This window comes from Juglans microcarpa x Juglans regia, chromosome 3S (assembly GCF_004785595.1).
Source record: "Juglans microcarpa x Juglans regia isolate MS1-56 chromosome 3S, Jm3101_v1.0, whole genome shotgun sequence".
NCBI classification, from domain to species: Eukaryota; Viridiplantae; Streptophyta; class Magnoliopsida; order Fagales; family Juglandaceae; genus Juglans; species Juglans microcarpa x Juglans regia.
In genome coordinates, this window is record NC_054599.1 from 4,366,490 (window position 1) to 4,438,578 (window position 72,089).

Sequence of the window (72,089 nt, forward strand, 5' to 3'; positions counted from 1 at the left end):
ATTTTACAATGGAAAGTATAACATAAGTTATATTAGTCAAGGACGCTTCTACTATGCTGCTCAGCTTTTACCGTTGGGCGAGCTCTTAGTGCAATTTTTTTTTTCAAACATCTTTAAATATTTAAAAAAAGAATTTACTAGTAATAACTTTTTTAAATATTTAGAAAATTAAAGAAAAAAAAAATTAAAATGTACACAAACTAGCATTTTCCATTAGTTAATGACTTTGTTTTGGTAAGATCTTTTTATCAATCAAGTATTCAGTTCGCTTGTTTAAATGGGCTCAATAAGTCGAGGATGTGCACAATAAGATCATGAAATATAGGATAGATGCCATGGATGAGTACTAGAAATCCAGCTCTAGTTCATTGTCTATTATTTGATTAGCTTGTCATTAGACCGAGTCTGGTTCGGTTCCAGACAACAGGGGCCAAAACAAGTTTCTGCCGGTAAGTTCTTTGAAGCTGCAAGGAAAGACTTCAACCATTCCATGCGTGAAAAACAGAAGATCAGAATACTAATGCCGAAGACTGCAGAGGGAAACAAAGACACTGAAATGATTGAGACATGGGAAAGAACTTTTATTGGAGACAATAGCTCAACACAACATGATTGAGGGATCTATCTGTCTTTATGCATTTCAACAGTGACAACATGAGGTGCGGACCCACCTTGTTTAATTCCTTTTGTTTGCTTTGATTTCTGTTGAGTCAAGCTCAGTCAGCTGGACTGGGGCCTTGTTGCCAGGACCAGCTTTAATGGGTGAATTCCCTACATTACTACCATACATGGAAATGGAGTTTTGCTCCCAACCATCTATGGATTTGTTTGAGTTATATTGACCGAGCTGACTAGGCAATAGCTTTTATGGCTGGGAAAGAGAAAGGAAAAGGGAAGAAATCAAAACAAAACATATTGCCATGTCAGAAAAAAAGAAAATGAATTTACCAAAGGCAAGTCAAAATTTCTATTCTTTTATCGTCTTGCCTCTCTCAATAACCCTCTAGTTTTTCACTAGCTATTAACTATATATTACACAGTAGAGTACAGACACAAGATAAACAATTTTGCAAGTGCCACACGTCCTGATGATTAAATCTATCTCTTTCGATCAATTTAATCTTTTGAGATAAGTGATAATTTTACATAATATCAAAATATACATGAATTTAAACTTTTAAAATAAGTGATGATTTACTTGAGCGAGAATGCTTGTCCAGTTGAGGGTCCACTCCATGTTTAGCTTTCATGGACTTAAAAATATGGTCCATGCCTCTTCAACCAAGTCAGCATCATGTCTACAGGCAGAAAGAACACCTGTAAAGGTAATTTCATTTTGCTTCAAACTCAATCCTACCATCTCCACAGAGATGTTTACTTGCTTCCATTGATCTTCCATCATGCCAACACCCCCACAATGGTCCCAGTCTCCTACACAAACTATCCTTTTTGGCATAGAATCAAACAAAGCCAACTCATCTACTTCAAGATCCATGTTGACCATATCTCTGAACAGGGAAAAGGCTAGCAAGCTTAAGCCCTTTTAGCACACCCTGTGATCAAATCAGACTAGGCTACAATATCTTCTGAAGCCCATTAAATAATCCAATTGCATCCTTTATATTTCAAGGATGTATCTTGCTTAGAGGGGAAAAGAAGGATAAACACCACCGTTGAGTTCTGTTGAAGGAAGGAAGTATTATGGAATGGAGAGAAATTCAACTCTAGTATATTTCCTCTCATTATATCGAAACATTCACATCTTTTGATCCCAAAAGCACCAGGAAAAAAAAAAAGAACAGAAGAAAAAAGGAAGTATCACATCAACGTCATGCAGATTTCATCTCATTACACAAAATGATGAGCAAGATAACAAAAATGATTGGCAAAGTTGTAATGCCAAGGACGAACGTAATATTAATGACACTTCATGTATAAACCCTTTTAAGGTTAACAATCACAGAGACAAACTATATCATACTGCAAAAGGCTCGGAACTCACAAGTTCTTCCTGAATGATAGGGTTAGTGATATCTCCTCATGCACATCGAAGTCTAGCAATGTTCCCATCTTGGTCAGTTCATACTTTAGGCTCCATAAATAACCCATGCCAGATGAGAGATCCAGTATCTCCATGTAGAAGGCAGAAGACTGAAGAGTAACATGGAATGAGGAATTCCTCGTGAATCAGAGTTGAAAAGCCTGTCTCGCCTGAACTGTAATGGGCTGGTATAAAAATCAAAGACAATAACCAAAGCCCACTTGTACAAGAAAATCATATATGTTTGGCAGCAGCACGAGTGATAAATACTAATTAAGTTTGGTTTGCCATCTCATGCCTCATGGATTTCAGTTGGTAATTAGAGAATGTAGAATTTGGATTCATTAGGTTCTTGTCGGATTTCTGGAGACATCTGCATTCTGGTAAAGGGTACGTGTACACGGAAGTTTTTCTGTTTAATTTTCTCACTCTTGGTATCATGATGCCCTTGCGGTCACTTTCATTGAGCATTTCTTTCATCTGATCCTTGAAAGCTTTCCAGCTGCAATACCAGTATTAAAAAAATTTACATGAAACCCCTAAACGTCAAGTTCGAAAGCATTGATCTGATTAACTATTCCATACACTCAGACCTATTAACTTAAGACAAAGGCTCTTGCAGACTAACTCGGGCATAAATTTCACAAATACTACAATTACAAAGCACTCATATTAAGGGATGGAGATGACCTGAGACCCATGTCCTGCAGTAGAACAGCAAGCTTTCGTTTATCAGGCATAATGGTCTTAGCATGTCCATCGTAGAGGAATCTTCGGTGACCCATCAGAAAATGCGGGAAGTTTCCACCCTGAGTAGTCACAAAAACCTCACTAGACAAGCATACTATGTAGTCCAGAGCTGCCAATCTTGAAGAAAATCCCTACCAAAGGAGAAAATGAGTATTAGAGCAAGGTCGTTGAAGCTTATGCCATCAGCCAAACACATGGCAAAGAAAAAACCATTAGTATAAGTATTTGAGCAAACCTTATCTTATTTCATTATTGCCATCTATCCAATTCTTTCATCGAGTCAAGTTAGTTTAACAGCCAAAAATGCATACTCGAATCTTGTCACTTGTTAAATTTTATAGGTATAAATTGGTGAAAATCATATTCACTGATTGAACTGTCAGGCATTAGCATCATAAAAACCCAAAATTTACTGTTATAATATGTATCTTGTGCAAACCAATGCGGCAAAATCACCTAGCTTGTAATTGAGTGTGGCCTTTTTGAACCCAGTCAACAGTAAATGTTCGTAATCCCCAATGTTGATTTTTAAATGGATTGGACCAAGTTCCAACCAATGAACCATCTATCCATATCACTAGCCTTAAAATTGGAGAAACCTTTTCAATAATAAGAAGGCATCACCACAATTTAATGATTTATCCAGAAATTATTACTAGTATACCTAAAGATGAAAATACCAAATTTAATGGAGTAGATTCTCCAAGTCACCAGGACTATTTGTAGGTAAAGACTCAGACAAATTGTCAAAGTGTACAAGAGTTCACCTCATAAGTAGCAAGCTCTTCTGGGGTTGCAAGAGATTCCTTTGTGTGGAGATGGGGAAACATCTTTAGCAGAGGAGCTAAATGTCTTCCTGCTTGGTATATTTTCCCTGATGCCAGATAAATTGAAGTGTCATTACCAAACCCCATGCCACGTAGAATCATCCCAACCTACACTGACAAGAAAAAACAACATCCAAGATTAAGGGTTATTATAAACTTTGACAAATTAAAGATTATAGGTAGAGTTCAAACTTCAAAGCCCCACCCCCCTGTTTAACCTCAAAACCCAAGTGCTGTACGGTACTTCTCGCATCCCTGTTGCAGCTCTAACTTTAACTTTAACCAAATATTGTTACATGTACTACAAGAAAAGTCATGAAGGCTGAAAATCTAATAGAACTGGTTCTGAAAATCTAAAATACGAAACTCGATTTGCCTACCAAGCGAGAGAGAAGGGGGGTCAGGTTGGGTCGGGGGGGGGGGGGGGGGGGGGGGGGGGGGGTCGGAAGAAGAAGAAACTGGACTTGAAATATCAAATCCATCAGGATTATCTCAAATTTGAAGTTCTAAAGGTCATATTGCAATAAAAGTAGCTTATGTAAAGGGTACCTCCAACGGAGATAGTGGGCATTTTCCAGTGATTCGATTGAGACTTGGTAGAATGATACGATCTTTTCGTTTGAACTTCCCCTTCCACCCTTTTTCACGAACTAAATCCATTTCAATTTTTTCAGACTTTCCTCCATCATACACACAGCATGAAAAGGCCACCATGTCCTACAGGTATTAAGCAAGCACATGTAGCTTAATTGTTCTTAACCACTTAAAATTAGAAGTACCAAATACTAGATCAGAATACAATGATAAATAAGCATTAGTACCTCTTCAAAGCGGAGGTGAACGGAAACATACTTCCCACCAGTCCTTGAGCTCTTCTCAATCATTCTATTCACTAATTTATTTGCAAGAGTTGAAATGGGAGAAGAGAACCTCAATGCTTCATAGTTGGTGAGGCATCTCAGAGATTGAATATGAGGTGGGACATTCATTGCCAATCTATTAGCAAAGGGGGCCAAGCGGATAACCCTGCATCAAAAAAATAATCAAGCAAAAGCAACCTAGAAGTTTCAACGGGCGGTAGACAGATTAGGTCAATCTACAAGGTTCATTACATAAATTGTCTGCTATAGCTCAGTTGGCTGATACCATTCTCTCTGAGAGAGAAGAGTTTTCACAGTTCCAATTTGGTAGAGGATATCATGAAATATTAAAAGGGTTTGACCCATACCCTTGCTTCTGCAAGACAGGATAAACTTCTCCCAAGTAATAATTGACAGAAGCCCAAGCTTGGACGCGGAAGGTTGGTACATTAGTAATGTTGTAATCATGTCTTTCCATCAATGCCTCGGGTAGCTTTTTCACCACTTTCACATAGTCCTCAAGGGTAGCTATGAAATGATCTTCATCATATATGTCACCAAACTCACTGTAAAAAAATTATTATGTTGTCAGTTTTGTGTGTGGGTTTAGACAACAACGCATTTGAAAAAAAGAAAGTGCTACAGCCACAAAGAGATCCTACAAAAGTAAATTCACAAATTGACGTGGCTTCATATAATACGTTAAATCTACTTTACAATAAAAGTAGTTTTACAACCAAATGTACCACATCAGCCCACGTAAGTTTGTGGGATCTCTTTGAGGGCTAAAACATTTCTCTTTGAAAAAAATAAAACTATGTCCTTAGGGCAAAAAGAGACCTTAAGAGCACACCCAGAATCCTCATTATGCCGTATATCTCTAAATTTACAGTGCATTTCTGGCATGCTTTTTGGTATGTGTTCTATGCCATTTGATAGGGGCCATATATTAACTCAAAAACTCAAGTTTAACCTCTAAAAACATTACTGATCATTCGTAGGCATACAAATATCCCAAGTTCCCAACACTTGGTAGCAAAACTTTTTTTTTTTATTTTTTTTCTGTAAGTAAGAAGCAAAACTCAGCAACTACATTAAACAGGGTATTTCAAACCCAGGGAACCTGAGACCCATGTATAGCTCTATGATAGGTAAGGAATATAAAAAGTTTTACAAGCTAACATATAGTCCATAATAACAGCAAATTTCATCTTTACAGCAAGTACATCTAATAGTAGACAACCATGATATTTGTGACTAGGTATGTGATTTAAAGATTGCTCAAGCAGCTCTACAGTGAGATGTTAAAAGACCAAAGTAATTTAGCTACTCACCTTGGATCCCTCCAAACATTATGGAAATCAAATCGAGGGATAACAAGTATTGCATTCAAAAGTCCAGCTACAGCCACTGCATTGCAGATCTAAAAAAAGTATAATTAAACATTAAGAACAAGCCTTATATGCACGTAAGAGAGAGAAAAGAGCACCAACTTATCATGCTATTGATATCTATCAAGCCTTAGAATAGTGCCCCCATTTAATTTTCCCTTTGGCCGATGCCGTCTTTAATTTCTATATCTCCTTTTTTTGAGGAGGTCCATTTTAGTTTCTACAAAACTGAGAAAATCAGAAATAGAATTATTAGAGAAGAATAACATACTGCAGAGCGCTGCTGATTAAGACCACCATTAGCCTCAACAATTAAGTAACCAGTGGGGCCAGAAGACTCTGAAAATCAATGGGAAATGTCAGTCCAATGGAATTCCTTTACAGTCACGCTTTAAAAGGCAAAAGAATGAAGGAAGCATTTTAGGTTTAAGACAGGATGTAGGTATTCAGGTCCATAGACAATTTCGTACCATTGACCGAAGGAAAAATATAAGATAAGAATGCCAAAATATCAGTGATTTTCAAGCACCGCATTTATAACATCCCACATCAAAGAGTGGAGAATTACAGAAGTAATCTATGGAAGCCATCTTAAAATAAATATGCTAACTTCATAAAATACCAAAACGTCGTCCAGCAGTTGAGTTTGGGCAAGGCCTCTGCTCTTTTAGCCTCCTTTTGAATTTCCAGACAGAGGATAACTGTGAGAAGAAACAACATTTTCATCTTGGCTGATCACATCAAATTCATTTGTCAAACATACATTAAAGAACACAAACCAAAATAATAGCTTTGCAAAATTATAGTTTAGTTCTAGCCAAATGAAAAATAGTAACAATAAACATAAGTACGTAGGTAGCTTGTTATGCAGCAACACATCAAACAAGCAAAATATGAGAATGTCGATAGCATTGTAATGCTTTGAACAAATATACTGCTTCGAAAATATAACTGATAACTCTGTTCTGATTACAAATACCAAGTTAACAAAGAGCAAAACACAAACAAAAATGTCCAGAATGGAAAGTCATGGCGAGTATGATTTAACGGAAGGATCTTGCTCTCTAGATCAAACAACATAAATTTGTATTTTGTTGCAGTTCAGGGTATAAATGTCATTTCATGAGTGTGATCACAAAGGCTACGGCCCAAGAAAATTATTAATTTTCAAAAGAGAATTCCCTAATCGGAATATCAAGATAACGTTCCAGTCATCAATTAACTAAATCAAGACAACCATATCCTCTTTTTCTTTGCTTTCTTATCACGTATTCTCTCCCCTTAAACCAACCATTCTGTTTGGCTGCCAAGGAATTCCAAAGATTAGAGTAAAAAGGGCAAAGGAAAACCACAAAAGCGAGAAACTGAAACGATTACTCTTTTTTCTTTTTTTGTGAATTAATCTGATCGAGTTAAACCTGCATGATGTGATCTACTCTTACTAACCAGAGATCTTAAGTAATACTTTCAAAAGAAAAGCGCAGCCGGGATGTTCACATTTATTGTGTCGTACGATAGTATATATTCCATGACCAGAAGCAAGTAATTTGCTTTACTCCTGAACCTCAAATTTAGCAATCAGCAAGCATGTCTTGCAAAAATAAGACAAGAGAGTAAGCATTTAGCCCACCTGTCTGTCATTTTTTTTTTTTTTTTTACTTATCTTTTCCTTCCAGCAGTTCTTGGCACCCAAACGAAAAACCCCTAAGAGGAAAAGAAAAAGTAATGATGAAAGCGAACCTCAATTGCGGATGAATTATCAGCCTCAATGTCACGCCAGAGCCTGCGAAACATCTCGTGGCTACGGTAGAAGGAGCCAGGAAGAGTTGGACCGGAAACAAAAGCAGAGAAGGGCCCCACGCACATGAGCAGCCCAGACACGTAAAGCAGGGACAGAAGCAGAAGGTTCCGCCGGAACAGAATGCCGTAGCCGCCGCCGAAGCTCTCCTTAAGGGAGTGAACGTAGTGGACCTTAGACTTCACTCGGCGGCGAAAATGGGAGTGACGGGGAGGTGAGGGAGGTGGACTAGGGGAAGTGTTGCCAGAGCCACCGCCTCCGCCGCAGTTGTCGCTGGAGTAGCCATTGCCGTTGGGAGGGTGGATCTTGGGTTTCATGGCCATCTTCAACTTCAAGTGCGAGCGAGAAAGACAGAGAGTAGCACAGTTTGTCGGTCTACTTTGCCCGAAAGTGAAAAAGAAAAGGGTGTTTTGGACTCTGTGACAGACCGTATCTTCTGGTGCGAGATGATATATAATTTATTTAATTTAAAAGTACATAAATCACGCAGAGACACACTTCCTTTCAGATTTCACAGCGAGAGAGAGAGAGAGAGAGAGAGAGTGCTTTTGGAGTTGGAGCCGATGACAGTGACAGAGTAGTGGGTAGAAGTACGTCCATAATTATAGTAAAACTCTATCCATTATTATTCCTTACTATATTTACGTCGTGGGTTTACGTGCGTTATTCTTCACTCTCTACTAATTTATTTTTATTTAATTAAATATTAATAATAATTATATTCTAATTAAATTAATAGTAAAAAAATCATATTTTTAAAAGTGATTTAATGTTAATAATAAAAAATATTTGATTAAATTCATTTAAAATTTTATCTAATTTTTTTAATTATAAACTAAATAATATTTTTACTTGGAGTGAGAAACTAATATTTTAATATTTACTTGAAGTGAGAAATTAATATTTTAATATTTAATGAATCAATTATAGTTCTTCATTTTTAGTCATTGAAAATCTAGATTATTTTAGATTCACCCAATTCAATATGAGATGTTTTTTATATCAATTATTTAAATTTTAGCCAACTTTCTCATTTGACTAATCTAATGAATTTATAATGGTTAAGAAATTTTTTTAATAAATTTCTAATTTTTACTTTTTTAAAAAATTTAAATGATTTAAAAAATATTTAAAAATAAAGTTGTTCGGTGGTTCCTCTCGGCAGTGGGAGTAGCAGCCCCCTATTTTAAAGATATTATTAATTTATAATTTTGATATTAATGTAATAAATCTCATAATAATTATTGTGTGATACAATGTACTTGTATACATTAAAATTTTTCATAAAATATTATTAGAATATAATTTTTAATATTAATTTTATTTTAAGATTTATAAAAGTTAAATTATTATTATATTTTATGTAAAAATTAAAAAAAAAATTATAATAATTAAATGAAACGAGATAGTTTCTGTTATGTAATCAAACGAGCGCTTAATATTGTGTCTATTTCTTTTTATATTGGATCATTAATCAAGTTAAGATAGTTACCGCATTTGATAACTTTAAAATTTACAATAAAAAAAGTACAATAAAAATGTAGAATGGAAAGTATTTAATTAATATTGTTCAATGAATTTATTTAGAAAATTATAAATATTGTATATTCTATCTTGTATGTCTATATTTCTTGGATGTTAAATCCAAAAATTCAAATACAAACTTTGAAAAATTCAAATCTCTAATGAAATAATTGGTATTTTCTTATTTAATATTATTCATGTAGAAATCTCAAATAAGGCCATATTGTTATGTCTATATATTTTTTAAATTATTTATCTCTTTAATAATACACGACACGTAGATTCATAAAAATTACTTAAATATAAGATGAGATCGAGATTCGTTAAAAGAAATTAACTGAGTTTTTCGTTTTGCAAAGATTGGATTGAGTTAACAACGTCCATATTCGATCCAATACACATGCTGATCACACGTGTCATAAACAATGCTTCTTAAGAAACAGGTGCAAAGAAGAGAACTGTACGTTGTGTTTTAGGGTGCGTTTGGTTACCAAACTTACCTCAACTCATCTTAACTCATCATTACAATTTTTTCAAATTTCAATACAAAATATAATAAACAATTTAATTTTTTTAAATTTCAAAATAATAATAATATTAAAAAATAATATTCTAACAATATTTTATCATCACAACTCAACTCAACTCAACTCACTTCAACATCCACACACACCTTTACTTTTTGTAAGGCAGTTTTGTAATCGCACCATAAATTAAAGGAAAAATGCTTGTTGCTAGCGTCTCGTGCAAACGTGACTGACGTGGAGATATTTGATGAGAGAAAGATCCAGCTGATGAGAGGGACAGATCGAGCTGCTGAAGTTGGTGAGAGAGAAAGATCGAGCTGATGAGAGAGAGGGCTGATGAGAGGAAGATTAAGCTGATGAGAGAGGAATAATTTATTTTAAATCTGACGTGGCATAGACGACTGCACGCTGGTTGTATCTAACGATTGCATATAGAAAAACTGAAATAAAGAGTATAGGGGCAGTCTCACGATGAGAGACTTTAATAGTTAAAAGAAATTTTATATAATCGTCTATTTTATAATAAAAATAATTTTATAGTTTAACGTGATGAATAAAATTACGTTAATTTATAAATTTATTTTTATATAATTTTTTTGTAGCTAAAAATATTTTTCTTTTTAAAACTTTGGATGGATAGACCTTTATACCCTACACTCCTTTAGTTAGAGAAACATCAAGTACATAAATATAGAATTATAATAAAAACACATTAAATCGCTTGAAGTGAAAAAAAATGAGTTCATTGTTAAAAAAATAATTTTGTATGTATATTTTAAATTTATCCACACTACCATAAATTTGACTTTTAGAGACAAAATTTTTTTTCGTCTCTAAAAGTTGCTCAAAAACAGTGCAACCGTTTGAAGTTTTGAACAATAAAATTTAGAGATGAAAGTAATCATCCCAAAAAATGATGTCTGTTCAAACTGTGTGTATTTCATTCGAACAGATTGTTATATTAGTTTGAACGGTAAAAAGTCTGTTCGAACGGTGAGAAATATGTTCGAACAATGACAATCACGTTCGAACTATCTGGTTCTAATGCGCCAAACAAAATATTGCCCAAGAAGTGGAATGTGCCATTTTTTTTAATTCATAAGCTTCATTCGAACAAAGATAGTTTCCATTCGAACGATTAATTTTTTTTGTCACAAATTCAATCTAATCAGCTACTTAGATGTAGATTATGATGAAAGATTATCATGTTTAGAATTTAAAGTTAGTTTTGAATTAGTTTTATTATATTTATACTCTTATTTATCTATTATAGTTAGTTATTTTAAAGTGTTTAATCTCCACGATTGAATCTAGGTTAATAATCCTAGATGATGAAGGGCCTAAATTAAATATCCAAGAGGAAACCTTTTCCTAGATCCCTCATTTTTTCTTCTTCTCTCTCTTTCCTCTCCCCTCCAACCACACCCCCTTCCTCTGCAATTTCCATCTCAACTTCCCCACATCACCGCCGCATATCAGACCATAGCCATCACTTGTCGCTGACGGCATCATCAGCTCCTCTTCGCCGGCCATATCTCCTCCCCTAGATCCCAGCACAGCCCCCTCTCTCTCTCTTGCACGCTCTCTCTCACAACTTCCCCACGTCACCGCCGTATCCCAGACCACAACCGCCACTTGTCGCAGACAGCATCATCAACTCCTTCTTGCCAATTAGATCTCCTCTCCCAGATCCTGCAACTCTTCTCTCTCCCTCACACGCTCTCTCTCGCAGGTTTCATCGTGCACTGCAGCACGCGTCCCCATTTGCAAAGCCCCTCCACCATCGCATGCACCACCCCCTCTCACAAACTCGTGATGGATTTAGCTCGAGAAATGGCTCACCGTCTGTTTCTTTGCTGGAAACATAGTGTAGTTTTGTGATTTAGTTCTATATGTTCCTATAGTTATTTGGCTATGTTTTATGATATATATATAATAGTTCATATTGTTGAGGTTGTAAAAGTAAAATATATATATATATATTATAAGAATATTGTTGGCTTATTTCTAATATTGTTGCCCCAAAAAATCTGATCGAATGTAATTGTTGGCATTCAAATGACTATTAAGGACGGAAATTTTTTTTCCAAAAAATCCGTTTGAACAACTATTAGGGATGTAAAAAATTTCGTCCCTAAAAAATCCATTCGAACGTACCTATTGGCGTTCGAACGACAAACTATTAGGGAGGAAAAAATTTTCGTCTAAAAAAAATCCGTTCGAACGCTTTTGAATGGTTCCATTTTTTAAAAATAATTTTTTAATTTTCGTCTCAAAAAACTTTTTGAGACAGGTTTTTTAAGATAAAATAGAGATGAAATTTTTTCGTCTCCAAAAATTTTTTGAGACGAAATTTGAATTTTTTGAGATAAAATAATTCGTCCCAAAGAGAATACACACAACTTATATACTACTGCAAATACCATTTCTCTATTATCAAAGCCTTAAAATAAAAACATAACAAATCAGGCCACAAAAATGATAAAATAGCACATTGTATAATCTATTAAAATTTGATTGTTAAAATTGCGTATAATACGTACCATTTGTTTAAAGAACTGATGAAAATTAATAGAGTGCTGCTGTATGCACGGAGATGTGGGAGCGGAGAGGGTTAAAAACTTAAGAGCGGTGCTACTTTGTCATTAGAGTAGCATTCTTCGGTGTTACTGCTAGTTGTAAAATTATTATTATTTTTTTATTTTTTTATTTATATTTTTTTAATATATTTAAATATTTTTAAAAAATAAAAAAATATATCAATATATTTAAAATTATTTTCTTCATCATTCAGTATAAAAAAAATACCGAGCGATCAAACCAAGCGATAAGATTTGGACGACATAATAGACTTTTCCAAAACTTAAAGTAATGAAATATATACAATTTTTTTTATATAATTATATTTTAAAATGAAGATATTTATATAAAATGATATTATTTTTATAAATAATAAATTTATTCTATAAAAAATTATAAAAAAAATTACATGTCTATTGTTTTCTGAGTAAAATGGAAACGTGGCAATGGAAAAGAAAGTTGTTGCCGGCTGGCATGAGAGATCACGTGGAAAAATGTAGAAAAAAGAGAGCCGAGAAGTCTCCGAGACATGCGGCTGCCTCATCCTCTTTTCGCGTTTATAGAAGCAAACTTTGCTTTCAGAATGTTTTCTTTGACTATTAAGGGCATATGTGTAAAATGGTACTAATATTTATTTACTTTTTTATTTTATTTTGTTCACTTCTTTGGACCTGGCACCCACTATCTCAAGGCCCGAGCTTTTACCCTTTAATGCTGGTTGCCTTATTTTTATTATAAATAAAGAATTGCGAGTAGTGGCACACATTCTTATAGCCTTGTGCATTTTTTCCTTCGAGAACATATCTTTTATGGTAATGCTACTTATTATTAATTTTTTTATTATTTTCTCATAATTTTATAATGTGATATTAGATATTAAAAATTATTTATTATATTTTATTTATAAATTTATTATCTAATATCACATCATAAGATTATGAAAAAATAATAAAAAAATAGATGATAAATATATTTTTTCATCTTTTATTGTAGTCGATTAGTTATATATATATTTTTATAATTTTTTTATCTAAATTTTTTTAGGAGAAATGCTAGATACAATTAGAGATTGTACAAGAATTGCACATTCCTTTTAAAAAAAAAAATCCACAATAAAAAATTAAAATTTTCATATGCATCTCATATTTATTCATTTATTTTTTTTAAATGAGTGAGACGTTTGTGCACTCTATGACTACAAATATCATTTTTCTTTAATGTAGATTCCCTGTATTAATATTAATTTATGCCTCATTTGTTTTCACAAATGAGGTGAGATTAAAGTTAAAAATTTAACAAAATATTGTTAGAATATATTTTTTGATATTATTTTTGTTTTATAATTTGAAAAAGTTGAATGATTTATTTTACTTTGTGTAAAAATTTAAGAAAGTTGTAATAATTAGTTGAGATGAGATAAGTTTAATTAAGAAAAATTGTAAAAACCAATGAAACCCTGTTTTTTTTATTGGCATTGAGTGTGCTTAGACTAAAGTTTCCACTAATTTTTGTAACGCACTGACACTCGACACAATGCTTTTTACAAGTATATTTCGGTAATCTAAGAGAAATTATTTTCAATTTGATAACTCAGGATTATGAATGCAAGATTTTAAACTCTAGACATCGATTTACTTAATTCAACTCGGATCTATCTTAATTAATAACTCGAGATTTACTTAATTCAGGATTATGATGGTGTAGATCCGATCTTTTAGGGTAGTCCAATCAATTAGATCGATTAACAAAAGAGTTGGACAATTAGTGAAAGGGTAAAAAAAGGTTTAAAGACCTGGCATTTTTTTAACTATCAATCGCCAATCCATATCACATGCTGCGAATGAGATGACACCAATCAACACCATGAAACCAAACTCCCTTGATTATAAAATATCAGTTTTCATCAACCGAGACTGACATGAATGAATGAGCTCAGAGTAGCAAGGAGTTATGGGTGGGTCTGCAACTCCCCTGTTTTGTTACTTATTAATGTGAGAAGGGGGGGGGGGGGGGGGGGGGGGGGGGGGGGGGGGGGGGGGGGGGGGGGGGGGGGGGACAATACAGGGAGATTCAAATTCATGACCCTATTCAATAGCCAGTTGGTTAGATACAATATCTAATTGCCTTTGTCGTAAGTGCCCCACTCACTCCTAAATATAGACAGATCGATCATAGATATGATGCCCAAAGTGGTCCTACAACTCATTACACCCAGCCAACTTATCGACTTTACTAGATAGTAGATATCTATGTCATTTTGTATTGTTTTTTTTTTTCACTATCTATAGTTCCACATGAGCAGAGGCACATTAGAACAGCACAAATGATTAAACTCTGACAAGTGGTGATTTCAAATGGTATTAATTACACTAGGATGATGCACGGAAAGAGTAAAATTCCTCCCTATAAAGAAAATGCAAACATTTGAGAAAGTGAACACAAATTAACCGGCGAAAATAGACCAGACTCTTTGCTCTGACAAGAATGCAGCTTACATCCCACATGCTCCAACCCTATCACGAGGTATGACCGTATGAGGCGTAGTTCGGAACCATGTTTCAGGAAGACATTGCCTGCAAAACGAAACAAATATTTTCTTGTGAAAACCATCGATCTAAATGCAAACATTATACAAATTATGGTGCCCACCCAACAATCCTAACATGACATTTCAAAGCTCCTTTGGGTGATGTATGAATATAGCAACATGATACGATGCTTTTCAGCCTTTTATTTTTCTTTTTACAATTCAACAAGAAAAGGCATAATAAATGTCAATTGTAAATGACCAATCGAAATAATAGTACTTGAGTCATCATCATTATTATCGTAGTAACATTTTTCTGACCGCTTTTAGCTAGCATATAAGCATGGTGACATGAAGTTTACCATGTATGGATTATAGATAATAAAAGCTAAGAGGTAAAAAGAGAAAAGTAATGAGAGAATGTAAGGCAAGAAATAAATCAACGAATGAATTGTTTACTGACACATGGACAACCTTTTCTAAGAACAATATGCAAGGAGCTTGAAACATTGGGTATGTTACATTCACAACTTGGTCAATGAACGAGAAGGGCGGTTGATATATTATATCTTAGAAAAAAATTTTTGCATCAGCCCCTGTATACTGGGCACACCCTACATCTGAGGTGGCAAACCGGGTTCACTAACAAGTGAAACGGTTCCCACTGAATCGCACCTCCCTCCCACTGAATCGCACCCCCCTCCCCCTGCGAACGGGGCCATCTGGAACGAAAACTCTACCATTCGCAGTGGACTCGAAGGGAGATGCGAAGTCTGAGTTGGCCTGCGCGGGGATCCTGTAAACGTTGCCGTTGTAGCTGTAGTGGTGGCCAGTGGTGAGGTCATCTGATGGAGCAGTTGGTGAAAGTGAGGGCCCTGCGCGGCCACGGGGCCCTGCGCTGGCGTCGCTACAGCTCCTCGATGGCTTCGCGGATGAGGTCTTCGACCTCTCGAAGCCGGCTGTTGGTGTTGTCATGTAGAGGCGGCGATGGCGGAGACACTGATGCGATTTTGGTCTGAGAGAGTGGGAGGTTCTAAATCAAAACGGACATTTTGTGAAAAAAAAAAAAAAAAAAAATAGAAGCCATGTAGGGAGTGCATTGTGTGCACTGCTACAGTGGCTGCTCTATAGCAAACCTCTATATCTTAAAGTGAGTTATAGACACAGTTAAATAGTATAACCATCAGAATGCCATCCAGAATGAAGTATAAAAGAAGAAAAGAATTTGATTATAATTGGGCTTAGAACTCAATCTTGCTTAGACCATGTTGAGGACCAAATAGGTACAAGACAGAGAAAGAGAAAGAAACATAAAATTGAAGAAATATGTATTCATTAGATATTTGCCACATACTCTATGCTTCTTTGACAAATATGGAAGAGCTCAATTCACTATCAAATCCTTCTACTGCATATTGATTGTTATCGTTTCAATTTTTGTGCATCCAATCGTCCCAACTTTCAATTAAGATAAGAAAGAACCTCCAGCAAAATCTTTATCCATTAAGCAGTGGAAATAATATTTTGATTAAGATTATGCCCTTACTCTTGCAACAATGGCCTAATTGTATTTGCTACACAGCTTATTCTTACAACTAAGTAAATTTTTAAATTATTTGTTCCCACTTGTTGAAATTAAAAAAAAAAACACTGATTTTTCTATTTTATAGTTTTGTTTGTCTGGTAATTAAAAGCAAAGGGTTAAAAATGTATGTTCCTAGGAAAATATTAAAATGGGGTAAGCTAACTTCAGATATGGGAATATGGTTAGAGACACAGAGGCAATGCCAGCACCAATATCTACAAATGCACAAACTCACATTGAGATGTGATTATAATCATCTAAACAAAGATTATATTGTTGTAATTATAACTATAAATGCAAATAATTCTAACCAACTCCTTGCCAAGGGCCTGTGCACTCCCGGGATTAGTCAGGACGCTGTTCCTGGACACCCGGTGCCAATAAAAAAAAAATTCTAACCAGTCAAATAACCTTAACATAATTGGGGACTGCCAAAAAGAATAAATTTTCATCATTCCACCCTATCTAGGCCCATTCCAACACCCAACTTACTCGTTTAAAAGACTAATCCCTAAAGCATGTGACTACAATCAACAATGGCCATTAACCTACTGCAAGTGTCCTACATTGCCCAGCCTTGAACTACTCTACCTCAATTTTAAAAGATCAAGCATTGCACTGGTGGAGTCAATAACTCTAACGCTGCATGCTCCAAATTCAATCATGCAAAAAAGAAGTGAGAAAGCACTGATAAGAAATTAGACAAATGGAATGAATAAATCAATAATTTCCCATATAAAATAAAATATATAAAAAAATATAAAATAGATACACACTCATGAGTCATAAAAAACAACATATCTAATATAATATAGCTTAAAACTACAATAGTCAGACGAGTACAAGACCAGCAGTTGACAGGAAGAACCAAAACTAAGCAATAGAACATCAGAATACCTGCACTTTGTTGAGGATTGATTCCAACACCATCTGCATGCATGAAATATGATGAATTAAACATGCAAAGAGCAAAAAGTGAGAAACAATGGAAGATCTTGGATGAAAAGGTAAGTATTGTAACTCTAAGGCTGATAATATCTTGTTAGAGAGAGAGAGAGAGAGAGAGAGAGAGAGAGAGAGAGAGAGAATTTACGATTGAAAAATGAACAAGAGATATGGTGAGTGTTTCAAGTTTCACCATGGCATAGAGAAGCTAAAGTGAAATTGAAAAGCTCTTAATTTAAAGAATATGAAATGCATCCATTGAGCTATCTTTCTGTCAGTGAGAGGATAGAGGGTAATGATGCCACTCGGTACATTTGTTTTTTTTTTATAAGTAAGGTTGGCATTAAAAAGAGAGAGGGAAAAGATAAAAGAGGCCAAAGGGGTTTGTTTTAGAAAGACGGAAAAATACCATCACTCCCGCTAGATCTTAAAAAGGATAAAAGTACAATATATTAGCAAGTGGACAAGTTTTATTTATTTATTTATTTTAAATCCCTGAAGGCAAGAATACTGGGTAATGGGCATGTTGCACAGTTTAAATCCCCCCATACAAAGTGGTTATGGTAGCACATTGGGAATGTTAAAAAACCAAAAAGAATCATCTCATAGTCATACATAACATACACAACACCCTAATTAGCAAAGATCTCAGGGATCTCCTAATTTACTAAGGCCAGGCGTGACTTGTGTATATATGGATCTGATCCATCCTTAGAAAGTCAATTCTTCATAACTGCAACACTGCGATTGGAAGCATCATATCCAAATTTTAAAAAGTACTAGCATACTCGATCAGGTACTGTAGATAATTTGATTTACTTCCTATTAAATAAAGCAAGGCTACAATCTATAAACAAGTGCCCGTTTAGCCTCACCCATTAATTAGGTGACGTATCAGGTCTGTGGGTCAGGAAACAATATAAAATGTTCAAGTATTCAAATCCAGCTAATTATTACCTTAAGAAAGTAATGTCGCTTCTTACAAAGGAGTTTCGGACTTCAGAGAAAACCGGAAAATGATCAAAATGTGCAAAAGTTTGTATTTTGAAACATCCAAATTGTAAAATGTTGTAATTAATATTAATTTACTAGGTATAACATAAGAGTCTCAACGACTTCAAAACAGTGAAAATTGTAATTCTCTTACATAAATATTTACATGGATTTATCGGTCTGGTAGTTTCTTCGCAATAAATCTTTCAAATCTTTCGCAATTCGACCACTACTTGAGACTGGCAAGCTAATAAACAGAATTGGCTCTCTAACTGTCTCGGCGTAAAAATATACACCTAAACTACTCTAATCGAGACCTCAAGGGGTTCCTTATCGATTGAGCGGATAAAGTTATAATTTCCTCGTTAAAGTATAACCTGGTCAGTAATCGCCCAAAATAAATGGCGAAAAACTTCGAAAAGTAAGAGGATGAACAATGTTAACGGCGTGTTTCGTAGAAAGGGGGGAAAATCCCCTTACAAACAACATGCAAGGAAGGCCCTAGATAAAGAGGGAAATCTGGAATAACCGTTAGTGATGATAGCGCTGGTCTGGGGAGGCACTTTGAACTCTTCGGCGGCGAATTTGAGAACAGCGGTGAAAGGTGCTGTCTCCGGGACACTAAACCTGAGAAAGAATTTGCAAGAATCCGCGAATAAGAATCATGGACTCAGAAATTGGAACATTTATAGAGATATATATTGTGAAGGGTTAGGTTTTACGAACACTTTGAAAGGAAGCTTTGGATCGGAGGCAGGGGCGGAACTATGTTGTAAGTTGGCCCAAAAATTTTAAAAACTAGTCATATATATTATATAATTATAATTTTAAGAATAAATATTCTTAAAATATTTAACATTGTCCCAACACTCAAACACATAGTATATCACTTAAATATCTTTAAGTTTATTAATATAATAGTCTTAATTTGACATCTCTATCTCTCTTTATTTGTCTTTGGTGTCCATTGTATGGTTTGTTTAGTTTTATATTAATGATATCATATAAGTTTTTCTTGTCTTTCTGAGCTTACATATATAGTTACACGATTTTTTTTTTTTTTTTCATTTGGGTTATTCTCCACATCATTAATTTTTTTACCTATCACTTGTACATAATTTTCATTTACAACATTTGAAATGTTTTTAACCACATATTAATCAGTTAACTAGTTAGAAGTTTCAAGAGATTTTATTTAATAGTTAAAATAAATCTAGAAGATTCTTGCAGATGAGAGGTAGCAAATTTATCTAACTAGATGATTGATGAGACGTTTCTAGAAAGGTAGAGAATATGTGAAGAATTTATTTTCTTTTGTGAAGAATTTATTAGTTATTCACATGCCTTTTTTTTGTTCACTTATTAATAGTAATACAATTATACAATAAAAAATCCAACGACTTTTATATTATTAGATATTTTTTTAGGTTCATTCTTAATCTATAAATTTTTCTTAAAATTTAGAAAAATATGAGTAAATCGAAAAAAATTGTATAATTGTATAATTTTATGACTTATGATTATTTTTTTATATAGTCATGTGCAAAAAGTATATATTATTTATGCTAATATATATTGTACACTTTATCAATCGCCTCCCAGACAATAAATCCTAATTCCGCCCCTAACTGGAGGTGAGAGTCACTTTGAAGGACACCTTTCCACCACCCTCGCCCGCCATTTTCTTGACTTAATTTAAAAATCTACAATGGCCTCATTCATTTTTGTCTGTAGCGCATGCAAGATTTGGTTATAATCATTACCAGCAATTTTCTTTTTCTTATGAATTAATCTGGGTAGAAGCTACTATTTCGATGCATCCATTGCACACATGACGTGTAGACCGGGTTCACTTAGACACATGAACCGGTTTGAAGCGTTTCGTCTCTGAGCCTCATTCCCATTTGCCATTTCGCCCCCTAATCCCTCGAAGCCCCCCGCCTCCATCTCGATGCCAAGCCCTTGAATCCTCCCCGAATCTTAGCCATCGAAGCACGCCAGCCCTCCCGAACCTCCATTTCGCCCCCAAGCCCTCGAACCTCTCAACCCTCATTCTCTTCCTTCAGCCTCCCGAGGAGATAAGTCCCGTAGACGTCGGTCCCTCAGTCCACCAACGAATCCCTCAGTCCTTAAGTCATTCGACGCGAAGCCGCCCTCAGTCCTCCGATGCGAGGGCGAAGCCCTCAGCCTACCGACGTGAAGCCCTCAGATCTGCGGGAAGGTAAATAATCTATAATTCTAGGGTTTGGGCATACATGAGATTTTTTTCTCTCTCTCTTTTTTTTTTTCTCTGGTTTGGAATAAATAATCTGTGGTAGTTGTAGTTTGGGCATAAATAATATTCTAGGGTTTGGGCATATGTATTTGGTAGAAACTTTTGAAGACTTTGCAACAATACTTTCACTTTAAATGTAGTTTTAGTTTTTATTTGTTCCAAATGAACATATCAAACAAAAGCGAGCCGTATGAGACCTTCGCATCAAGGTTTATTCATTGACGATTCAATGGTTGTTCTTTACTAATTACGTGCATGTGTGAATTCACAGATAGTGTTTGATGTGAATATACTAATTAAGGTGAACCTCATTTGTAAGACTTGTTTCGTCTGGTGATTAGATCTTAGTTCATTAGTGATGTGTATCTTAAGGAATTAGATATGATGACTGCTGAATCAGCTCTCCCCGGCTTTAGAATCCTCTTTTCAAAGCACTTAGCGATCCTGTCTGGTTTGTTGCTATTGATATAATATGGGCTTCTTTTTTCTTTTCTTTTTTCTCATAAGGGTGTACATTCAATCCACTGCTGTTGTTGAAGTATCTTAGCAGCCAAACTCATGGCTCTTATTTGCTGTTTGATGCTTATAAGAATCTATGCCATAGGATTTTCTTTGATGGATAATGAATGTTTTATGTTTAGGGAAACAAATTTGAATTGGGCATAAAATATGTTTGAGAAGAAACCTTTCTGAGATGTATTTTTGTTAAAGTACTTTTGGTTCTTCAGTTCATTAATCATTAAAATCAGGATTAAAAACAAAGATGAAAGGAGATTTTTTTGTTGTGTTTTTGTGGAGATGCAAAAGTTTAATTTCTGTACCTCTTGGAGAGGCTATGGTGTAGTTTGTGGAAATGCTATGCTTAATTTTGGTACCTCTTAGAGAGGCTATGGAGCTATGCCAGGGCTTTGATCACTAGCTAACATGCAAAGGTATGTTTTCTTTCCTTTTTATTTTGAATCTAACAATTTTACTGATCTTTAGTTATGTGAGAAAGAGGTAATGATGGTGTTTTTGTCGGTCCAAGCCATTTTTCTGGTTTATTGTTGGAATGAACTTATTTTTCTAGCTTATGAGACAATCTGGAACAATAGAGTTGCAGTAGATGAAACAGTGAAATAATGTGGTGTTAACTTGGTGAAGATATGTAATTATTGCATTCTTGGTTTCTCAGCATGTATTAGTTAAGATGTTCATGATTGATGTCTAACTGTAACAGTTTGGGGATATTTTTCTACTTTGTTTGGTTTCCCCTATGATTCTTTTATTATCTAGAAGGAAAAATATGCATTATGGTGGTCTTATACGTATGACTGTAACTTTTGCCTTAATTTGCCGTAAATCAAATACTACATAAAGTTATTGCCATGACCTAAAACACAAGACGTTGACCTTTGCATTGGTAGAACAACAGATAAACTAAATGATAGAAAAAAATATTGTTCACACCAGGAAGCTAAATAATGATATATACAAGCTGTCTCAAATGTATAAGTTTCGCATAAGTACCTTCTATAAAAAAGTGAACTCTACTATGAAAAATTCACTGTTTCTGGTTTATTGTTGGGATGAACTTATTTTTCTAGCTTATGAGACAATTATTTCTGGTTTATTGTTTGTAGCTTCTATTTGGGTTAACTTATTTTGCGTCAACTTTCAAAATGGTTTTTTGTTGGAATGGGCAGGATAGATCCATGGTGTAGATGGTGGAGTTGCATCCAGAGGGATTGTCAGAGGACCCATTGAATATGTTTCCAAGGATTTTGACTTTTGGTGATGAATGGACCACCTTCTAGGCTGATCCAGTTGAAGTAGAAATGGTTACATTTAAAAAGTGTCCAGGGATGGTGAGGAAGTATCAACACCTGGAGCATTTTCACTGGGCAGTGAGACCACTTCTGATTACATGAGCATTATTTATAGCCATGAAGTTAGGAATCTTTGTTGGAAAGAAAATAGATAGATCAAAAGTGAAGAAGCACGAGGCCAGTTTAATAGGTGAAAATGGGTAGCTGTTGTGCTTAGCTTATATTCCCAGAGTTAACGTACAATAGAAACTAATGTTTCTGCCAAATGTTTATGTATAGATTCAGCACAGACATGTCTGGCTCATTCTAATTTGAAAAGATTTACTTATGCTAGTCAACTAATTTGTTGTGATTATTAGTAATGTTGGCTGGTTTAGCACATGAACGTGCTCTGTTTTAGACTCTGGAAAACCAAGTCCTTGAACTCGGATAGGTTATGAATATAATGTCAATTTGCAGTTATTTAAACTTATTGATTCTTTGGTTGGGTACTTCCAATGACATTAGACTTGGACGGGTACAATTTATATACACAGGCGAGATCAAACGACATGCACAAGCTGTTTCCATTCAAAAACCATCTTGGCAATTTGGAGCATTATTGACCTCCACTACTAACCTAAAAGTAAAAATAACTAAAAATTCATTACTCAACAAGAAACCAAAAAAACTCATCTGCCCATAATCATACTCAACAATGTATGAAGCTCAAATTACCTTGATATTCCATTGAAATTAACCACATGTTCATGAAATAAATGTCATTAAGTACTAGAACAGATTCCCATAACTTCAGGATACTTCTAATTATACAAATACTGTGGCTATCTAAATACATAACATGAATGGACATTTTGAGATTCAATCAAAATCTTTGCAAAAAGAGTAACATCTTCAGTGAATCCTCTATCATTCCAGCACCATAATTAGAGTTATAGCCGCCCATTGTATAGCCATAACCTGTAAATTAGGGAGTTATTTTTCAACTTCATTTAGAAACAACCATAAGAAAGGGAAATGGAGTGAAAAGGAAAAGTTTGAAGGCACAGTGATCAAGTGTGATGCAGTGAGCTAATAAAAACAAAAGATGCAAAAGAAACCTAGCATAAATTATATTAATAATGTGGATCAGAAATCTAATAAAAACAATGTAACGTACAAAATCATTCAGTCACCTAAAAAGAAAAACAATATAACATAAAAAACAATAACAATCATGAAAGCAACAAAAGCATACAACACAACTCATACACGTAAAGATAGGAAAAACACATAGGTTTCTAAATCATAAATGTCTAGATTTTAAAGAGTGTAGAAATTGAAATGCTAGCCCAAAAGAGAAGAAAAGAAAAAGACAGGCACATAACTTGCTGCACATACAAAGATAAACAATGAGAATATTCTTTTATAAGTAATTAAGAAATTGTTAATAAATGCAAAAGGTGCAGTCCAAGTGAAAAAGAAGTATATAAACGAAAAATAAGAATTCACTATGCCTTTGAAGTGAGGTTGAGGTAAGTCATAGGTTCATTATAGTCTAAATTATGCCCGCTTGCGACAAGATTCAATCATTTATTTTTCTTCTGGCTATCCTATAAGATAATCATAATAAAATATAAATGTGCACTAGTGAAGCAACACCCAAAAAGTAATCAAAAGCCACACAAAATCTGAAACTCAAGAGTCTTGGTTGCCTTTTCTCCTGTGCATAAAAAAAAAAGGTACACAAAGTAAGAAACAAATACGTGCTCTTAATCATTTGCATGGAGAAGTTGCTAGGAAGGTAGTGTTTTCAGATAATCCTCAACACACATGATACATCACACCCAACTTTGATTCCTCAATTATTCATGTCTCAACACCTAAGCATTACTTCACATCAACAATGCCATTAAAGAGCCATATACTTTCATACATGTTTAGGCTTCATGTGTCAAAGAACCTTCCTCAAAGACTCGCTTCAATCTCTCACCTATACAAATTAACAAGCAGGGACCCTAGCCAATAAAATCACTCATTTTAAGACCTAAGACGAAGTAAGACATTTAATGTATACCATTTCAAGGGCCATCAAGGTTTTGAACTCAAAATTAAACCCCACAGTGTCATTCAAGCTTACAATTGTAATTACCATAGAATAAATAACCCAAATTGTGCATATTACAACGTGCAAACTCTTTAAACTTTCTGAGATTCAGTGATAACCCGAACACCATAATACAACAAGGGGTCAAAAAATTATACCGAAAAAGAATTTGCTTGTCAAGATCCAACTTCAGGGGAAACGTATTTCATCAAGACCTTCCTCTTCATCTCTTCCTGTGTGCTCCTTGCCTAACAGATTCTCATAAAAACAAAAACAAAACTCAAATTACAAACCCGGAATTTGAGCTCAAATAAAACCATAAAGACCTTAACTTTACGATAAATAAAACCATAAAGACCTTAACTTTACGATCTATAACTTTAAACGTTGCTTTTGAGAACCGAGAACCAAGTAAATATATATGAACCAACACTTGTGAGATCGCAACAGGTTTCGAGAGCCATCGATGGGTGTCGCTGGCCGAGGGATGGATGTTGCGGAGTGGCGCTGGGCAGACGACGTGACGCTTATGCTGGGGTGACGCGGGATGTGTAAATTCGAGGGGCGACAAAAGAGGAACGAGGCGCGGCACAGGACAGAGGGATGGGCGGCCCGGGGTGGTGCTGGACTGAGTGATGGCCATCTCGGAGTGGCGCTCGGCAGGCGACGTAGGTGCTAGGCGATGCGGGTGCTGCAGACGCGGGATGTGCTTCGGATTTCAAATTGGGTATTTGTGGGGTAAAAGTAAAACGAGCGTGAAAAAAAAAAATTTGAAGAAGAAGCCACGTAGCGTGTGCAATGAGTGCACTGCTACAGTGGATTCTATGTAGCTTTACTCTTTTCCTATTTATTGACAAACAAAGTAGTTTGATTTGGGAGATCAGTTGACAGTTCTTTATTTTTAAGTAAAAAATTAAAATTAAAAAAATAACAAATTTGAAAATAGAGAAAAAATAAATAAAAAATGTCCCGCTTCTGCTCCGCCCGCGAGGAGGGCAACCCTCTCTACCCATGCGGAGGCGGGGCCCCCTGCCCGCATCTAGGGCCCCTAGTAGGGGCGGGTGGCGGGGAGGGCCCAACCCCGCCCCGCCCCGCCCCGCCCCGCCCCGCCCCGCCCCGCCCCCGCTTACATTTATATATATTATATACATATATATATAAATATAAATATATATTTATATTTTACAAATTATGTATATATAAATATATATTACAATTTTTTTATACTTATTCACAAAATATATATTAGTAAATTTAAAAACTACATAGTTTAAAAATTAATACACTACAATTTACATAAAATATACACTAACAAATTTAAAAATTACATAGTTTTTAAATTATAGTCATATTTAAAAAATTTAAATTTATAATTTAGGTCTAAAAATATATTTTTAATTACTTTTGTATTTGAAAATAATTTTTAAATTAAATAAAATGTATTATTATTTTTCTAAGTAGAATGAGGCGGGGCGGCACCCATCCATCGGGGCTGGGGACGGGGGTGAAAACCCGACCCCTCGCCCCATGCGGGGTGGGGTACGGGGAACAGGATGGTCTAGTTCGACTGTTTGGTAAATTTATATATTTTTTTATAAATTAAATTTAACATATTATATAAATTTATATTAATTTATAAATTTATTTTTATGAGATTTCTTTATCAACATAATACTTCTCTTTTTAAGTAGTGATGTAATCTCACAACCAAAAATATATTTAAACACAAATTTATAAAGTTGGAAGCTCTTATATTACATAATACATAATAAATACAATGTGTGGCCAATAAATACCTAAAATATACCACGACAATAAGTTTTATAGTTGTATGACAAAAAATGGCTAAGACGCAACCTACAATAGTTGCCCTAGTGGATGGCGACTCCTTTGGGTAGCCTCAATTGGGCCGTCCACAATGTTTGATTTTTTTTTTGAATCACAATGTTTGAATTTTGGATGAGGGATGGCACCCCCATTAATAACACTACAACACAGAAATTCGAGCAAAATGAAAAATAGAGGTGAATGCAGTTTATCCGTTGGCCGCCTCACCCCCACCCAAAGAACTCCGATATTCACTACTTTGATATTCACAATGACACCAATCGTGGCCGCCAAACCAACCCTCACCGATCGTCGCCCCCCTCACCGATCGTTTGGGAAGTTTTTAAAGCCTGAACCAGGGACGGCTCAATATATTTTGTGGCCTAAGGGAACGATAAAGTACATGAGGATTTAATTTAAAAATGATAATAATATTTAAATATTAAATATTAAAATTTTCTGAAATGTAAAATAAATATTAATTATATTATTCTGAATAATAATTTCTATTAGTACTATAACAATTTAAAATACGATCTAATTTTTCTATAAATAGAGTATTATCCCTTGTTTATATATACTTCTTTTAATACTTCATTATGAAAACAAATAAGGCCATCAATATCAAAATAAACATTATATTTTATAAAATATTCAAGAGTAATATATTATTATTTTGTTACTTCTATTCCAATTTCACCATTGTCTAAAAATTTTGTACATTTTAAGTAAGATATTTTTTACTAAACTTATATATTTACGTTTTTTTTTTCTACTAAATTTTACCATTTAAGATTGATTTTATTTTAGGTAAAAAATTTCCATCTTTTATACTGACTAATATTTTTTCTATAGTTTACTTTTTAGGATCATAATTTTTTTTTTTCTTCTTTTGGAGGCCTTGTCAAGATGGGGGGGGGGGGGGGGGGGGGGGGGGGGGGGGGGGGGGGGGGGGGGGGGGGGGGGGGGGGGGAGGGGGGCCTTAGGCGGTGGACTTGGTTGCCTACCCCTTGAGCTGGCCCTGGCTTGAACCAATGCCATTTCTTGTACAACAAACCACAAATCTTGCTCTGAACTGGACAAAAACCCCAATTGTTGTAGAGATGGGATGGGTTCGACAAAGATGAGAGATGTTTCGGACGACGGGACGAAGGGAAAGGAGAGAGAGATTTTCAACGATACTGGAGAGGAGAGACGGAGATGATATTGGGTTCAAATAGAGAAGAGAGAAAATGGAGAGTTTCGGGAGAAAAGAGCGAAGAGGGAAGAGAGGAAGAAAGAAGAGAGAAAGGGAAAGGGTAGGCTAGACTCACCCAAGGTAACTCTCATAAGGCTATTATGTGTCGCAATTTAACTGGAGGGTGTAAAACTAGGAAAATGATACCCGGTTTTTTTTTTTTTTTACATAGGGGAGAGGGATTCGATCCTTGGTTCTCTTAATGAGAAACTAAGGTGTTGCCCATTGATCCAAAGGATCTTGGTGGAAATGACACCCGACTTGTTTTAAAACTTTTCCCTTAAATTTTTTGAGTGATCGAAGAAAATTTTTGAGAAGATACTGATCGACAATTAACTCTCATTTTTAGTAGAGTAGTAGATTTATACCTTATCCAAATTACATGTCAAAGCCAAAAGCTAGGCATTAATGATTTATCAAGTGTTAAAATTTTGAATCAAGACGTGCTAAAGTTACGAAGGGATTACATAAAAATAATCCTACAAATTAATGTGATTTTATATAATCCGTCGAATCTATTTTACAATAAAAATAATTTTACAATTTGACAAATCACATCAAGTCACATTAATTTATGAAATTACTTTTGTGTAATCATTTTATGACTAGAGTATTTCTTTTAAGTAAAAAAATTTGTCTTCAATAAAGATGCATGCCTAACGGTGAAGTACCCTTGGATCACAGTTCACTACACCATACACGTAGCAGCTGTTTAATTTTTTCATCAGCAACTGACACAACACAAGAGCCTGCTTACGATCCTCAAGCCTTTCTTCATGTTATTCCTCAACTTAGTTAATTCAGAGGCAGATTAAGTCCTTGAAAGATGTCCCAAAGGGTAACGTAAAACACATTTATATCCTAAAGATACATATATTTATCCAAAAAAGTTTCAGGAAAGAAATACTTTACAGATTTTACAAATTTCATATGATACGTGGATCGTAAATTAGTTAGTTTTATTATAATATAAATGAAGAACGCTTTAGAACGGTCCATCCGTTACCAAGACTTTAATAGCAATAAAATCCTACTACGTCAGCAATTCTATACAAAAAATTATAAGATTCATCGCACTGGATAAAATTAAGAGTCCTGTAGTCTATCTTCGTTCCTCTCCATATCTGTGAAACTTGGAGCCCCTCGCAAATTCCAGATCGCCACACGACATGAGTTTCTTCGTCGCCACAACCGCACAATGGCGTCGCCCACCAAGGTTCAACGCCGCATGAGAATTTAGCCACCAAGGTCATCGATTTGAGTTGGTTTTTGCAGAGAGAGAGAGAGAGAGAGAGAGAGAGAATGTGGCTTAAATCATATATAAAAGTAACACAAATCACTCGGAACGAACTTTCTTATAGCAAGATAAAAAGCACCCAAATCACCAAACCCAAAGCCACCATTTGGTTTCCCAAGAAGCTGAGAATCAAGGAGGAATTTTTTGATCCAGTTTCGAATTAAGATTGTCGTTTGGATTCGAAGATGAGTTGATATAAATTGTGTGGATAGTAATAAGATGAATTGTGAATAGTAATAAGATTTATAAGTTAAAGTTATTGAATAGTAATAAATAATAGTGAGATGAGTTGAGATGAATTATGAATATAAACTGTACCTAAAATTTGTCAGATAATCAAAACATCTAGAGATCGTACTCATTTGGATATAATTCCCTGTTTCTCTCAGGTATATTATAATTATTTACATAATTTTTTCACAAATCCCCATTATTTCCCTTGTGTTCTTTGGAACCAAACAAACCAAAATTCATTTGTACCTCTTGAGAAGCCTGAGAATGCTTCGAGCGCTTAGTGAGTGGCCCATGCTCTTCTTCCAATGAGTCCTCGACCTCCAACTTCATCAGCGGCTTGTCATGACACAACGCCGTTGTCGATGGTGTCGTTTCAGACTTTGGCCTGAGATTCACGGATTTCGTCGACTGCACCATCCAAATTGCCTGGAAACTTTGCAGGCTAAATTCAATTTTACCAAGCACCACTTCCAATTCTTTGCTCCCAAGACTCTGTGGCTCTGTCTTCATTTTTCCACGAATCTTGCAATCAAAGAGGACTTAGTTGATTCATCATTTGTTTTTGGTTTCTAGCGAGACTTAAGTTCAATGAGCTGATTCTTTTTGCCTTTGTGCTTTTCAATACGGCTACTTGAGGTTCTGGTCTTGGACTCTTGGGAGGGGTCTTTTGTTTCTGTGCAGGAAGGCCACTTTGAGATTTCTGGAGAGGGGGAGGGGAAGGGTTACTGGAAGGTTACTTTTTGTTTCTTTATCGTCTGTTGTGCGGATACATGAGATCTGATATGAGAAGCCTACTTGGCACTCATTTATTGGAGGGATGATATTTTGAGGATTGAAGACCAACCAGCCAGAAGTTTTTCTCAATATAAATCTAATATATCGTAAGAAACTATATCATTTTTTAATTTACTTTTATAAAATGTTTTTGTAGATGTAGCACCCGGGCCTAATAGATTTTCAGGCCTTTTTTTTATTATTATTTTTATTTTTCTCTCTTTTTTTAGCAAGTTGCATGTTGCTTTTGTGCGAGGCAGAACAATATTTGAGTCTATTACGTTAGCGCATGAACTTGCTCACAGTCTGTCCTAATTAACATTTAACTTTGGCCTTTATGCAAAAGAGATTACGTAAAACTAAATCTATATAACGATGTAATTTTATGTAATCTGTTAGATTTATTTTTCTACGATAAAAGTAATTCAAAATGTATCATAGCACATCGAGATACGTTATTTTGTAGATTTATTTTTGTGTAATCTTTTTATAATTAAAATATTTTTTATTAAGATAACGAGATATAATCTGATTTTTTTGATAGACTAAATTAAAAAACTTGTACCATCTTTACAGAGATTATAACATAATCTTTCTATTTACAAGTTAGTGTAAAGGACAAAACCTGTACACCAATGAACATGACAGGAGCAAGTATCTAAAGAAGTTTCAAAACTTTATTTTTATTTTTATTTTTAAATTTGACATGTCGGTAAGATGGAGACTGCATCCTATACACCTGGTTGCAAATATAATTCTAGCGTACATTATAAAAAAAAATTATATTTGCAACCCGGTGTATACGATGCACTCTCCATATATCTTACCGATATGCCAAATTTTATTTTTAATAGACACCAAAATCGTCGTAAAAGACCTTATTTCTTATAGTATAACCCTCCAAGAAATTAAAGAAAAAATGACACATGAGATTTTTGTTTTAAAATATTTTAACTAATAGTCCAATATAAGTAATTAACAGCCAACATGGAAGCAAGAATCAAAGTCCACCATCTCTCATTCCGAAGATTTCGAACCTTTTGATGCGTTGCAGACCCAGCCTGTTGTTATGATATGTGCACACTGGTTGATTCCTGAGGTGTTCGAGAGAGATAATTAACTTGTTCAGTAAGTACTGATAGCAAATTAAGCATGAAAGTTGAGTTGGAAAAATATTATTAAAAGTACTTAAAAAAGTTTTGCACCCATTAGCCCATAGAGAGAAAAGGAATTTCTTTAGAGATTTTGTTATATATTGTTGCATCCACAAAACAAGAAAACATTTCAAATGAAGATATATATAGATTGGTAGCTAGCATGAGTGGTACCATGCATAGAAAATAGTTGTTCATATCTAATAATGCTAGCTTATAGATCTGATCATATAATTAGTTTTTCAAATAGGTATAAGTACGTACTAGTTTAGCATGAGATCAAAATATATAGAATAATGCTACTTGTAATACTACTAGTGTAACATTGACTTAGGCCTCGTTTGAGAACACATTTCATGATCTCCTCTTATATCAAAACTTCTCATAGTTTCCTTTCCGGACATCACTAGTTAAACACAAACACTTTTTAATTTCAAATTTTTAATTTTTTTAATCTAATTATTACCTAGTACAAATTTTCCAAACTTCCAAACAAGATACACAAAACAATTTAACTTTTTCAAATTTTAAAATAAAAATAATATTAAAAATTAATATTTTAACTTTATAATATTTTTATTTAACTTTTTCTCTCTTATCATTTCTCAAAACTCAATAAAAACATTATTTTAAGTCAAATGATTTAATTACTATTATTTACAAACTATTTTACTGCTATTCACAGATTCTCATATAATCTCATTCTCCAAATCATGAGACCTTAATACTATTGATGTGGTAGGCATGCATGCTCGTCATAGAAAATTGAAATTGACAAATTAAACCATAACTCTCATTATGTGTCTACCACGCTAATTATAATTTTACGTGAGTGATACATGAATGACATTCAAGCAATATTATTGAATAACTTACTCTTTTTTTTTTTTTATGGAAAATGCATATATAATTTGTATAATATTAAGGTATGAAAAGTTGAATACTCTCTTTGAAAAAGTTCGGCAAATTCAAAACCCATGAAAAAATTTACACTTTTTTAAAAAGAGTACGCAAGGTTGCATAATTTAGAATTATTTTATATATAGTTCTTCTTTTTTCGAATAGCACAAATTAAAAGAAAGTGTCTTCATTTGCCATTGGTACATTATGTTTTAAAGTTATGTTATTTATAAACAGGTGGCCGATAGTATATATGTCCTCGATCCACGCTGATTTACAAATATAATTTTTCATATATACATTTTTATAGTAGTTTTATCAAAATGCATGCAAGATATGTAATTAGATTTTTTTCAATATTTTTGAACGAAACACTAATAAAAAACACTATAGAGATCAGCTTGCTAGCTAGGTCATCATATTTAATCCATTATTTTGAAATAAATGTGGAAGAAACCTTAAAAATGCTGGTGATTAAATGGATTATGAATATTATAAGATAGAAATGATATTTGTAGTTATGGAGTGTTTAAATATTACGTATTTATTTTAAAATAAATGAGTAAATATGAGATCTATATTAAATTAATTTTTTAATAATAAATTTTATTTTTTTTTAAAAAAGAGTGTACGATATTTACGTAATTATTAAATATTATTAATTATAATATATGAAGTATAAACATTACCTGGATGAGCAGAAAGCGACGACATAGTCCGTTCCAGAGCACGTAAATATGCTGGTGGATCGTCGTATGCATAGCTATACGCAGTCGGCAGCACTGATTTGAACTTCTTCGAATAATACGTTGGTTGACACGTCACTGGGTTCCCAAAAACCCCTCTGCAACAGTACTCGTCCGTGTTGAACACGTCGCATGCGCTCCGGCACGCCACGACGTTCCCGTTGGTCTTCACGGCCAGCTCCGACGGGCATTGCGTCCTCAAATCGCCGTCGCAACCGGCAATGCTGCAGTTTCCACTGCCGTGTAAGGGCGTGATGACTATCGGCAAGTTGAAGCCGTCCACGAGGCTGACATCATAATAGTCGAGTGCTGCAAGGGTGAATTCCGCTAGGAAGCCGGGGTCTTTCCGGAGGCCGTGCACTTGAGGGAAGAACCGCAGGCTCCGGTCTGGCATGATCCCTTGCCGTTCTTGTCGAAGTTGCAGCCCGTCCGACCCCAAATCCGGCCGACCCAGCCGACAGTGCGGTGAAAACCATGACTGGCCTTGTTTCAGCTCGAAACCGCCTCCGGTTGAAGTTCCCCCCGGTGTGACTCCCGGCCAGATTGTCTCCTTGCAGTTGTTTATAATGGTGAAGATTCTTGCGGACTCGGACACTTTGGCTCCTGGTCATGCATGGCCATCCAAGGAAAACTAGATCATTTCCATTCCTACGATAATAAAAAGTGCAAAAATTGCCCCTCTATGCACTAAGATTCAAGAATGGCTCAAAGTAAGAAAAATGAATAATTCTACTTAGCATCCGGCACACCACGTATTTTTTAAGTTTTTTCTTTTTCTTCTGGAAAAAATATGTAGAATATGGATGATGATCAATATAATAATTTAATTAGTTTAATAATAGTAAAATAAAATAAAAAATTTAAAAATATATAAATATGTGGTGTGAAAAGATGAGTAGCATCCTCGAGAAAAAATATCCTATACATCAACTTAAGTCCAAATTTAGGGGCTTTGGTAGTAGGAAAAATAGACACGTACAATGGGTTTAAAGCACTACGTATTTGTTGTTGTTAATATAGATTTTTCGAATAAGATTAACTGTTCAGTAAATATTGTAAGATCTACTTCGTAACGATATCTCACTATTGTTAGAGACTTTCAAACTCGGGAAAGAAACTGAGAGAATGTTGATAAGTAAAAAGCAATACATAAATAAAATTAAGAGCAAATAAAGGAGAAGACAATTAAGATAGGCTAACGTAGTAGATACCTGATGAAATCATGATAACCAGAACCCAGAGAACTGGTAAATGCACATGAGTATGAAATGCCATTTCTTCTGGCCTCTCTTTTTAGTTAGTTGTCTGTTGGGTTACTAGTTAAATGAGGTACACAACAAGCTAGAGAGGTAGAAATGCAGCACTTTATATAAATAAAGGTGGTGGATCAGTTGAGAAGAATACGTGTGGAGTGAGGGATTGTAGTGGATCAAAAGCATGCAGTTTTGTCCATTGCTAGAAACTTTACTACCAAAAGACTGTCAGATTCCTTTCCTGATCCTTGAATGCAAGTTTATTCGGTTCCATTCTTACTACCTCGTTACTTCAGTACCTTTATGTTAATTTATTCTAGATGATCTGCCACCTGACGGCAAGTATACATACATATATTGAGTTCATGTTTTCACTGTGCGCTTAATTAACTTGAATAATCAGAATTCATACACGCAAAAATAACCCATATGAAATATTGAGACATCGATGCATGCGGAAATTGGCAGCCTATCGCTCTAAAAGCCGAGGCAAACCTAAAGAGGTGCGCAAGGAGGCACCAAAGGTTATATATAGTCGATCGATAAGGGTAATGGATCAACAAATACTCAAAAACTAGATAAAGCTCAACAACCTAATAAAGCAAAAGGAAACAAAGATAAGAAGCCACATCAAGATGACAACCAACGTGAAGATAAGGATCAAGGAGGAAATCTAGCTAGGCGATAACAACTCTTGTAAATCTGATTATACTTTCAGATAAACTCTTGTAACGGATTCAAATGTATCAAAACTTCTATAAATAATATACGTTGATCCTCAAGAAGATATAGAGGAAAACATTCTCACGTACAAAATCTGTTTGTCAATACTTCTTTATGGTATCAAGAGCCACAAACACATAAGTCAAATATCCATGGCCTCCGCTCTGTCTTCTTCTAGTAATTCCTCCAAATCTGCTTGCTAATTTCTCTCTCTCCACCCACTTCATCCCTTCATCACTATTAAACTATTTCGTGACAACTATCTTTTATGGTGGCTCAACTAATTCCGTACCTCACAATAAGAAAAACGAACTTTTGTAATTAATTTATTATAATCAAAAGATATTTATAATTAATTTTAATTTGTAAAATTTATTTTACTAAAATTAACTAATTACAATAAATAATTTTCTTGTAACGATCCTCTCCGATCAAAATCTCTACCTTGATAGCTCCCTTCCCTGCCCAACTGTCACTATCTGTGCTTTACTGCTTAAAGTTAGGCCTGTGATTCTACGGCATACCATCCACTGCCAACACAAATGTGAATGGCTACATCAGTCAGGGATGAGTTATTGCCCTAATTAGCACAGCCCATTTTTCTAAAGGCTATATTTTATTTGGGTCAATCCCTTAATTTCGGGCCTTGTTGCATTTTCTAAACCTTGGATATTTTCATTTGTTCGTCCTATACTGTCCACCTAGCCCAAAACAAATGGTAATTCCATCTCAAATTTCATGCTCAGCTTGTTGTGTCCTAAGAGAAGAGAGAATGTTTTCACGGTAGATTTGATCATTTTTATTAATACTTGATAATATAATCATTTTAAATGAATTTTTATTTAAGTGATTGACATATAGAACTATTTAATATGTGATACTGAATAAGTGTGATTGAAAATGAACAAAATTTGACATAAAAAATTAGCGTTGCTGCTGTAATGAAAATAACTTTACGCTCCATCAAAACATGCCGAATGATCAACTGATGATCATTAAGAACTTGAGAAAATGATTGATGTCTAACAAGTATATGATCTAGTCAAAGTGGGGTATTTCAATGGCTTCTTGGTCCCCCATTGCTAGTATCGTGTACATTAATTTTCTTTTATGCCTATACTTGCACATGCAAGGTGGGTTAGGAACCTATTGATTTGGACATGTAACGATTAGGTTATCCATTATCAATCACCATCAAAGCAGGCTGCATGCATAGAAAGAGAAAAAAAGAAAAAAAAAGAACTGACTTATCGATCATGCTTTATAGCATTTTTCTTGAGATATGACATTGTATTTATTGTAACTATCTACAATCTTTTAGAAAGCAAAAACTCGGATTAAAAGTTATAGATATGAGGTCACTTTATGGATCATAGCATGAGATATGTTTACAAGATATTTTTATACATTAAAAGCATAAATCTAATTAGAGAACTTTTTTAAACCAATTATGAAATTCAATAAGTAGATTAGTCTTTTAGGATCATATATAGTTTATGAAGGGAAGGTTACTAATTTAAGAAAAATGATTCCATATATTTCTAGAGAATGCAAGTCTCGCATATTTATTTTATAAAAAGTAGACAAATTTGAAACTCACGTGAAAAAATTTATTTTTTAATGATAGATCCCTTTTTTTTAAAGAAATGCGCGAGTCTTACACACGTTAAAATTATATCTAGTAATACTGTTTACTTAAATCTCTCCCACTTTCTTCAATCATGGCAAAGAAATGACTTCTTCTAGTATGCAAAAACAATGGCTTCATTTGATTCTTCTAATCCAAAAAATGACTAATTTCATTTGATTTTTTTTTTTAAAGAAAATGCTAGTATGTCGCTTGAGTTAGCCTCTCAATTTTGACCGCTCATGTATTAATTTTTTTTTAATTTTTTTTTACTTAATCATTAAGAAAATGATTTTTAGTGAATTGGTATATATTTTTTTTATTTTTTAAAAAATATTTAAAAATATTTAAATATATATATTTAAAGAAGATAAAAAATAAAAAAACAACTTTGTGCTAGCAGCACGCCTAGCGGTCAAAGCTAGACGGCACGGTAGCACGACTCTCTTTTTAAACTTCAATTCAATCAACATTGAGACATCCATAATGAGGAAGTAATCAAATCACTTATTGGCTATCTAACAAGACATACTACCCAAATTTTATATTTCATGAAATTATTCCAAAAGGCTAAACGAAAACTTAAAGAAAACATAACTCTTTGTATAATGCACCAATCATCATAATATATACTTATTTTGCACTCACTAAATAGTCTTACATAAAAGTAAAAAACCAATAAGCTGAAAATCAGAGGAAACTTCCGACCCTTCGAATAATGGGATGTTGGGAAGGTTGGCATGAATTTGAAATCACCAAAAAAAAAAAAAAAACAAAAACAAAAACCACTAGACTTTGAAACTCAGTTCTCAAAGGGCTTTTCAAGCAATTTTTAACACAAAAGGAAAAATAGAGGATAAAATGTGTTAGCTATTTGTTTTGTAATATGACCACCAAGCTATCAAAGATGTTACTTTATCCCCAAACTATTATTCATTTCTCAATTTACCCATTACTTATGATCATTTAATCTTTAAGATGAATGAAAAAGATGACATGATAGTATCTTAAAGGAGAGGAAAATGATAATTTGCGGATAATTCGAGGTTAACTATATTCTATGTTTTTTCTAATTAGACCTTAATTAGTTGAACTGAATTTAGACACGTTGGTCCAATCTCAAAACTTGCCACTGAGATGTGACTTCAGGAGGCACTTAGGATCATGATTAGAGGATGCCATATTCTGTTGCCCATATACCTTACTTTGAACGGAGGAAAGGATTATTATTACATCTTTTTTTGTGAAGCCAGTTGGCACAACGTGTGTCACTGATCATGCTCAGCACCAAGCTCGCCTCAAAGTAATGATTCAGTCCATCTTCTTCACTCTGGATTAAGAGTCCCCACACAAGCACTCATACCACAGAAATGAACTTTGCCCTGTATCCATTCATGTTCACTCAGTTTTACATGGGTTCTTTCTCATTAGAAAAAGCCATTGGTGGGCCATCCCGCTCGTGCAGTGCATGCTGTCTGGGCCATTCAAGCTACAGATGGAAATTAGCATCTTTAATTCTAGAAAAGAAAACGAAAATGTATTATCAAGAGTATATATGTCCCCTGTAGGGACATATCTGTTTCACCTGCAAATGAAGTTATAGGGTAGAGCCACATGATACATGCACTAAATTTGCAATCACAGTCCTTAAGGGGTGACCCAGTTAGGTTCCCGTTGGCAATTATTGGTTGTAAAAGTTGTAGAAGGGAAAGAGGTTTAGCAGCATAAGAAGTAGGAGCAAAGAGTGAACTGAACTTTCCCATCTATTTATAGGATAAGCTGAATTAGTCCATTTCTTCTCCTATATCACAGAGGCTATAACAATGGCTTCTGAGAAGGTTGAGACTGTTGTAGCTGGAAACTATGTTGAAATGGAGCGGGAGGAAGGAGATCCCAAGTTGGGTAAGAGCAAATTATCAAAGCTGTTTTGGCATGGTGGCTCAGTCTATGATGCATGGTTTAGCTGTGCTTCTAACCAGGCATGCACTTGTTCATGATCAAGATAAAAGATTTCATTGTTTTTGGACTCAGATTGTTATGGAAACTTCATTGTTCAGTTAGTTATGTATTTTTTTTGTGTTATGGAATGCAGGTTGCACAAGTGCTTCTTACACTTCCCTACTCATTTTCACAACTGGGAATGGCATCAGGAATCATTTTCCAACTTTTTTATGGGTTGATGGGAAGCTGGACTGCGTACCTTATCAGTGTACTTTATGTTGAGTACAGAACTAGAAAGAGAGAGAAAAGTTGACTTCAGGAATCATGTTATTCAGGCAATTACATCCCTCTCCCATTAATTATTATGGCAGCTAGCTAGATTTGGTACAAATATTACCTATGAGAAACAGTGCAGAAGAGGTGCAAGCTAGTTTATCACCATCTGTTTTTTATTTATTTATTTATTTTTATTGGCTACAAACCAAATTTCTCTTTTCTGTTTCTAAGTTTCTTACTTTGATTGTGTGCAGTGGTTTGAAGTTCTTGATGGGCTGTTGGGTAAACACTGGAGGAATGTAGGCCTCTTTTTCAACTGCACTTTTCTTCTATTTGGATCTGTAATTCAATTGATCGCATGTGCAAAGGTAATTAAATACAAGAATTATTCATTGCATTTATATAACAACAATAATTTCATTTTAATGAAAGAATTATTATATATATATATATATCTTGACTGACTCGTATTTTCAATCAACATTATTATAACTGCAGTAACATATACTACATAAACGACAATCTTGACAAGAGAACTTGGACTTATATCTTTGGCGCATGTTGTGCAACAACAGTCTTCATCCCATCATTCCATAATTACAGAATCTGGTCTTTCTTGGGTCTTATAATGACCACTTACACTGCAATGGTATCTCACCATTGCTTCCCTTATCCACGGCAGGTAAAAATCAGACTGTAATATATGAATTTAGATCAATAAAATTAGAAAAAATGAAATCATTCACAATTTCCTTCTCGGGATCCATTTTTTCTTATATCTTTTGTTATCCTATATCTGCGCCTGTAGGTAGAGGGAGTGAAGCACTCAGGACCAGCCAATATGGTTCTCTACTTCACTGGGGCCACCAACATTCTCTACACCTTTGTGGGCATGCTGTCACAGTGTGAGGATTTACTAATATTTCTAGAGTCATTCTATTTGTAAGTAGGTGTAGAGGACATGACACCCTCCACACGCTTATTGGTAGCTACCAAATACTATAGTATTTGATTTGAGAAATGTATGTAATTATAATCTCATATCAGTAGTGCAAAGGGTGCGTCTTCTACACTAACTTGCAAATATAATTTTTCTTATCTTTATAAAGACTCACACGCACATGTACAATGTGTCGGTATGTGTATACAACCATACATGTATATATGCATGACAGCCCATGTTCATTGGAAACTATTCACCTTCAAAGGGAACACTTTTTTCTTGACAAGCTGGTACGAAACATGTGGATTATGCTGCGTTGTATGTTGTCCATATTGAGCATGGACAAGCACTCAAGTCTATGATTAATTGCACAGGCACTCGTGAATGTGAAATTTTTTATTAACGGGGGAATTGAATTTACATTGCAGGGAGATTATGCATGCAATGTGGAAGCGCAGAAATTCAAGCTAATATACTTGATAGCAACACTTTATGTGCTCACTTTAACTTTACCATCAGCTTCTGCTGTCTATTGGGCTTTCGGGGACTTGCTTCTAACCCATGCCAATGCTCTCTCTTTGCTCCCAAGGACTGGGTTTAGAGACACTGCTGTCATTCTTATGCTTATTCACCAGGTTATAAATTATCACAGTTCTATAGGCTTAGAGTATTAATGGAATCATTAATTCACTTTGAACCTGAGATTTTTAACTTTCCTTGCAGTTCATAACATTTGGGTTTGCTTGCACCCCACTGTACTTTGTGTGGGAGAAATTCATTAGAATGCATGATACAAAGAGCATGTTCAAGAGAGCTATAGCAGACTCCCTGTGGTGATCCCCATATGGTTCCTCGCAGTCATTTTTCCTTTCTTTGGCCCATCAACTCAACTGTTGGATCTCTTCTGGTCAGCTTCACCGTTTACATAATTCCTGCCCTAGCACACATGGTGACCTTTGCTTCTGCATCTGCCAGAGAGGTTTGGTTTTGGCTAAAACAAGTTTTCATTTGTCTTAGGAAAATCTTTATTTATCATTTATATGAAAATTTTTAAGACATACAAGCCTAATTTGTTTTCTTATTGTTCTTGACAGAATGCAGTGGAGAGACCACCATCATTTATAGGAAGTTGGGCAGGATTGTACACCATGAACATCTTTGTGGTGGTGTGGGTATCGATTGTAGGATTTGGGTTTGGAGGATGGGCAAGCACACTGAATTTCATTCGACAAGTTGATACCTTTGGTCTATTCACCAACGTGCTACAGTGTCCCCCACACAAGGCTTGATGATCAGTAGATTCCCTTCCTGCTTTTTTAAAAGGTTTTTACAAATTAAGTTTACATATGTAAGCGTGTAAAGTGATTGGCATTTGAAGCCTTTTCTTCCTTTTCTTCTTCTTCTTCTCCCCTCCCGGGCCCCTGGCCTTTTGTAGAAGCAATTGTTGATTGGTTTTCAGAGGTGTGATGGCCATCATGGCCACCCTAATCATACTTACCTACAGTTGTAACTTGTGTGCTGATTAATCATCATTTTTCTTCTTTTTGAAATGCAACTTCCTTCTTCTTTTTTTTTTTTTTTTTGGTGGGATGCATACAACTAAATTCCTTTTGATCATCTCGAGTTCTTGATAGTAAAGGGATGGCACACAAGAACATGACCTAACTAGTCTGAGAACCAAGTAAGCAGAGCTGTTTTTCTGTTTCTTTTCCTCTTTTTGTTTTTGTCCCCCAGCTTGCAATATCCAGGAAATTCTCTCAGCGGTTGATGAGATACTAGATTAGGTCATTACTCACACGTATCTTAGCTCATGCTTTCAAGCTGGTAGTGATATTCTTTGTTTCCTTTTTTTTTATCTTCTTATTCCATCCATCTAAAACCACTAGTCGCGTGAACAGTTCCTGAACAATAACCTCCGTTTTTTGTTTAATGCATTATTCCTGTGAGTTTAGCATTACAGCTCTTCAAAACGAATATTATATGTGGCCAACTTATTTGGAAAGTTGCATGAGAAGGTCAAGTACTACAAGCACCAAACTGATAATGACAGTGCCATGGAGTACTTGACCAAAAGAACATGCAACTTTAGGTTCAATTTGACACATATTCATTAGGTTCTTCTCATCACATAACTCTTTACATATTAGCAACACCAAAAACCTCACCATCTGTGTTTCAAGTAATCAAAAAGCTCATTCTGGTGTGAAAAGTTGGCATGGAGTTGGAAAGGAGAGTGCACGGTGCCAGAACCATTATGAGTGATGATGGTCTTTGCAAGGGACTAATCATTTAGGGCCATTTGAAGTACTTTCTTTTGGCTCCTAACACAACCCAAATGAGCAAATTGTGCAGCAAATTGTGCATTCTTTATACATGCACTAATCGACAAAAAAGAATGAGCAAATTGTGAATTCAGCCGCTTAAAGTCCCATTTAGATTCAGAAAGTATTTCATCTCATTATTATAACTTTTTTAAATTCTCATACAAAATATAATAAATAATTTTACTTTTTCAAATCTCAATCTAACTTTTTTAAATTTCAATCCAACTTTTTCAAATCTTAAAACAATAATAATATTTAAAAATAATATTCTAACAATATTTTTTTTAACTTTCATATTTTATCTAAAACTATCTCATCTTATCTCATATCTGAATCACATTTGATTTTATTATACATGAACTTGTTTCAAGTACAGGGTTTCTTCTCCAACTTTCTCCCCCCTCCCTCTCCCTTTTATTTATTTTTCTTTGAAAAGTTGATGTATAAAGATCCAATAATATAGGGCTATTCTGATGAGAAAAAAAAAAAAAAGAAGGTTAAAAACATGGAGAAAAGCAAGCAATATTATTGATGCTCACCATATCTATCCCACATGAAACTCGTAAAAGCAGTGCCTGGCCCTTCACACACCTAACCCTGTAGAATAGAGTGTGAGAGGAAGGAAAAGGCAGCTCAAGGGATATAATTGGGTGTGAACAGTGCAGAAAATGGTTCTGGGTCTGATATCATGTCCTCCCTACTGGCTTAGTTTGACCAAGATTTTCCAGGTCATCAATTGGGTAGGTGGTGGGGTCATGGTAAAACATGACAAGTTTTTTGATCAACTTTTTTTTTTCGTTGGGTGTTTTTTTAAGGTAGGTTACAATTATTTTCTTCTGCTTTTCAAGAGCAATGAACCTGCCTAATCCTAAAAGAGAAGTGCTTTTGACCAGCAATCGATTTATTTATATAATTTTTTCATTTATAGGACCCTCATCATTTTTTTTTTAATTTTTTTCTTTATTTATGAGACTATAAATCAATTTTTAGAGGAGTTCTTTTGACTGGCTATTGAACTTTTTAAGGTCCTCCGTCTCTGTCTGTTTTTATAGGTTGGTTTTGTGAAGAAATAGAAAACAAAATTAAAATTTTCTTAACATCTAACAAATAGGTATATAAGCAATTATTCATATCCTATTTATAAACAATTCTTCTATATACAGTAGGTAGAGACAATCGGCATACAGTCGTCTATATCACGTCAGATTTAAAAATAATTCTTTCTCTCTCATCAGTTCTTTTTCTTATTAGCTCAGTCTTTCTCTCATCAGCTCTCTCTTTTTTATCAGCTCGGTCTTTCTCTCTCATAAGCTCCAGCAGCTCGGTCTCTCCCTCTCCTCAGCTCTCTCTCATCAATTCAATCTCTCTCTCATCAAATATCTTCACATCAATTACGTTTGTATGCCGTTTTCACCTTACGCTTGTAACAAGCGTTTTTCATTTATAAAACACTGAAAAATTACTTGTATCCCACTACATATTGGGCTGTAATCTGATCAACATGAATCTTGATAAAGCACAGTTCCTGACAATTTGACACCAGCAATGTGATGTGAGGTGATTTATTTGCCATCAAATCGTTGGTTCTTTTTATTTATTTATTTTTCCAACAGATTTATATAATGAGATGCCAGATATATATCTTGAAATTCCACATCCATAACAGATCTTCCCTTTTAAGATTTGTAGAATTGTACGACATATTATTGAGATTTTCACTTTTTCTCTCAAGATTTTTGCCAAATTATTAATGACCCACCACCTTACCTCAAAAGTTTTGGCAAATCACTAACTAAACCCACCTTAAAGCCACATGTGAAGCGACATGTGCCATATATTAATTATGAAAATTTTATACACCGTACTATCATTTTTTTTTTATTTTAATATATAAAATATAATATTTTTATCGAATTATCTTTTATTAGATAATTTTTTATCATCCAGTAATGATAAATGTACTACATCTTATAAATGAGATGAAAATAAAAAAAGAATATAATGTATAACATTACTCATAATTTATATATCTCTCATGAAGAGTGAAAAAAGGGCCTCCCAACTTGGAAAAAAAAAAAAGACATCGAAAACGCTCATACTCATCTTTTTCTTTTCCCCTCTGTCAGTTGATGAATCCTTCCAATCAAAATGGCATGGAGAGAAGGGGGAGGGGGATGTTGCCTTGTTGCTCAAACTTGAGATGGGCCATGGGAATTTCTTGCAAAGCATAAGGCTGCTATTTCTAAAGTACATTGATTCTGATATTGGTTCTTCAGGACCTGTCTTTGTCCAAATCTTCACGAAGTCTACACAATACAATGTTAATTATCTATACCAATTGCAGCATTAGCTCTCGAGTAGGCAAAGTTCAGCTAAAAATCCAAATTTTTCCTGTTTTAACTACCAACTATTGAAAATATCATGCTTCCTACTCTTTTAAGTAATTTCTCTACACCATTTGTAAGTAGAACTTCCCAAAAAATATTCAAATTTACTACAATGGCTAGATACACTAGGAAAGCAGCAGTACGAAGCTCAAAATCCTAGAGTATTAAATGCTGTTTGTGGGCAATGTGAAGCTCAACATTAAATACACTTAAGTTAGGTTCCACCTATTATATCTATATTTATTCGAATTGTAGAAAATATTTAAGAAAGAAATTATAAGAAAGGATATATACTCTGATTTTTGGAGGTTATAATCAAATTGTGGTGAAAACTAGTATTTGACAACTCCAATAACAGTAGTGATGTGGCATTTCCAGATCTATAAAACTATGGTATCTGGATGTCTATTATGCTGTCCTAACATGTGTTCATTTAAGTAGCGTTTGGATGTTGAGATGAGTGAAGTTTTTTATGAATAGTAATAAGTTAAGATGGTAGAATAAATTTTGTGAGACCCATTTAAGATGAGTTTAAATGTGTTTTGATGTTAAAATGAGTTTAAATATATTTATGAAAATTTAAAAAATGTTGTGGGTCCATGTGTAAAGAGGTTTTGAGTTGAGATGAATTTTATAATTTGAAAGTTGAGTGTTTGGATGTTAGACTCAGCTTAAAATTAGACTGAATTGAGTTGATCTCAGTAGAATCCAATAACCAAACGGGGCCATGTTCTCTAAAAGATCATAAGTTTTCATGTTTCCTTTTCTGACTTTTGAAACAAGTATATTGTTCAAATTGAAGGGGAAAAAAAACAAACTCAAGAAACCTAAAACAATCCTTTCAGCTTCTCATCGAACATGGAGAAGATCCTGTCCAGAGTTACATAGCTCTATCCACTCAAGTTCATTGCATTTGATCACTAACTATTTATGACGCATACCGACCATCAAGCTTTCTGTCCTACCGTGTCATCCAGGACATAAAATGTGTGGATCTATAAAATTCTGATTTTAAAGGTAGAAAATTGGTGGAAGCTGAATTATTACAAGGAATCTTAAAGACCATGCAAAAGCAACATATTTTTTTACACAAAACGTCGACTTTTCACCAATACAACATAATTTTTAGAAATTATTTGCACCGAAAGATTTGAACCACAGCCCCAGGGTGAGAGTAGACCCTCATGATCAAGATTTCAATGTCCTAATAACTTGGACTAACCCTTAGGAGTTTAATGTGTATAACTTACCCATAAAAAACGAAAGAATACTATAAATCTAACTCATACTAATGGGAAACTTATTGGCACAAGAATCCTCTCACTTTCAAATGAATGGAATTGCATCTATCAAATGTAAAACGTAAAGTGTTGTAGTTTATTTCGCTTTAAACGAAGAAGATCTCGTTCCTTCTATTGTTTAGATTCATCTATGGAGATGACAATTGATTACATCGGAGACTCCAATCAATCAATCCTAGGACTGTTCATCCGAGTTTCGGCCTAAAATCCCGGGTTTCAAATCTGGGCCGAAACCCGGACCGAGTTAGCCCGGGTCAGACTTGGGTCAGAAACCCAGATGAATCTGAATTTTAAACTTGAACCCAAGTTTAACTCCATTTTTTTGTTTTTTGGTTACAAGTATGTGGGTCAAAGTACTCGAGTACTTAAACGACGAATTGGTTGAACCTCCCAAACTGGAACATTATGCTACAATCGTTGATCATTTTGGTCGAGCTGGGAATCTTAAGGTGGCTGAAGCCATTATCAATAGTATGCCAATAGACCCAGGACCATCTGTCTACAACGCTCTGCTAAAAGCTTGTCGTGTTCATGGAAACAAGGAAATTGCTCTATGTTCTGCAGAGAAGCTCCTGGAGTTATGACCAAATAATCATGCAACTTATGTTCTTCTATCAAATGTGATGGTTACGGGGGGTTATTGGGATGATGCCGCCAAAGTACGAAAACTCACGCATCACTCCAGAGTACGATTATTATGTGTGGTTATGTAGCCTAATCTACTGAGAGATGGTTAATGTCTAATTCTTTTATTTCTATCGCCGATTTTCTTGCCGAGAAGATCCTCATAATACTCATAAGTCTGAAAAAACAAGTAAACAAAGTTCGAAATTTACGGTGTAGTGAATGCCATATCAAACCGATCGAGAAACGTGTTACATATACCAATAAACTTGTAAAAAGAAAAATTAAAATAAAGCATGTGCAAACTACAATAGATCTACAAATTTAAATGTGTACAATGTTATGATTGTAGAAAGAGAGAGAGAGAGGTACGGGGTTTAAAACCCGGTACTCGGACTGGGTGTACCTGGGTTAGTCCGGCAAAACCCGGATAACCAGAATCCGGTTTTCTGGGTTCCGGGCTGGGTTTTTATGAACAGTCCTAATCAACCCAAGTCTCCACAATAGGTTGAGCAGAATGGTTTCCAGATTATGAAGAGAACAGGTCAAGAAATTCCATTAAAATTTTAACAGGTTTAGGGTGCACCGGGCTAGAATAACTGACCTTCCTGGCAGGGCAGATGGGAAACCCATCCGAGCCTATTCATTTGCCCTGCCTCTTCCCCTAGAGACAACAATGCTTGTACACACCAGTGTACTTGTTACAGCATACAAAGCTAATTTATACATTCGAGTCATCAATGTTTATTAAGTTCTCTTTAGAAGTCTGTCAAGATGCACATATTACACAATTTCAGTTCCTTGCATAAAACTTGAGACACAATTTCAGTTCCTTACGATATCATGGAAGTAATTCCCTACACCATTCCAAACACTAGAGACACAATGTTGTAAGTGCACAAGAGATTCCTCTGAGGCTTAACACAGCAAGAGCCACATGCAGGTAAAGAACCTGGGAGTTTAAGAGAATACATTTTTATGAGAAGGGGTCCACAAGAAAAAAAAATGATAATCAAAATAAATGAGGGAGCCAGCATAAACTTACTATGGTCAGCCCCTCTAACACTATCAAGTCCGCGGACATTGTCTAGTCCACGAGGTGGCCCGCGTGGCCCACCACCATATGGTCCTCCTCCAGGACCTCCAGGGCCACCACCATCCCATTTCTTGCTAGCACCAGAGCCTTTTCTGTAAGCATCTGATTTCTCCATCTGAGGCATGAAAGCATTGAGAACATAAGCTTCCAATAAATTTAAGACTGATTTGATACTACCAAGTCAGTATATATCCATTAAAAGTTAATGAGGAGAATCAGGATTACCGAAAACATAGTTGCAAAAACACGCCTATGAAGTTAACAAAGGCCCAGAAGAAGTCGGTGATAGTCTTTAGGCGCCATATAGATCGCTTTGATTTCACAACACCTATGAAGAGTGCATACATAATCACAGTTAGTTCTCACAATGGTAACAGTTGAGAGGTATGAAAGCATCTGCAATGTGTTCTTTTGGCCTCTGGGTATTTAAAACTTGGAGACATACTTCAAAACAAAAACTTTTTATGACTCAGCTATGCCACCAAATGACACAAGTATGTCATAGAACAGTATGCAAAGATAAGCAATTTCAATCGATTTGAGTGTTACACACACATATTTCCAATCTCAGCACCCCGGTCATCAACTCCGGGAAAAAAATAGTAAGGAAGCAACATTTGTGACAAACTTTATTGTTCAACCAAATTATATGTTCTGGAATATTCTTAATACAAAATCTTATGTTTCTAATTAAGCGTTTCTCTTATATACATCTTGTGTACTCAATTTAACTTTTGTATCATTCAATAAAATATTCAATTGCCTATGAAAAAAGATATTCTCAATACACATAAATGAAGCATATATTCCAAATTACATGAATGAAATTCTAGAAATAGCTGAGGAGAAAAAGTAAAGAAAGACAAGAAATACTTTTGCAGATGAGAGAGAGAGAGAGAGAGAGAGAGAGAGAGAATATTGTTGCAGCACAGCAGAAAGAAGAAAAAAGAGATGAGAGATAAATAAAAAGAGTAATGCTACTCATTATCCTAACTTCCATCATCCTTTCATCATTCTATGATGTGGCATTAGGTGATTGAAAATTATTTATTACATTTCACTTGTCAACCTATCATTTAATGCCACATCATGGAATGATAGGAGGATGATAGAAGTTGAGATGATGAATAGATTTTTTCAAATAGAAACTCCATACTGTGAACAAGGCCCAGCAGCAGAAACAAGAAAAAAAAGGACAAAAATAAAAACTATATAAAAGCGTAGACACAAAATCCAGTCCCCACCACTCCCCAGTACCCCCAAAATAAATAAATAGAAGCCAAGGCAATAAACGAAGACACTATATCAGCCAAATGCAATCTTTCCATAGACAATTGTATCATCCTTAGTTAGACAGGAAAGGCACCTGAAATGGGTAGGGAAATGACTGGCTAATTGACGAGAATCTGTCCAATGTTTGAATCACAAAGTACTAGAAAATCATAAGCATCACAACCATTCCCAAGCCACAAAATCATTTATCTTATGCAAATCATCAAAAGGTTTCATCCTGATCAAGGTGCAGCCCATTGGATTGCACGCCAAGTCATGCCAGCTCATTAACAAGCCCAATCATGGTAAACACGAATCAAAGGAACACGTTCTCGCCCTAAGGGGGTGATTTAAATAATGTTTTGGGGGACTCGGATCAAATTGCTCTGAAAGGAAAGCAATGTCATCTACAATCCCCTTCCTTCGCTCTTAGAATGTATCTAGCTGTTTTTTTGTATACTTCATGTGTACATGGGCCATGCATATTTCATTCATATTAATAAAATTGAATTTGAGAAATTCTATTTGCAGTCCCCAAATGGAGACTGCATGTGCAAGCCCTTCATTAAATGGAAAAAAAGTACCATTTTGATAAAGATATTATTCTAATTTTGAAAAAATTTAAAGACAAAATTAACTAAGCTTGCAATGCAGTCCCCATTTGAGGACTGTACATCATAAAATTTATCTCTTGCTTATAAAAAAAAAATCTACAACCCCTTCCAGGCACATTTAACAAAATCGCAAAATTTTCCCAAGCCCTCATCACAGTTAGAAAATCTCTAATGACATAATCATAATTGTTATACGATACACTCGTAATTGTCTATACAAGTATAATAATCCCTAAAACAGCGTTTACTTTTGATTCAACCAACCAAATACCGAAACGAATCAGATAAGAGGGGGGAGGAGACATGGTCATAAATTACGGTGCAACGATCCAAGCTACACAATAATCAATGCAACGATTTATAGAAAAAGTGATCAATCAAAAGCCCAAAATTCCAAAATCTCAATAAGCGGATGAACGATCTGAGAAGCGAACGTGTAAACCCTATTTTACCACAACAATAATATTTATAAATTGAACACAAAAAGATATGACAAGAAGATAGAGCTAACCGCGTTCAACGAAAGCCATGGAGGATAGAAGAGAGAGATTCCAAGGGTCTTCCTGGGTCGTCGTCGTCTTCGAACAAAGTCGGATCAATATTTGTGAGGGAGAGCGGTGTAATATGCTTTTTACTATATTTATAGTTTGGGCGAGAGATATTACGTCGACCGGATTTGGAGTATTTTTTACGTCGGATGACATGTTCTCTTGGTTTTAATTGGCCAGCGCATGTCAAATTCTGTTGCTCAAGACACGTTTCATGTTTTAATTGGACCCTGGGGAGAAGATTATTTAAAATATTTTTTTAGCAACGTTGCTGACTAGTGTTTACGAACACTTTATTTTTTATTTTTTAACGAAAATTTATTCAAAGGTAGTTTCTAGTATATTCTAGTTTTTATCAACAAAATGACGGATAATGACATAATTTTTAGAATTTTGTTATTTTCTATCAAATCAAACTTTTTCAGATTTAAGATGATTTTAAGACAAAATAAAGATTTTAGAAAAGCTTAAAAGAAAAGTTGTACGAGTGCTATTGGGACTCGAGTTTTTTTTTTTTTTCCTTTTTTAAAGGAAGATTTTGAAATTAAATTTCGACTAATTTTGAAAATTTCTCAATAAAATATTGAAAGGAAATTTATTTGCACTAACTTCTCAATCCGTTAACGCTAAAAATTATTTGCATTAAGAAAAGTTTAAATAGTAAATTAAGATGAATATTATTTAAATATTATTTTTTAATATTATTATTATTTTGAGAATATTTTTATATTCTAGGACCTTAGGATTCCAAGAGGCCTGAGTTAACGTATTCTAAGCAGGACTGCATTAATACCAACAATCTCGGGTTTTGTGGAAACCAATTTGTTGGAACCATTCCAAGTCCTAAAAATAAAGCCGAGATTGTTGAAATAAAGCCGAACGAACAACCAGAAAATGGCACATAATTCAGCTGAATAAGAATTGCCCTCAAAGGCTGGAGAACTTCCAAAATCAGTCGGAATTGCCAATGAGAACTATACTGTTAATGCATCTCGATCTTTCCACCCTTCCCTTGACATATAGCCTTTGCCAATTACACGTAAGTGAGTATATGTTTTTTGTTTTTTGGGCAAAAGGAAATTGCTTGTGACATTCTTCATTGATGACAACAATTTAGGACAACAGATTGTCACAAAGACAACATACGAATTCATGATGTGGTTTTGCTGTGGATGCAATTAATTAATTCTAGGTAAAATACAAAAACCTCGGCTGGAAATGTGCCACCAAAGTCAAAGCTTGGGGGATCTGGTAGGTTTTGCAGGGGGCTTGAATGGGCCAGGGGCAGCTCACTCTTGAGGAATTCAACAGGCGCTACCATGAGGAAATAGGAATATAACCTTTTCTTCTATGTTTAGGGAGTACACAGGCTCGTTTAGGGAGAACACATCTCTCTCTCCAGGCTTTGTTTAAGGCTATGTTTCTGAATTAAACGTAGGGAAAAGCTTTGTCGCAGCTCACCCCAGTCTGACAACATCTGGTGTTCAATGGAGATGGAACAAGAACTCCGCCTCATTAGAAAACTAGCTTTCTAAAGAAGTGAATAAACGATGTAGAGAAGCTATGGGAGATGAGTGAGAAGCTAGATGTGCTAGTGTAAACAAGCACCAAGGAGAAACCTCCTCAACACCTTTGCTTAGAAAGGCTGCACCCTGCACAACCTATTAGTTAGCAAGAACTTCAGAGTTGATCTTGTAAACCTGCTCACCAAGCTAATAAGTCTATATATAGTCTTTAATATCCACACAACCCTGATTTTTGGGTATGCGATTTATGAAAGCATTAAGATTTTTCAATCTTACTTATAAAATCTTACAAATTTTCAACGGGCATGTAGATCATGAAGCACTCACATAATATCTCATCTAATCACATCCCAGCAGAAGACTTGAAAGAAAGCCATGGAAAAACCGTTTAGGCATGTTAAAAATTCTAGAAGGCCTCTATAAGCTTTAAATATCTTTCACAACTTTAAGAACCTTCATCCCCCCCCCACCCCCCCCCCCCCCCCCCCCCCCCCCCCCCCCCCCCCCCCCCCCCCCCCCCCCAAGCTTAAACCTCCAAGCAAGCAGACGATATGATTCCTAATCTCAGTTTTGATCAGTAGAGATTGAGTCGTGAATCATGAGCATTTGTTTGTATGGCGAGGAATCTTGAAGACTGTGCAAACGCAACATGTCTTTTACCCAATCAATCAATCACGAGCATTTCAATAGAATTGATTTTGCAATTCCAGTTGGTCACTCAATGAAAAAACTGTGCACCGATCATACATAGTCTATGAATGGATCAGCAGGAAAGCGATGTGGTCTTTAGACAGACTGCGAACAATCGTTACAATCATACCTAGTCTTGTAAATTAAGGCAAAAACATACAGCAGCGGGATCCAAACATTAAAATAAAAAATCTTCACTATAGTATCTCAACAATGAAAAAAAAAAAAAAAAAAATAGAACCTCCACTATACTAACTCAACGATGAACATAAATCTAAGCTTAATAATCAGTTTAGTGCTCCAAACATTGTGCGAGGGAATGAAGGGGTAGTATCATTTAAAGGCCCCTAAGGTAAGTAAGTAACACAGGCTAATGAGATAAGAGGGAGGCGGCACATGCTAATCTCTGTATAAACAAACATTTTGGGTGCATAAAGCAAGAAGACAGGATCGGAAGACTACAACCTTACTGGAATTGGTGTCTGCTATTCTCAGCTGCGTTCTCTTCCTTCCCAAGTGCAACCACTACTTTCTTCAAGATGGCTTCAGTCGGTTGGTGTGAATTCTCCACAGACTTCGAAATTGCTTGCCACTTCTCGCCATGTTTTGGTTCTGCAGCAATGCATCTCTTCAGCACATCCTTCTGATTCTCGTCACTCCCATGCTGAAGTTCAAATTTGTAGTATAATGCCCAGAAGTCTCCGATATCCGGGGCAAGTGTCACAGCCCTGTTGAGCCACGTCCTAGCTTTATCCACCTTCCTGTCATGCCAAAATAACTTCGCCACAGCGGCAATGACATGGGCATCATGATCACATTTTTTGAGAGCATCCATACTCTTGGATTTACGTTGGGGACGAGGAACCATTTCAATCGATGCTGCCCACAAAATACCACTATTGGGACACTCCTGCAATGCCTTGGCCATCAAGATATCAGATTCCTTCTTATTGGCATGCCTCATTTCAGCTCGAACTGCAGCAAGCCAGAGTTCGGGGTTCTGGGGATTCTTCTTCCTGGCCATGGTGAGGACCGCCCTAGCTTTACTCAGCCCATTCATCTTTTCTTCCAGATTAGCAAGAGAAAGCCAAAGGTGTATGCAACTAGAGCAATGCTTCAGACCCAACTCGTAAGCTTCCTTAGCCTTCTCCAAATGACCCAGCCTCTCCTCTAGCTGTCCAAGCATCAGCCACAATTTGAAGAACGAAGGGAAGCGTTTCAACCCTTCATCCAACAAGCTCCTCTCTTCATCAGTATTCCCCAATTCTCTCTCCACAATCGCAGATTTCATCCACACTCTTTCCGTGCCTCCTCTTTCTCGGGCTTTGGCAAGAAGCATTCTAGCTCTCTCAGGTTCATGATTCTCAAATTCAAGCTTAAACGCCGCAAGCCAAATCTCCTCAGAATTGGGAATAGCAGCATAAGCTTCTTGAAGAATTGCCCGCGCCGCAGGTACATCTCCAGCAAGCCACTTCTCTTTAGCACCCATAAGCCACAAAACCTCAGCCTGAGGACGGTAAGTAACTGCCTTACGAAGCAAAGCATCAAGGGATTCCCTCGTCCCATGGCTCTTCTCAAGCTGCGCGGCTTTGAGCCATATGCTCTTCTTTGTCAAGAACACACTGAGTGCATGAGCATAAATAGCTCTCGCCGTCTCAATCGAACCCCTTTTCTTACACTCCTCCGCATCCGCCACCCAAGTCCTCTTTCTATCCTCTTCCTCCACCCCGATCCCAATTGTATTCGCAATAATGGCCTGGCAAGTCACTACCGACCCGGCACGCTCAGCAGCCTCAGCCTCCTTCATCCAAGCCTCCCTATCAATCTCCAAACCCTCTCTCTGCAATGCCCTTATACCCCTCTCTATAATCTTCCCCACCATTCCTGTATTCCCATTTGCCTCCTCCAACTTTGCTGCCGTTATCCAGATCGCTGGCTCCTTGGTCAGTCTCTCCCTGGCCCTATTCAGCACCTTCTTAGCACTCTCATACGTTTCCAACCTCGCCAACGCCAGCCACAGTTCTACATGCAACGGACAACATTCCACCGCCCTATGAAGCAACAACCTCGCGTCCTCCTCGTTCGCGAGCTCCACAACCGCCTTCCATAGACGAACTGAATCTGGTATATGCTCCAACCCTTTCCTCAACACCCTGCTCTTCTTATTCACATCGTCGTTCTCCAATTTCGCTGCCTGCAGCCAGAGCTTAACCGAACTGGGTATGGACTTGACGCCTTTCGCGATGACCGCTTTGGCCTCTTCCGGACTCGCTAGCCTACAGGCCTCCAACCACACGTCTTCACTCTTTGGACACTGCTCGCAACCCTCCTTAATCAACTGCCTCGCCGCCTGAATCTTCCCCGCCACCTCTTCAAGCCTGGCGGCGGCAATCCAACCCGGCGGATGTTTCGGATTCGTTTGAGTCACGCTCTTAAGCAACAGCCTTGCCTTCTTGATATCCGAAATCTCGGCATCGCTCGTAATCTTCATACTTTTCAAATCAGTGAGATACCCTTTCGGGTCAACAACGGTTTGTCCCGAAACCGAATCCGAGAGCCGATCCAATTTCAACGACAGCACGGTCCCTCTTCCTTCACCCACCGCTGTCAAATCCGTGACAGGAGTTTGCGCCCACGGCGTTTCGGTGCCACCAGCAGCTCGGCTCTTGGGGTCCAATGCTGTGACATGCTCTTGCTCTTGTCGAGCTTTTTCTAGAAGCGTGTCTGGCACCGGCACGAAGCTCTCGAACCGCTTTTTCTTGTTTCGCAAGGAATAATCTCCAATTTCTGGGATGCTCTCCCACTCTTGGGTCGATAACGTATACAATTTCCTCTTCAAATCCGCGAACTGTTCGGTGATTTTCGGATTTGACGCGCGGTACTTCTCGATCTCCTGTTTCAACCGTGCCTCTCTCCGGTCCTTGCGCCGCGAGTCCATTCGCTTGTCGATGGCTTCCCAAACGGCGTCGGCTTCCTTGTCGTCCTCGTCATACTCGGCCGAGGCGAACAGGCCGACATCATTTCCTTCGAACTCGTCGAACTTCTGGTTCTCATCGTAGCCCTTATCTTCGGCGTCTTCAGCTTCATCGGCGTCCTCATCGCCGGGCTTCCCTCGGCCTCTACCGACCCCCGAGGGACCACCGACCGCAGCAGCGGAGCGGTCAGGGAGGTCTGGGCGGCACGGGCAGGACCGATATCGGAGCGGGTAGTGAATCCCGTGGCACCACGACCCAACCCGGCGACATAGTTGGGAGGGGGCTTGGAATTGAGGAACTCGAGCTTGGGCTTGGGGGGTGGGACGTTGGGTGGCTGGGTACCACCGAGGAGAGGAAGATGGAGGGTGAGGGTGGAGAGAGGAGTGACGCGGAGGTCGGAGAGAAGGACAACGGCGTCGTATTCTGGAGGAGGGAGAGGGTGACTGTGGGAGAGGAACAAGGTTCGGAGGAGGTGGATGGGAATTTGGGTGTGGCGGTGAATGGAGAGCTTGAGGGAATGGAGGGTTGTGGTATTTGGATCTAGGGTTAGGGATAGGGTTTTCTGGTTTGGGATAGTGATGAACACCATGTTGATGAGAATTTGCACGAGTGAGTTGCTCGAAACTCTGAAAGTCTTGAACCTTCACTTGGATTTGGAAGCTGAAAGGCCATTTATTGTGTCCAAAACGTCACAATCCTTATGGATCATAGGTGTAGTGGGCTTCATGTCCGTGCATTGAGTAGCCCAAGTCGGACAAGGTGAGGCTGGTGAGCTAAATGTTTTCTTCATTTTTAATTTTATTATTTTGAATCAAGGTCGATTTTTAATGGTTTTTTATTTAGCAATTGACTCATTGGGGGATAAAATGAGTTGGGTCAGCCCGTTGGCAGTTTATCATCAAAATGAAAGTATTTCATAAGACAAGTTAACTTACGCACGTAAAAGGAAATTGTTTCATAAGTATAACTCAATTGCTCGAAAGAAAGAAGTCTCTATAAAGAGAGGAAATCTCTTCAGATTTGAGAGAGACTTGATTACGCATAGAAACTCCAAATCTTCTCTCTTTCTGAAGATAGCATCTTCTTCAACCTCTAAGAAGTCTAATATACTTTATTGTATTGAGTCATAGCCCTAGGTGAGGCCATGAGAAATTGTACAATCATCAAACTTTAGTAGATTTCATCCCAAAACAACATATGGACGTAGGCCTTTATGCTAAACTATGGATATATATATATATATATCTCTATTTACATTATATATATATATATATATATATATATTTCTTGTTTATTCTCATCGACGAACATGTGAGTTCCATATCGACGCCCAAACCACCATCAATCGTGGACTTTTTGACTGCATCATCGTAGCCTCAAACTACCACTGTGTTCCTTCCTTTTTGACCTGTTGTGCAAATTTATGATTTAACATTACTTACAAACTTAATTTAAATAGACTATATAATTTGAGATTATTAGAAATATTAAAATATAACATTGAGAATAATATTATTCAATTAAATAATCATGATAATAAAATCAATTTTGCTAATTGATCAGCTAAAAAGCGAAATGATATGGATTGCTAAAATGATACTCTAAGGCACTATTCACAGTTATTCTAGCAGTTTAGATAAGATTTAGACCGCCACTTCTCTGAAAGCATTGTTCTTGCCTCTCTCTCTTCTCCCTCCTTGGAGCTCGTCCATTCGTTGGGTGATCCCTTGCTCTCAAGTGTTTGGTCGTCATCTTTTCCTATACCGCACATCTCACGTAGTGAATCCAGTCTAGGGCCAAATCACGGTTCTTGATGAGAAAATCGATCTCCCGTGCTTCGTCTCTCTCTTCCCTCCCGTCTAAAATTTTGTAACTTCACTCTCATGCTCCTTTCTCTTCCTTTCTCCTGTCCTGATTTCATCCTTTCTCTCTCTCACGTGCTTCTGTGATCCTTTCTCTCTTGCGTTCGTGCTCCTATCCCTCCCTCCTTCCCCCCTCTCTCTCTCTCTTTCTCTCTCTCTCTCTCTCTCTGGGATTCTAGGACAAAGCCGATTATTGCAAACTCGAAACGGTGTAGACCAGATCTGGGAACTCAAGTTGATGTCGAAGAGAAACCGTGTCTAATTTCAAATCTGCAGCCATATCACTGTAAGCTTCCGGCGAAATCCAACTTTATGCTTCCCCAGTATAGTGACGATGTAAGCTAGTTTTTTTGGTATATATTTACATTGATTTTGGTTGGTTAGGCGTGATTGTTAATTGGTGTTGTGTGCGATTTTTTGTATGGAGGTTGTTTTGTGTTAATTTTTACATGAATTGGAAAGGATATTCCACTCCTGACCCATTGGATTGGGCCTGGGCCAGGTACTAAGGCCCTCTTGGAGCTGGAGCCTACCCTCTAAGTGCCCATGAATTATCAAAGGGTCATGGCCCACGAGCTGTGCTAACAAAATGGAAATATACTATGCGGGAAACAAGTCAAAGGGGACAAACGGGATGTGCCAACCTTGACACTCACTTGCAATGATCAGCATTAAAGGATCCACACTGGCAAGTGAACGGAAGGCATGCGCAACCCTTCATTCTCAGATGATGGGGACAATAAGTGACTGCACATATTGCCAACCGTCGAGACACCACCCAGGAAGCTACACAACATTAATGGAGCCACCTTAGACGTCACAACACATTAAAGGCAGTGACTAGGGTAATTATGGGCGTGCCACAGGCCCCTGGCACAAGGTACAACTGGTCGTTCAGGTGGGGAATAATATCTTGGACCTGGTCAAGTCTAACCTCAAGTCATCGATAACGGCATTGTGGGAGGCCTCCTGACACCCCATCTTGCCCAACCTGGCATCCAACTCCTCCGCCCATAAATTCTCTATCTACACTGTGGCCCGAGCCATAGCCATGTCGGCCTTTAGATTCTTTATCTATTGGGCCCTAGACTTATGCTTAGCCGACTTACTCTTCACCGTCTTGGAGAGGGACATAGTTGTTGTTGAGCCAATTGTACGACCGAGTGTCAGAGTTATGTTGCTTCTTCAATTTTAAGTCCTCCTCTTGAAGCTCCCGGCCCACTTCATTCAGGTCACTGAACGCCTTTACCTAGTGGTCCAACAAATCCTGTAGATTGTCGTGCACCTCCCCCCAAAGCACTGCCTTAAGGCGATGCTTGTCGGGTTCTTCTAGCGACTTATCAAGCTTTGACCTTAACCGGGCATTTTGACAAGCAAAGCCAGTCAATCCTCTTTTGCTTTTGCCAACGATTGGACTCCACCTTAGTAAAGGTCTCCACAAACTCCTCTTTCTCCCTGCTTACCTGCCTGGCATGCCGCCATACCTTCCCAATCGCCCATGATAAGGGTACATAGTTTTCTTTTCTTTATTAACCAAACGTTCAATAAAAACTATTTTGATCAATCCAAAGAGATTGAGCAACAAACATAGGAACATCATCCCACCACATGTCAATATTATCAACAATCCAAGCATAACGGGCTAGTAGATCTATGAGCCACCAGCTCATTCCCCATGCGATGTACCGCATGTTGAATCTCAACCTCATGAAAATGATGCAACAAGCTCTTTGCTTCCATGATAAGATTAATTACCATATGCTGAAAAGGAATCTTGATCTTCTTTCATTTCTTTGACCATTAACAAACAATCACTTTCAATAAAAATTTTGGAGAAACCCAAAAGGACACAAAGTTGTAAGCTCCGTAGTAAAGCCAACAATTCAATAGTATCAGGATTCTCTACCTCATTTTCCATCTTACTAGTAGCTATCACCAACTTTCCTTTGTCATCTCTAAGAGCAACACCCACACTAGCTTTTCCCAAGTCAAAAAAAATGGCTCCATCAACATTCAGCTTGAAAAAACCCACTGGAGGTGGCTTCCAACAACACATACTCTTCGCTATCTCACCTGATGAATTCATGAGATCCTTATCTATTTTCTGCAAAGACAAAGCATGCTTAATAACCTGACTAGGCTCAATTAAGATTTTATCCATCTGCATTTTATTTCTCCTGAACCACAATCCCTAAGTTATAAGAAAGAACATAGTGAAGTCTGAATTGGTTCATTTTTCTAGTACATATGTAACCAAAGCCAAGAAATCCATTTATGAATTCATATTCTTCATAACAGGCACATAAGTCTTCCATAGATCCCTAGTGGTAGGACAAAAAACTAAGGCATGTAAAACATCCTCTGGTGCTGCTTTACAGAAACAACATCTGTCCTCCACCTTAATTTTCTTCTTTTTAAGGTTACTAAGTGTAGAAAAAATATCTTTACAGGCTCTCCATGTAAAAGTCTTGATCTTTCTAGGGACATGCATCTTCCAAAGCATTCTCCATAGTTTATATTGATCTGTACACCTAGAGCTTTCCCCCTGACTTCTTTTGCATTGTTCTTGAATGAATCGATAAGCACTTCGAACGCTAAAGTTGCCATTCATTTCTTGAGTCCATATCCATTTATTCTCATACTAATTCGTTGACAGTATGATTTTCAGAATATCAGTAGTGACAATTGGATTAAAGAGAGCTTTAATGTGCTCCACCTTCCACCATTTGGTCTTTTGATCAATGAGTGTGTCCATTGTATCTTCCATGTGACTTCCTTGCATTAAATCCATTTCTTGCACCAAAGGCTTATGACCTGGGATCCATTCCAGATTTTAATACTTTTTCCTGTCCCTACTCTCCATCTGCAACCCTCCAGTAGCCATCTTTTTGGTTCCCAAATCCCTATCCATGCGTATGAGGGATTTGCTCCTAGCTTAGAATAAAAAAAGCTCCATTTTGAAAAATATCTTGCCTTAAAAATTCTGTATAGAAGGGTCTTCGCATTTTGCTGTATCGTCCACCCTTACTTAGCCAATAAAGCCATATTAAAGACCTTTAAGTCTTTGAATCCCATCCCTCCTTTGAACTTAGATTCACACATACGATCCCAACTCATCCAATGCAGTTTTCTCTCATTATTTTTTTGCCCCCACCAGAACCATGCCATCATCCTCTCCAAATCCTTACAAAAACTAACAAGAATTTTAAAACAACTCATAGCATATGTTGGTATGGATAACACAACTGCTTTAATAAGAACTTCTCTTCCACCTTGTGATAGAAAATGATCCTTCTAACTCTACAGCTTATTCTAAACTCTATTTTTAATCTCAACAAAAGCCCTTGATTTAGACCTTCCCACCAAATTAGGCAAACCTAGGTACTCATCATACTGCTGAAAAAGAGGTCACAACCCACAACATCAAAAGCTCCCTTTAACTATCCTTTGAAACATTCTTAGAGAAAACCATTGCAATTTTTTCTTTGTTAATCTTTTGACCAAAAGCCAAGTCATATTTTTCTAGCAGTGACTGAATATTCCTGGTAGTGTTAGCATCAGCTTTTCAGAAAATGATGCTATCGTTAACAAATAGTAGATGATTAATTATAGGTGCACCTCTACAAACTCGCAGCCTTTTAACAGTGCTATCCTTTTCAGCACACTTCAATAAGCTAATTAAACTCTCTGTGCATAAAAGGAATAGGTAAGGGGATAGTGAATTCCCTTGCCTTATCCCTGTGCAGGGACAAATAGGTCCAAGTGGTAACCCATTAACCACAATAGAGAAAGAAATAGTTGTAACATATTTCATGATTAACTGAACAAAACTGTTTACAAATCCTAACTTCAACATAATCCTCTCTAAAAAGTCTCATTTCACCCTATCATAGGTTTTACTCATATCCAATTTCAAACACATATAACCATTTTTCCCCTGTCTCTTATGTCTCAAATAATTAACATGTTCATAGGCTGCTAGAACATTATTAGTAATCAATCTCCCAAGAACAAAAGCACATTGGGATTTTGAAATAATGGAAGGTAGCATCCTTTTAAGTCTATTTGCAATTATCTTAGACACCAACTTATAGATCACATTAGAAAGGCTAATAGGACGATAATCAGCAACCATCTCAGGACATTTCTTCTTAGGAATCAAACTAATCAGAGTATAGTTAAGGTCAATAGGTAACACACCTGAGTTCAGAGTTTGTATCACAGCTGATGTAACAGACTTTCCAATGACATGCCAAAATTTCTGATAGAAGATTGGTGACATCCCATCTAGTCTAGGGGCATTTGTTGGGTGCATTTGTTGTAAAGCAGCAACAACTTCATCAGTAGTGAAGGTTTTTGTAAGCTCAACATTCATCTCATTAGAACCTCTGTGTTCTAAACCCTCTAGAATATTCAACTGCCCCCTTTGCTCAGATGTAGAAAATAGAGACCTAAAGTATTCTAGAATTAACCCATCTCTTTGGTCACCCTCATACCAAAACCCTCGATCATCTTTTAATCTTTTAATGAAACTCTTCTTCATCCTTTGAGAAGCTTTGGAATGGAAATATCTTGTATTATGATCCATTTCCTTTAACCAATGGACCTTTGATCTCTACCTCCACATGACTTCTTCCTCCCTTTCTAGCCATTTTTTGCTTTGTCCAGTTGATACCTCACATGCCCAAATTAGACTTATTCCACACTACAAGCTTCTCACTACACCTTTTGACCAACCCCATGACATCCATTATTTCAAAAGTTTAAACTGGCCAGATTCTAACACGTACTTCTCTAGCAAAGCTCTTATTTCATACGTTAAACCAACAAAAAGAGTATTTAATTTATATGAGAGAGTAATTAAGCTACATGATCAGTCAAGATTATAACTCAAGATCTCCACCATTTTTTACTGTCATGACTAATTATCCAAAAAACTTAAATGGATGGGAAAGATGTGGATTTGGCAGGGAGGACATTTAAATAAGACCTAATTAGTTAATTAATTCAAGTTTTCTATATATTGTATAAAAAATGCGAAGAATTGTGAGTGAAGATTAATAAATAATTTTACTTCTTTAATAAGTCATATATAGACTTTAATGTTAGAAAACTTTTTTGAGAGAAGTCCAAAACTTTGAGGAAATAGTTAGCTAGGGAAGAGGAAATTAGTCAGGAATTAAAATACGTCAATACGTATGAACCTATCATGTGTTGTTTATCTTGATACCCAAAGAACGTTTAAACATGTGAATGGGGTTTTTATATTTCTAATTCATTATTTATCTTTTAGACTGTTCGATTAAAAAACATCAATAATTAGATGATATTATATGGTACCATCTCTTCGAAGGAAATAAGAGATGAATAGAAGATATTAATTCTTTTTAAGAGTAAATTAGCGGGTAACTTTTAAGAAAATTATTACCACTTTTGTGCTTAAAACACAAAATTGATGGACCTTTCTTTTTGGGGATGATAAAATTATGAGAAGTGATAGGTTCACAAAGTTTGATTTCACAAAAGTAATCTTTACAAACTAATGCGGCCAATACAAATGGTAGGCAAAGGGAGCCCTTAGGGGTAGGTGACGGGACCCGCCGCCGGTCCATTTGTCCCCTAGTTCGTCCTCGCCCGTCCCATGCAGATTGCAGGGCATCCGCCCACATGGTGAAACCATGCGGGTGTAGGGCTCGAGTTGGGTCCAAGCCTGCCCGGGGTTTACCTCGTCCAGCTAACCCTACCTCTACATGTGTACATATGATATTTTCTCTCTCACTCTCTCCTCTCATTCGACTCTTAGTTGTCTCCCTTTCCCCTTCAAGCCCTCCTCTTCTTCTTCGCTCCTCTCATGCCAATGCTAGTGGCCACAGCCCACGACCTTCTCTCTCATTTCTCTTTTCCCACTTCCCTTTCTCTTCTCCTCCTCCTCTAAGCCAATAGAGTTAAGAGACTTAGAGAACTTCTCTTCGTGAATTGCAACTTCATTATCATGGGTAACAACTGATGGCTGTGACCGTGGGTGGCCCTAGAAGTCGTGACGCTGTGATGGGTCTTCAAGTCTTAGACCCATGGCAGCAACCATGGTCCATATAGATCTACTGTCAAATCTCTGAAAATCTGTGCACAGATCTGTATGACCCATGACAACGGCTGTTGCTAGTGGGTTTGTTGTTTGATTTTTTCAATTAGGTTTTTTGTTTTATTTTTTATTTTTCTAATCTATAAGACTAATTTTGTTTGGTTGTAAGTTTAGTTTTTGGGTTTTGTTTGGATTTGTAAGATCTGTAATGTTTTCATTGTTTTGTGCGGTTTTTGTGCGGATAAAGGGCACCCCTCGTCAGGGGGGTGAAGGTAGTTCCCTTGGGAGCCTTAATAAATACTTCAAACAAGTTAATTTAAAGTAGGAAATAAAAAACAGACAAAGACAAAATGGCTACAAAAATTTGATCCCATGTTTCTTGACGTGAAACTAAGAAGGTGCCATCACTCCATGATTTTTAGCATAATCTAGTGACAGATTGCGATGTACTGATTTGTAATAAGATTTTAGTTGAGATAAATGCAAGTTGTAGAACACCAAACTCATGTTAGAAGGAAAAGCATCAAGTACTTCTTGAGAACGTAGGAGTATGCAAAAGGCAGTAGGGTTACAGAGGAGTTTAGTAATACCTAGGAAGCAGACGCACGAGGCTCCTAAGAGCACATAGGTGGTGTTGGCCTAGTGGCTATTTGATAACTAAATTATGCCTACAATTTTTTGCAAAGACAGTCTCTAACACAAGTACTCCAATCACCATCACCAAATAGTGTACACATAAATGGTGAATAAGGCTCGAATAAGTTTGAGCTCTTAAACTCCAACCAACTCACCAATGCAAAGGAGAGCCATTTCTCTCTCTCTCTCTCTCTCTCTCTCTCTAAGCAAAGATCCTAGAACCCAAACACTCTAGTGCTTTTTTTTACTAAAGAGGAAGGGGAAGCTTTGGCTTCCTCCTGTTTCTCCTCTTTCCCTAACAACCTACTTTATACATAAAGCTATTTACATTTTCTAGTTGTTTTTGTTGCCATTTTTCTTCCAAGGCCAAAAAAGACTGTTCTGTAGCTTTTCAACAACCTTCGAGAGACACGGGTCGTATGAGAAGGTTCCCTGGCCGTCGATCTTCGATTAGAAGCGTCGGTATTACGAAAATATCCACACATGCCGCTCATGCGCTGCCTATAGCTATGCGTGGGGCTCACATGCTTCCTTTTCCCAGGAGCCTATCTTGCCATACATGCCGAACCAAAAAATTTGCTACCATTAGATCCTTCATATCTGACCATTGTGGTTACATGAAAACCAATGCGTGGGTCCCATGCTCTGGCTCAGATTCCAGTGTCTCCCAGAGTTAGTTCAAACTACAATCCGTCCATCTCCGCATCTATTTGAACCGTTGGTGCTCGATGATCACCACCCCTAGCCCTTTTTAGTCCCTTGACCGTCTCTTTCTACCACAACCCTTGAGCTCCACATTTTTTACTTTTGCATCCGGTGTGAGAATCATATGTATTCTTTTAGGAGAGTGTGAAATCTTGCATTAACGTATAACGAGATGGAATTAGAATTTTTATCTAGCCTTTATTATAAGAGTTGTCACACTTTGCCATAGGATCATGAAGACTGGGAAATGGATCTCCCCAACAGCTATTTCAAGACAAAATATAGTTACTTCAATCGCCATGGTGGCCTCCAATCATGTGATTACAATCCTTTTATCAGATTGTACAAAAATTGCTACTTTGTGCCGCTCTCCCTTAGCCGGAAAAGATAGGAAACATTTATTTATTTCAAGTGTTTGTTTCTTTTTATTTTTTATTTTTAATGGTATTGCACTAGTTATGAAATGGTGTTTATCGGGGGGGCCTACCCTTTATTCATATATTCGTGTATGACTTAATTATAATATATGGAGCTTGATTAGAAAATAAAATCCACAATGCATGAACTGTACATAGGGACAACTTTAAGACTCTTAAATTATGGTATGTTCAGCTTTGAATGTGCATGTTAGGGATGCAAGTATAGCAACTGGGTACACTATATTTCATGGGTTAAAAATAAACCCAGTGGAGGAAGATGCACCAGCTAGAAACAAATTAAAAATAGAAGGGGAAAACTCGGAAGGGAATTAGTAATAGATTTCATTTTTATAAATATCTTAAACTATAAGGGCTAAAATTTAAAACCCAATTATGTATAGTGCGAAACGGCCTGATCAGACTCTCTCTCTAGATTATTTTTCAAAAACCAAGATAAAATAATATAACCTTAGAAATTAACCAAGTTGCAACATTCGCTAGCTGTCTCTTCCCCCATCTCTTTCCTCTCTCCAAACCCTATTAAATCTGCGACTTCGGCACGTCCCAGAACAACAGACACAGTACTAGTAGTACTCCTTCTCTCCAATGAGCTAGCTCATCCATAGCCATAGCCATAGCCATGGCCATGGGCGACACCCTTGAGCTCGACTATTCAGTTCATAGCAACAACACAACCACCACTGCTGAATATGATCACGACTACGGTTGTAATTGGCAGTACAGCAGGCCTCCCGTTGATGATTGGGAGGCTGTTGCAGGCTGCGACGACTTCAGGGACCTCATCGAATCCATGATGGACGATGGTGAGTTGAATTTCAACCTACAGCATCCATGCGAACAGGTTGTCGAAGAAGGTAATTCCTCCAACTCCGATATGACGGCCGATACGATGGTCGTGGATGAGGAAACCAAAGGCGACGATAGCAAAGGTCTGAAGCTGGTCCACCTCCTGATGGCGGCGGCGGAGGCTCTGACAGGTGCTAACAAAAGCCGGGATCTAGCCCGGGTGATATTGGTTCGGCTCAAGGAAATGGTCTCTCCCACAGACGGAACTAACATGGAAAGGTTAGCGGCGTATTTCACAGAGGCCCTGTACGGCCTGCTAGAAGGCGTCGGAGGTGTCCACCCCAAGCATCTGATCAGCAATGGCCCCCACCGCGATGAGCAGCACCATCATACGGACCTGCTCGCCGCGTTCCAGCTGCTGCAGGATATGTCACCCTACGTCAAGTTCGGCCATTTCACGGCCAACCAAGCCATTCTTGAGGCTGTGGCCCAAGACCGGCGGGTACACATCGTCGACTTCGACATCATGGAGGGCATCCAATGGGCGTCCTTGATGCAAGCATTGGCCTCCAAAAAGGATGGCCCCCCAGCCCCTCACCTCAGGATCACTGCGATTTCGAGGGGTGGGTCCGGAAGCAGCCGGAGATCGATCGGGACCATCCAGGAAACCGGTCGCCGATTGACAGCCTTTGCTGCCTCGATCGGCCAACCCTTCTCTTTTTACCAGTGTAGGTTGGACAAGGACGAGACGTTTCGGCCCTCGGCTCTGAAGTTAGTAAGAGGGGAGGCACTCGTGGTGAATTGCATTCTACACCTACCCCACTTCAACCACCGGGCACCGCAGTCGGTGGCTTCATTTTTATCAGGAGCCAAGACCCTCAACCCGAGGATAGTGACGCTGGTGGAAGAGGAGACCGGACCCATCGGAGGAGGGTTCATGGACACCCTGCACCATTACTCAGCCGTTTTCGACTCGCTAGAGGCAGACTTCCCCATGCACAGTCGGGCCCGAGCTTTAGTGGAGCGAGTGTTCTTGGGGCCCCGAATATCGGCGTCATTAGCTCGGGTCTACCTAGCCGATGTTCGGGATGGCGACGACGAGAGTCTGAATGGCCCCTGGGGGGAGCGGTTGGCTGCCGGAGGGTTCAGGCCAGTACCCATAAGTTTTGCCAATCACTGTCAAGCAAAGCTTTTGTTGGGACTGTTCAACGACGGGTATCGGGTGGAGGAATTGGCGAATAACAAAATCGCATTGGGGTGGAAATCTCGGCGTTTGCTGTCAGCCTCAGTTTGGTCGACAACTCCGGCCTCTGATCATGACTTGTAAATTAATTTAGAGCTTTATTTTCCATTAAATTTCTTGTTTTTCAATTAATTTGTTCCATCTGATCTTAGAGTTTCTGTATTTGTATTTTTAATTTTCTAACACCCAGATGTGGGTTTGAACCATCTCCGCAAAGTTTGGACAAACAACATCATCATATGCTAAGGGCCTTAAAAGTGATAATCAGTTATCGATCAATCATGACCAGGCATAGTTCAGTGTGTATTTTTTCCTCTAATCGTAGTGTGTTTGGTTCAACATCACGATGCTATCTATGTCTTCGAAGCGCACACAATCATGCAATACGTACCGATGCCCTTGTTCCACTAAAACTTCTCAGTCATTTAAATATAACGCAATTGATGATCTTAAACTATTTCACTATTATTTATAAATATATAATTTATTATTTTTTTTATGATGATTTAAAAATTATTTCACTACTATTCATAGATAAAATGAGATACTCTTAATATTCAAACGAAATCTAAAAGGTAAAACTACTTTTATTGTAAGGTACTAGCTAAATCGATCTAACATATCATATATATATATAATAAATTTATGTTAGTTTGTAAATTTATTTTTATTATATTTCTTTGTAACCGTAACACTTCTATTTATTTATTAGATGTCGGGGATTGATCTACAAGCCTTCCTCCCATATTAAAAACAAAGAAGTTAAATTAAAAGACTTCCAGTATAAGTTATGATAAAAGAAAGAAAATCTAAGATTGTAATTTTCAATTTGGCTTCCATATGTTTTGCTCCTTAATTGGAATGCTGCTCATGATATTCCGCCACCACAAAACTAGGGCGAGTACTTGACATTTTTCTTGTTGGAAATTAAGTTTGTTGTCAGGCTTTATTACTGGCTCTTTGTTGGCCGTCAACCTTTCAAAGAATTGGCGCGGATGAATCGACCATGGGCTCGCAGGCGATCGAGTTAAAAAAAGAAAAAAGAAACAGACAAACGAGTAACGAGCCATGAATTAAGTAAGATGCAGAATATATAAGTCGTTCAACTTCCCTGAACTTGATTCAATTCATAGATACACAAACGGCCTATTAAACTTCAAATAGAATTGTAATTTTATTTGTAGAATCGTGACTACTTTGGACACTTAAGACGTTAGAGTAGTGAGGTGTTATAAGATGATATGTGAATAATATATAGTAAAAAAATAAAGTAATGATAAAATATTAAATAATAATGAATAGTAGTATGTAAAAAATAGTGAAAAGTAAGTGAAAATTAATGATAAAATATTAAATAGTAATCGAGTGATCACAGATGATCTGTGAATAATAGTAAAAAAATAATGATAAAATATTGAATAATAGTGAATAGTAGTAAAAAGTAATGAAAAGTAATGATAAAATATTAAATAGTAGTGAAATGATCTCACTACCCAAATACAACCTTAGTGCTTGTTTGGCTAACGATATGTTTAAGGAAAATGATAGTATGACTATTAAATATATCCACCAAATATGCCCCTCATATATTTTTATTTTTTCTTAATGGTTAAGGAAATAATTGTTAGTAAATTTATATATATTTTTTATTTTTTTTCTTAATGGTTAAGGACGTTTAAAAAATACTTAAAAAAAGAAAAGAACAATAAAAAAAATTCATTTATATCAGTGTGCACATTTGGTAAGGATCCTAGCATTGTCCATTTTTAAAACTTATCATAATTTCATTTTCAATTTTTTTTATTTTTCTTCTAATGATTATCTAATAATTATCCAAATACAAAACTCAATATAACTTTCTCAAATTTCTAAGCAAAACACAAAGAATATATCTCAAAACTCAATAAAATATTTGAATTAAAACTATTTCACTTATATTTACAAACGATTTCAATTAATCTTTTATTTTTAAAGCAAGCAAAAATGAAGGTTATCACAGTGACAGTGGGAGATTCCTTAGAAATGTGGCTATCATGAATATTCAACATCAATCCATCCATTATTTATCTATTTTCAATCGAAGTTAATTTTATAATTAAATGAATATATAGGCTTGGATGCCGTGACACATTGACAGTCACAGGACCCTACCATTACTAAATTATTCTAGAGATCATTATAAAAAAAATTATAATATTTCTTGTGCTTCTACTACATGAAGAAAGTTGCTATCTGTGAAAAACATGTTTAATTAATTAAATTAAGTACTATATATCCGTATATGGTTTTGTGGGTTTTAAATAATTTGGAGTACCTGTTGTTATTTTTTGCCTCCAAAATGACACAAGCATTTATAATATTGTTTGTTTGATTTAGAATACTATTTTCAAGACTCCTAAAATTACTACGTACGTACCAATGAAAAACATGTTTAATTAATTAATTAACTATCAATCTATATATTGTTTTGTGGGTTAATTTCAAATTCGGAGCCTACAAGTTATTATTTTTAGGCTACAAAAGGACACATTTATAATATGATTTGACTCAGAATACTTAATTTCAAGATTCCCACAACTTTATTTTATTTTATTTTTTGTTTATTTGGATGATGAAAATATAAAAACCTTATAATTTGTATGTCTAGTTAATTATTAAGAGCATGCACTTTCAAACTAGCAAGGAGAACCCTTTACAGCTTATAGCTTATTATAGGTTGATCAAAGCGTTAAGAAAATTAAATTTTGATATATATATATATGACTTATTGATCGTCGATCGGTTCAATAAAGGGAAATTGTTGATCATGTCGAACATAGTGTCAAATCATTTTTAGAGAATTTACATGAGTTTCTTTTATCAGACATATATAATTAAACTTAATTACCACATTTTAAAACATATGACCTGATCATCGCAAAGCGTTGTACATGAATGACTTTAATTTGATAATAAATAAAATTTCCTATTTAGACATTAATGTACTAACGCAAACATTAATATATAAACTTTTATAATATTATTTTCAATAGGATCAAAATCATACCTAAATTTAAGAGATCCACAACTCAAAACATGAAGAAGAGAGAGGGGAAAGATATATGGAATTTGAAAACACAATACAAGCCAAACAAAAGGAACTCCGAAGTCATTCAAGACTATTAATTTGTACTTGTGATATCTTATACGATAAAGAAATTGGTAGGTGGTGTATGAGATACCACATTGCTTGGAAATGAGAAGTTCTTACTTTTTATAATTAAGATTCCAATAGAGCTCCAATTCTATCATTGATTAGTCATTTTAGAGTATAGGTCATGTGGTTAATTTGGGTCTGATCCATTGTGGTGTCACATATGGTATCAAAATCTATATTCCAACCAGAAATATAAGACTTAAGTCGTGCCACCTACGATGGACAGACCTGACAAAGATGACGAGAATTTAAGGGGAAGATTGTGATACTCAATATGATAAAGATAAGGGCGTAGGTGATGTATGAGATTCCACATTACTTGAGAATGAAAAGTTCTTGCTCTTTATAAGGTTTCAATGAGGCTCCAATTGTACTATTGATTAGTCATTTTGAAGTATAAGTCATGTGGTTTAGATCTTTTATTGTGGCGTTACAATACCAATGCTCAAGTAATTAGTCTAGAGAAATTATCGTTTCTTCCACCTAACTCGTATTTAAGAAAAACGAAAAAGAAAAAAGAAAAAGCATCCTCATTTGTTACGAAATACCAAAATAACATTTTATAATTAGTTTTTCTATTCATAAGTCGGTGTCTGGAATATACCACCCATATCACTTAAATTGCAACATTTGATTTATAAGATTCAAATTTTAAAACTTCTCTTCCAAATCGAATCAAGTCACACAAGCACTTTGTTAGGAGTATTTTGAGATATTCATACCGACTTATAAATAGAATTTTCTATATTTTTCTACTCACGGTTCGAGTTATATATATATGTACGTTCTTGGTTAAATGTTTGGTAGTTGTAATCGCATATTTCGATTTTAGCATGACTTATGTATAAATTGTTTCTCATAGATATTGAGGCTTACTTTGGATCTATATATGCATGCATGATTCCTTCATTGTTTGCACAGTTTGTAGTTTTAACTGCATGGGGAAGCTGCTAGCTAGGTAGGTATTCAAAATGACATACCATGTGCACCTGCACCCCATCCCAAAGACTCGATCACAGATGATTAAGAACAAATTGGGAAGAGCATTCAGATGAATTAATACGATGAACTTATCTACAAAATCTATGAGGAACATTGATCAGATCAAGTACGTAATCTCTCATGTGATCAATTAATTAGATCCAACAGGACAAAAGAAGAACACAGTTAGAGGGACTTAACACTCCCATTAATTGTTTAATTTCTCTTATTATTGTGTGCATTGCTCATAATATTTTAATTATGTCCTAAAAAACATAACCCAATATAAATTTATGTTATAAAAAATGAACTCACGTACTCATGCATGTACTTTTATTCAATATATAATTAAGTACCAATATATATTGAAAAGGATCGTGTCATGCATTTGCATTTTTTATTGCAAAAACAGTATAATATAATAATTAAGCTGTATTAGCTCTATTAATTAAAATTTAAAAGAAATGTATTATAAATGTCAGATCGATTGTCACAGGTTTGTGTTGGCTAAATAAATTTATATGTGGCAAATTGTCCGGATTTAGCAGCTCGCAGTTGTTGACTTGCATGGCTGCCTGCCTGCCTTTTTACTTATCTCATGTGGTTTGTAAATTGGTGACATATTTTTTAATTAATTATATACAAAACACATTTCATCTTCTAAGATGCTGTTTAATTAAATCTGGATTTTCTTTTCTTCTTAATTATTTGGGTCTAATTATAAAGGAAAAATCAGGTTGTAAGCGGATTTGCGTACTAATACGTGCACCAATGCTAAGGTGTAAATGTAGACTTTAATGAAACAGTGTAGATTTGAAAATAAACATGACAAAATAGTCCACGCCAACATTAATGAACAAATTGGTCCGCGAATCCACTTGTAGGTAGAAGAGCTCAATTATAAACTCATTGGTTAGAATTTCTTATAATTATGAAACAAGGAACTCATGTCTAGGGATGAGGTTAGAAATATAATTTATGTGGGATGGGGGATATAATTTTAAATAAGATAAATAAATACACTTTTTAGCAATTAATTTTTAATTGAATGTTCAAGTTATTCCACAAAAGCATATTGTTAGAAGCACAATTTTCCTGAATTCCAATTTGTCTTCATTATATTGAGGCAGTGTATATTTATACACTTTACAAAGGGAATCAATTCAGTTACAAGATAATAAAGTAAAGAATAAAATAATAGAAATGTAAAACTTATTCTAGAATATACTAGAGCTAATTTAAATCAGTAGATTCTATACTAATACAAGCCCTCAAGTCCAGTGGGGTGTCAACAATATTGAGACTCGTGTGAAAATTAAGAAATTTTTCTGAGAGTAAAGACTTGATGAAGA

General features: G+C 36.2%; 5 protein-coding genes, 1 long non-coding RNA gene and 2 pseudogenes across 6 annotated transcripts; 2 read left to right on the forward strand and 6 right to left on the reverse strand.

The window, feature by feature from the left end:
* Positions 1-1,707: 1,707 nt before the first annotated feature.
* On the reverse strand, positions 1,708-8,209 carry LOC121258517 (O-fucosyltransferase 10-like). The gene is made up of 10 exons (XM_041160052.1): positions 7,610-8,209; positions 6,492-6,570; positions 6,141-6,208; positions 5,813-5,901; positions 4,847-5,044; positions 4,440-4,644; positions 4,168-4,335; positions 3,559-3,726; positions 2,732-2,922; positions 1,708-2,543 (listed from the first exon to the last, which is right to left on the reverse strand). The coding sequence occupies exons 1-10, from the start codon at positions 7,988-7,990 to the stop codon at positions 2,315-2,317; spliced, it is 1,776 nt and encodes a 591-aa protein (XP_041015986.1). The 5' UTR covers positions 7,991-8,209; the 3' UTR covers positions 1,708-2,314.
* Positions 8,210-14,667: 6,458 nt separating this feature from the next.
* LOC121257887 (ubiquitin-fold modifier 1-like) lies at positions 14,668-20,029 on the reverse strand. The gene is given in 7 exon segments (XM_041159148.1): positions 14,668-14,701; positions 14,794-14,825; positions 14,828-14,871; positions 17,308-17,340; positions 18,878-18,975; positions 19,075-19,102; positions 19,984-20,029. Coding segments are annotated over 7 exon segments (315 nt in total).
* A 10,777-nt stretch (positions 20,030-30,806) lies between these two features.
* LOC121258518 lies at positions 30,807-34,011 on the reverse strand (annotated as a pseudogene).
* Positions 34,012-34,889: 878 nt separating this feature from the next.
* Positions 34,890-46,408, reverse strand: LOC121258520. The gene is made up of 3 exons (XR_005939417.1): positions 45,858-46,408; positions 38,404-38,407; positions 34,890-34,899 (listed from the first exon to the last, which is right to left on the reverse strand). It is a non-coding gene; the product is annotated as an uncharacterized LOC121258520 (long non-coding RNA).
* LOC121258519 lies at positions 37,986-41,003 on the forward strand (annotated as a pseudogene).
* Positions 46,409-46,805: 397 nt separating the features above from the next.
* Positions 46,806-49,690, reverse strand: LOC121258521 (selenoprotein K). Its single transcript, XM_041160054.1, is given in 5 exon segments — positions 46,806-47,037; positions 47,131-47,296; positions 47,407-47,426; positions 47,429-47,509; positions 49,579-49,690. Coding segments are annotated over 5 exon segments (381 nt in total). The 5' UTR covers positions 49,598-49,690; the 3' UTR covers positions 46,806-46,942.
* A 2,259-nt stretch (positions 49,691-51,949) lies between these two features.
* On the reverse strand, positions 51,950-55,467 carry LOC121258522 (protein STABILIZED1). The gene is given in 3 exon segments (XM_041160055.1): positions 51,950-52,104; positions 52,174-55,008; positions 55,011-55,467. Coding segments are annotated over 2 exon segments (3,096 nt in total). The 5' UTR covers positions 55,396-55,467; the 3' UTR covers positions 51,950-52,104; positions 52,174-52,297.
* Positions 55,468-62,674: 7,207 nt separating this feature from the next.
* Positions 62,675-66,644, forward strand: LOC121257888 (protein NODULATION SIGNALING PATHWAY 2-like). Its single transcript, XM_041159149.1, has 2 exons — positions 62,675-62,754; positions 65,126-66,644. The coding sequence occupies exons 1-2, from the start codon at positions 62,675-62,677 to the stop codon at positions 66,642-66,644; spliced, it is 1,599 nt and encodes a 532-aa protein (XP_041015083.1).
* Positions 66,645-72,089: the final 5,445 nt, after the last annotated feature.

What these genes read in the sequence shown, in the direction of transcription:
- LOC121257888 (XM_041159149.1), top strand. Translation starts at nt 62,675, where the DNA reads ATGGCTGTGACCGTGGGTGGCCCTAGAAGTCGTGACGCTGTGATGGGT. An exon ending in GACCCATGGCAGCAACCATG is followed by an intron (nt 62,755 to 65,125) that starts GTCCATATAGAT and finishes CCAATGAGCTAG; the next exon opens with CTCATCCATAGCCATAGCCA.
- LOC121258517 (XM_041160052.1), bottom strand. Translation starts at nt 7,990, where the DNA reads ATGGCCATGAAACCCAAGATCCACCCTCCCAACGGCAATGGCTACTCC. An exon ending in AACTGCTGGACGACGTTTTG is followed by an intron (nt 6,209 to 6,491) that starts GTATTTTATGAA and finishes ATTGATTTTCAG; the next exon opens with AGTCTTCTGGCCCCACTGGT. An exon ending in GCCCACTATCTCCGTTGGAG is followed by an intron (nt 3,727 to 4,167) that starts GTACCCTTTACA and finishes TTGTCAGTGTAG; the next exon opens with GTTGGGATGATTCTACGTGG.